The sequence below is a fragment of the Rhipicephalus sanguineus genome, chromosome 8 (genome assembly GCF_013339695.2).
Source record: "Rhipicephalus sanguineus isolate Rsan-2018 chromosome 8, BIME_Rsan_1.4, whole genome shotgun sequence".
Lineage (NCBI taxonomy): Eukaryota > Metazoa > Arthropoda > Arachnida > Ixodida > Ixodidae > Rhipicephalus > Rhipicephalus sanguineus.
The window spans coordinates 67,627,580-67,699,668 of record NC_051183.1 but is presented as its reverse complement, the minus strand read 5'-3'; the positions used below and the strand labels follow the sequence as shown (position 1 = coordinate 67,699,668).

General features: G+C 46.2%; 1 protein-coding gene across 2 annotated transcripts; it reads right to left on the bottom strand.

Annotated features, from left to right (window-relative positions):
- Positions 1-27,421: 27,421 nt before the first annotated feature.
- LOC119402035 (uncharacterized) lies at positions 27,422-65,243 on the bottom strand. 2 transcript variants are annotated; one of them, XR_007417142.1, is made up of 3 exons: positions 65,220-65,243; positions 32,320-32,373; positions 27,422-28,010 (listed from the first exon to the last, which is right to left on the bottom strand). XR_007417142.1 is itself a non-coding variant. In XM_037669103.2 (3 exons), the coding sequence occupies exons 1-3, from the start codon at positions 33,266-33,268 to the stop codon at positions 27,909-27,911; spliced, it is 390 nt and encodes a 129-aa protein (XP_037525031.2). In that variant the 5' UTR covers positions 33,269-33,285; the 3' UTR covers positions 27,422-27,908. The 2 variants fall into 2 exon arrangements, 1 of the variants encoding a protein (XP_037525031.2); XM_037669103.2 differs by lacking the exon at positions 65,220-65,243 and adding an exon at positions 33,035-33,285.
- Positions 65,244-72,089: the final 6,846 nt, after the last annotated feature.

The window sequence follows — 72,089 nt, the reverse complement described above, 5'->3', positions numbered from 1 at the left end:
GAGCACTATGTTCATTGAGAGGGGATTAATTTTTAAGTGCATCTGTAAGTAACAGTAATACAGCCATCATCTTTCTCGCAAAGTGATATCCACCTGCCGAGGTGGTCTATGCGGTTATGGTGCTCGACTGTTCAGCCGATATCGAATGACAGCCACGGCGGTCACATTTCAATGAAGACAAAACGTTAGAGGCCCGTATACTTACACAGAAAGAAAAAAAGAAAGAAAGCAAGCAAGAAAGAAAGAAAGAAAGAAAGAAAGAAAGAAAGAAAGAAAGAAAGAAAGAAAGAAAGAAAGAAAGAAAGAAAGAAAGAAAGAAAGAAAGAAAGCGAGCAAGCAAGAAAGCAAGCAAGAAAGCAAGCAAGAAAGCAAGCAAGAAAGCTAGAAAGAATGCAAGAAAGCAAGAAAAGAAAAGTCGCATGTTAGGCACGCACACGCCAAGCTTCGCTATAGCCCCCATTTTCCTGATAATGGTGGAAGAACCCCAGATTTTTTTTTTTGCATTTCGTGCGATAAAAATGAAACTATTACTTCCTTTACGGCTGCATATATAGAGTCGACCTCAAACACATCGTCGACTCGGAGAACACTTCTTTCTGCAGAAATTACTTGAAGTTTCACTCCACTGTTTTGGTTCGCTCGGATTAGCACATCTAAAAACAACCTATTACCATAGCTATTACATACCTTTCAATTGAGCTCGGTGCTCTTGAACAGCTGAAGGCTATTGAACAGATTGTGCAGGTATTTTGAGTGTGCCAGGCAGGGAGAAAAGTGACTTGATGGTAACTCGGGCAGGAAATGTGCGCAAATAAAACGTGCCTTACAGATTGTGACTGAAAGGACTGGTGATAAAATTCACTTCAACATCTGTTGCGCTTTATGATGCAGAAATGAGATTGTAAAGCATGTGAGGGTGGTGACACGTGTATCTTGCTTGACTGGGCCCTTTGTCTGGTTCTTTATGCGGGTGCGCATGCACGTATAAGCATATATAAAAACCATTTCTTCTGAACAAACAGTTGTGAACGCAGGGCCTCCATTTGATACCATTCTTTTGTCGGTCTGCTGTATTTTGCAAACTTTTGCCCGACTACAATATTAGTCAACACCAACTCGCCTATAAAATTATCTTGATATAACATGCATTCTACAGTCTTATGAAGGCTGTACACTTTGAAGAAATTTTACTGTTACGTTTTAATGTGGAGACTGTAAACCTAAATTATGGTTCAGTCGGTGAAAAACTGTCACTAGAAAAATGAGATCATATATGTTCGCCTATCGGTTGCTGTCGTTTTTAGGCGAGTTGGCAAGATACGTAAGTGAGCAAAAACAAATGCATGAATTTCAAGTCTCTAACATTTATTCTTTCTTATCGTCCAAATATAGTAACATTCTTACGTTTCCCAACTCATCACATAGATATATAGAGTAAATAGAGGCTGCTTTTATGCATAATGAACTTAAACCGAAAGCCTCGGTAATATATGAAGAATATATTTAGGACATAAACATTTACCGGCTATTTTATGCGGTGTCGAAAGCACGCCTATAGCACTCCGTTATAGACTACACTACACTACTGTTTACTTTCCCTAAAAGCCTTACATTATGGAATTGCACAGGCGATGGGGTTTACAAATCTTTGCAAATTAGTGACTACACACGTTTGTCGAATGGTGCTCTATTCAGTTTTTCTGTCGGTGTTCATCAGCAGGCAATTTGGGCGTTGTTACGTGGCAGGTCCTTCCAGTCAGTCGATGATCGAAGAAAAAAAGAAGTGCTTGTAGTGAAGCTGCCTGGACAGGTTACTAGCAAGTGGTGCCCTGTACTAAGCGATGTGCGTGATGGCCGGGCCAATATATATGGTGTTTGATGAAGCGAGTTGTAGGAAAATTTGGGAAACAGGATTAGCGAAATAATGTGGCGCCAAGATGGTAGCTTGTTTAATTTAAACTGCGCTTTTAGTAGTTATAGACTGGTGTTATGAGAATATGGTGAAAGAGTCTTGCTGCTAAAACGTTATTGCTTAAATACTCTGCAGAGGTAGCTGTAGTAAGCGTCTTTTTTTATACCATCAACTAAAAATAACAACACTTAATTTCTTTCGGGTGATTGCGAGAACCGAAAAGCTGATTGTGGATAAAGAAGAGTAAAGACACCCTAATGCAAGAAATAGGCGTCTGAGAATAGCATGCTAATTGATGGTAGCGCAGGCTAAAGACACGGACAAAAGAAGGCACATTCGAGACACCACAGCGCTAACTTTGAACAACTATTTTATTACCAGCTGATCCCGCCGGTATGTGCATAGCTCTGACACCCATAAAATTGTAACCTACACGCATACATCACAGACATGACAACACTGTATCAAACTCATTTTTCTTATAGTGCTTATCCACAAAACAGTTATCGCGAATACATGTAATCTAGTTCCTTATTTCACAGCACCACTGACGGACTGCTCACACAATCGTCACCAAACGCTGAAATCCTGCTGGCCTCCATTATCAATCGCGTCATCTCGCACCTACTCCTACGCATGATGGCCGTTTCTTTAAACCTAGGTCTGCGCTTACATGTGTGACAATGCAAGGAAAGGAAACCGTTTTGTCCGTGTCTTTAGCCTGGATACCATCAGTTATCATGCAACCATACCAACAAGTCCAATCGCCACCCTCGTCTGAGAATAGCACTGGCACTGACTATAGGTAAACTCGTCATTAACTGTGAGCCAACATTTTATTATTAACGCAATAGCAATTTTAAAGACACTGTAGATAGGTTTTTTCCGTCGCCTTCATGTTCCTTATAAAGTCCAAAGTAATAGCATCGCCACGCCTATAGTATGTTCTACCCGCAAGTAAAAGCTCGCGAGCGCTGACGACGAACGCGGCTGAAAAAGAGTTTAAACCAACCGGCCTTCTCCGCTGCACAAAGGGCGCATGGGAGAACATCAGCCCGAGTGCGAGGCCTGCGGTCGATTACTCATGAAGCACAGAGGAAACGCCGCGCCTGTCTTTCGTCGGGCGAAGGAGCATTAAGGGACACCGGGTGAGGGGGGAAGGCCGCGTTGCTGCATGAGCAACTGTGAACTTTGTTCATAAGGGCGCGTTCGCCAGTACTTTAACAACGCGCTCTCTAGGCAGACATCAGCTAATGGCTCGATACCTGCCGCCATCCAAAAGGTGTGAAAAATTCAACGGATAACTCCACGTTATGGGCTTTCACCGGCGGGTGGCGTGCTGCCCACGGGGTTGGTGAAAATGGTTTCACGACCGATACGACAGGCAATCCACGTTGTTCATGTCATTACCGGGGTATCGCGTTTTTCATACGCGCATGTCCTGGTGGGCCAGTTTTGGCATACACAAAGTTGTGGAGATGACCGCGGCAGCGCCCAAATGTAGACGGCTACATAGATAGATAGATAGATAGATAGATAGATAGATAGATAGATAGATAGATAGATAGATAGATAGATAGATAGATAGATAGATAGATAGATAGATAGATAGATAGATAGATAGATAGATAGATAGATAGATAGATAGATAGATAGATAGATAGATAGATAGATAGGCACATACGGAGACAAATTTTATTTGCTCTTCCCTGGTAAATAAATGTTGATTGTGGTGGCATGAACGGCAGAAAGTGGTTCTTTCGCTTCGTTTTTTATTGGCGAAATATTTTTTCGCAAGTACGTTTTCTGAACATGCTCACTGCGGTGATGACTGATCAGGTAAGAAAGTAATGCTAAGATGAAAACGGCGTTCTTTTGTAGTACGAACAAATATATATGTATAAACATGAACGAGATAATGCAAAATGAGTGCGTTAATTTTAGCATGACTTCGAATGTGCAACAAAATATCCCTGCGTGTTTTTACAGCAAGTGACTAAGCTTCGCCACGGCAAGTGTACGTAAGGCCTCTCCCTGAAGTCGGCACGTTGTGCCATTTTGCTAGCTGCTGCATTTTTTACCAATATTTAATGCCGAGGAACTTACTTGGCAGCTTCACCCAGAATGCTGCAGTGATGTCAATAGCACAATTAGGTTGGATTCACGACGACATGTTAGGCTGGGGCGACGCCGCGCACAATCAAACTGTCGCTGCTCGTAAAAGAAAATAGCACGGAAGACTTCAAGGCTTGTAACAACGCCGGTAGGGCGGGTGGCATCGCCAGTGGCTGTTCCCCTGATGGAAACCAAGATATGACAGGGTAGACGCCGGAGGCTGTCAGAATTCTTCGGTTGAAGTTTATTTCAGAAACAAAAAGAGATTCGAGATGAAATACCAGAAAACGACACACACACACACACATATATATATATATATATATATATATATATATATATATATATATATATATATATATATATATATATATATATATATATATATATAAGGTGTGTGTGTGTGAAAGCCAGCAGCAACCCCCTCCCCCTTCCGACCCTGAGATAAGTTGGCGGCTACAGCAGTTGTCTCACTGGTCTGCACCAAAACTTTGTGACGTTCCTCATCCTTGGCACTGTAAAAATTGGCGGTACCCTAACTATGGTGATGCATTTCTCGCGAAGCTGAAAGATAAAAAAAAGAAAAATAACGTTTAAACATTGAAAACTAAAGCAGCAGTAGTCACTTTGGCAATAGTCGCTTTGGCAAGTAAAAAAAATGATGCAGTAAAATTGATTCTGCTGGGAAACATTAGTATGCTTCGACAATTAGAGAAGTTATCAGCTTCGCCAGAAAAGTAGTGGTGCCAGCTGGCGTAGAAACATGATACACGTGGCACAAAAAAATCACGTAATATGTAGTTTCATCTAGTTTTAACATCTGGTGACTAAAATTTCGTAACAATTATTTACGTGACTAAAAAACAACCTTCTGTGTCCCAGTGAAGAGTGCATTTTGTATATGGTGAAACAAAAGCGCAGCATAGAAAAAAACATGGCTGATCCCTCCGTCATAGGAATCGATAGAGCACGGAAGTGAAACGTGTCTTCGTAGAAGTAGTGATCATTTTGTAGCAATATATGAGAGCGTGTGCAACGTATATATGTGTTTGGCAGCTAGAGCACCGTGTCACGTGTATGCAACCACGTTGACGCCGAGTGGCTCATCTCCATCGGGACGACTAACGGCCAGGATCATGACGTAACCGTTTTGGTAGCTGAAGTTATTAACATATACCTGGACACAGCGTATCGCGGATGCCGTGCAAATATGACATCAACAAGAACGCACTAAACACTGGTACTCGGTATGCTTTTATTCAAAGCGTTGTCACTTGAGGAGAGAAAATGCCCGGTGTGCGCTCTCGAGATATATCGTAACCTATGCCTATGATAATGCTTACACTACCACGCTGCGCATAAGCAAACCTGGAGGAAGAGGTTCGTAGCTTAAGGCACGAACGCACGGGGCCTTCCACGTCCCGCTGGCCTGTGTCTCGCTCCACCAAGACACAACAATCGCCCGTCTACCTGATTGCGTTTCTGCAACGCTTACTGCACAATTTTTATTAGTAGGGGCTATCGCACTCGAAGCCCTTGGCGGCGAAACACTTTTAGTGCATGCGGAAGCTTTGCATGTGGGACTTTTTATTCGTTTTTTCCTTCTCATTTGATAGCGTCCATTTTATCAGCGTCATAGCCGTGACGGAAATACGTCACTAAAGTCTTGGTGGACTCTGGCATAAAACACTTTCGTGTGAAAAAAAAAATACAGTATTCAGATTACGTTATCACGAAAGTGAGAGTGAGGTGTTGGGAAAAGGAAATGTGTCGTGGAAGAAACAAGAAAAGCTAGCATTAAAAGGATAAATCACCCATAAGCATACGTACACTAGGGCGAGAATTTTCGTATCTACTGCGTGGTCGTTTAGTCTAAAATTTGGTCTGCCTCGGTGACATATACAGTGGTTGCGGTGCCCTCCAGTTATATTGTATCTTAATCATATCGTGGTTTTGGCATACAGAATCTCAGATATTATTATTGGCTTATTGGTCGAAGCGCGGTTCGAACACATGACTTTGTTATCAAGTAAAGAACTTCAGCTAGTCATTTCTTATCTAATTCGCGGCTGTTGATGCATGAGGGGGGGGGGCGACTCTTACCCCGTCGTGAAGGAGTTCTTGTGGGGGATCTCAAAGTAGGCCTTACTATGCTGGGGAGCAGCACAAGGAATTCAGCAGACGGAGGCAATAACTTAGGTGTAGTGAGGCAAGAGGCCGAAGCGCGAGGGCTGGTTTTAGACCAGACAAACTTATTTCATGAGGGTACTATACTGTGACAAGATGCAGCGCTGGCACGGGAGCTGAGGGCTTTAATTGCATCAACAAGGCAGGTTATGGTGAACACCTATGTGCCAATGCACGTTCAACCTTTCGTCACTACTAGGTTCCACAGATTAACTTCTTTTAAATGCGAAGGCATCTCTTGCTCGGGGGTATGTCCCTCGGCGTCGGCCCGGTAGTCCGCACTCACGCTATGCATTCGCAACTCTCCTCCTTCCCTCTCTCCAGCAGCTGCGCGTTAATCTCTCAACTTCTCTACCAGCATCTGCTTGCGCTTCTCCTGCGTTCTCGCTTCTGCTCTCGCGGCGCAATCGCTACTCTCCTCCTCTAGTCTCCTCTCCTTCAAGTGGTAAAGCGCTGCGCGCGTTCAGGCCAGCGCTTGCTTCGGTTGACTACTCTGAATTGCGGGCTCGACATGCCGAAATTCTCTCCTGCTAAGCGCCGCGATGAGCGCCAGTGCATGCGCATCTCCTTCCCCTCTCCCTCCTCTCCTACGCTGCTCTCCTCTCACGCTCCTGTCGACCGCGTTCCCCGTTCACATTGTGTCGGTTGGCTCCTCTGAAATGCGAGCTCGACATGCCGAAATTTTCTCCTGCAAAGCGCCGAGATAAGCGCCAGCGCATGCGCGTCCCCTTCCCCTCTCTCTCCTCTCCTACGCTGCTCCCCTCTCACGCGCCTGTGGACCGCGTTCCCCGTTCGCCCCGTGAGAATTAACGGCCAGGTTAGAGGGAAGACACGACGCGCGTAGAGTTCCTCTTCGCGTTCCACGACGCTACGTCGGGAGCATGCCGAGGTCGGTAGCATGCGCAACGAACGCCAACGGAACGCGATCGTGCAAGTGCTCCGGCTTCGCATCGCCTCATGGTCCCCTTTAGCGGGAGATGGTGTAATTTTTTTATTAAGGGAGAGGCTGATTTCAAACATTGCTGAAATGAAATCAGGTGCGCCTGAAATTTCTTTAGAACTAATACATTTTATCTGTGTGCTCCTGTATAGCGATGGCATCGTATGAGCTCCAAGGTACTTTAAGTAAAGCACCAGACAAATATCGTCAGGGCTTACGTGATAATAGTTTTCAGTGACCACACGCGTCACGTGTCACGTGTATGCGTGTGGTCACTGAAAACAATATATTTATACTGACCTAAATTAAGATATATATGTCACTTCTCAACCACGTAGGATTTTTTTAATGTTGTGTTGCGAGGTAGCATAGCAACCGACACTGAAGATGTACTTCTACGCTACGCTGTCTTCCGTGGAAGGTCCGCAGCTAAGCAAGATTTCGGTACAATGTTTTTTATGCAAACTAGGAATGGCAACAATGAAATAAAATTAAGGCAGCTTTGCACTAGAGTTCCAAGCCTGGAGGAAATGCAGAGATGTGCAGCCTTCTACGTTTCTCTTCTGTTTTCTATTTCGTTCTTGCTCTCTTTCTGTCTTCTTCTGTTTTTTTCGTTTTTTCTTTATTTTCTTCCTCTATTTCTATTTATTTCTTCCTCTCCCTTCAGCTACTTCTTTCTCTCTCTTGCTCTTTCTATTTTCTTCCTATTTTTCTCCTTCCTGTCTTTCTCTCTCTCTCTTACGATTTGTGCGTTGCTTCCTCTTTTTTCTATGATTATGCGTGTTTTTTGCCGGACTCCTAAAGTGCTGCGCACTTACCATGATCAAGGCGCTCGAAGAACAGGACAGAGAGAGAGAGAGAAATAACTTTATTGGGTCCAGCGGTTTGGGGAACAAGTCCCCGCCTAAACGGCGGCCAGTAGCTCTTGGGTCCTGGTGGTGTTTTCGGCCAGCTAGACGGCCCAGAGTTGCTCTTCCGGATTCGAGCTTAGCAGCAAGGCCTCCCACTGCACATCATTATTTATTTTGCGACCCTGCAGGGATGCCTGAGGGCAAGCCCACAGAATCTGTCGCGGATTCGCCCGTTCCTTGCATAGCTGGCATTTCCCATCGTATTGGTCGTGGTCGTAACGGCTGTAGGCCACCGGATTCGGGTAAGTGTTGGTTTAGAGAAGGCGCCAGGCCACCGTCTGTGTCTTATTAAATCTCGGGTAGGCAGGTGGATACCAAGCCTTCGCCAATCTATAATAGTTAGTGATTTCATTGTAACTAACCATGCGATCCTCTGTCATTTCTGGCTGAGGCTGCTCATTGACTCGGTGACACAGTGACTGGAGGACTCACACATCGAAGAACAGGAGGAATAAGACATTTCCTTGGCGCGAGCGAGCGCTCACCATGCTATAGATGGCTATGCTATGCCTAGTTTTGCCAGCGTTACGGCAAGATACACGAGACGACGAGAGTGTACGACAGCCCGGGCCCCTAAAGTGCTCCGCACTTAAAGATACGACCAACCCGGAGATCATCTTCAGTGCGCTGTGGCACATCAGTAAAACAAACTAGTTGGTGTAACGTTACCGAAACTTCTTAAAGACATGCTGCATGCTGTATTGACTGAAGGTCATTCAATTTATGTTTTGCACAGTAATAGTATACTCAACAAGTTAGGAGAGAGCGTTTGTTAAAGAGATCGGTCGTTAATTTGCAGCAAACAATGCCTGCCCGATGTGAATATAGAGCCGCCTGTATGATTTTTTATAGAGTGATGAAGAATTTGAAAGAATTATAAAGACTGACAAGATATGTTTCTAGCTGGGCGGACAAGTTGTATTTTTAGGAATCTGCTGTTTATGTGTCGCTTCCTAAGTAAGATGATATTTTACAAAGGCAAATTAGGGTGGATACATTTTCGTTAGTAATCTGCATGTCAAGCACTACATTACAAGAACGGCCTTGAAGGAAATGTTTTTGCTAGCACTCTCAGGTGTATTAAACACAGCTGAAAATAAACCAGAAAAGATTGGGGCAAGCTCTTGGACTCTAGCGGGACAACCACATTCATGATCGAGCTCTTGCGTGTCATTGCGTTATTTGCTCCAATTAAAAAGTTGAGAGAGCCTCCGATGTACAGAAGTTCTCCTTGTTGATGTGTAGTCTATATAGTTCGGATAATTCACGTTTATCACTTTTTGTAAGCTCTAAAAAGGCATGTTTTTCTGTTTAGAAGGCATATACGAGGCTTATTCCTTACCTACATATCCACACAAGTTGATTTGCATCAGTACTGTATTAAGATTCTCATGTGTGTAGTGCTCATTCATAATGCTGAATCAGTATTAACTTTTCACATGGTTCTTACATTAGGCATTTGTAGCGTTGTGACAAAGACGGGCAAGTTCAGTAATAATTTCTTTTTAATTTTCCCTGAAGTAATCTACAATTACTTTTCTTAAGACAACCTATACTGGAAATGAGAGGCTTACGTGAGCGAAGGTATGATGATATGAACCGTGAAGTACTCACATACCTACTATGTCAACTTGCAATGCCATGAGAGCCATGAAAGTATTAGTTACTGCGGTGTATGCCTTAAAAAATTCACCCCGCCTCCCCGAAGGGAATCGTGAGGAAATGCGAATGCATTTCTTTGCGCGCGAGTGTGCGGCGAAGTAATTATATAATGAATGACGAGACGGTGATTTGTAGGGTAACCATTTAATTAACACCTGTTTGTGTTATCGTTGCACTTGAAGGCCATGTTCACTGCACGGCACGGAGTTCGGCGTCGGCAGCTCGCTTCCCGCGCTTGCGTTCGCAATCACGCGCTCTTCGCTTCGCAGTCTTGTCTCCACGTCAGCCATCTCGCGTCAGCGAAAGCCTGCGAACTGGTCGAGAGAGAGTAGAGCGCGCGCTCCGCTCTATTTATATACGCTTGCGAACGAGCGAACGGGAGAGTGGGGCGCCCGCCGAGAGGAGAAGCGCCGAAGCATGCGCCTACCCTGCCCACACTCTCCCACACACGCGGGAGCTCCGCCGAGCTCCCGCAATGCGAGCGCTCTCACGCGCCCGAGCGCGCTCCTCCTCTCCACTCACTCTCCGCTGATCCGCCCGCACCACCTGCTCCGGTTGCTAGGGGCGAGGAGGAGCGCGCACGCTCGCAGCTGTTGCAATGGGTGAGGGGGGGGGGGGGGGGGGCGGAGAGATCGCGGACGCCGCACGGCGCCTGACATAGCTCGACTAAGAAATGCATTCGCATTTAAAATTGTCACATCTAGTAAGCCCCGTAATGTTTCATCGTAACGCGCGACGTCAAGGATGCTGGCTGTTGTCAGCCGTAAAACCAGGTCCACGCCAAAACTAGCTTCTCGGGGTTGCAGGAGTTTAAGATCCTAGTCATTTGACCAGGTATGTCGGTCATGCAGCCGTAGCACTTGAGGTCCCAAAGCTAAGGTAGGTCATCAAGTGACTGATAGCCAGCCCATCATAACTCTGAATACCAGGGCAGCAAGCAATATTGTGTCAACAGAAGCGTCGCGATCATCCTTCTGCCACCTCGCCTTAGAGAATACTAGAATACGAAAGAAAATTAACATGCAAGGTGCTCCTTGAATGTTTTGAGCATTTTTTGCTCTGGAGTACCAGTGAACCGTGAACGACTTTCCTAACGTTGCGTACTTTCATCAATTGCACACTTTTTGAGGTGCACAGAGACAACTCTGTCGCATCTTTTAAGAAAAATATTTTTGCGTTTAATGTGATTGTTTCTCGCACTAAGCCACAAAGTTCTGCCATAATGATCTTCAATTATACTGTTCCACCTCACTAAAGGCACATATATATCGTAATATTAATGCAGATAACAGCAATTGTATTGAATATGTAGCTATCTATCATCGTGCATTTTTTCATCAGTGTTGGTGATCTACTCTTTAGTTTTCGTTTGCATTCCTCCTTATTTAGTTCTCTCTGTCTCGGCAGCTGCTTGGTCTATAACAGTTTTCAGAGCCTCTTTAGTTCTTAAGTAGTTGGCACGTCGAGTTAGGCGCAATAATACGTGTGCTTTCTTTGTGTACGTTTGAAACACTGGTTTCAGTAGCGATTGTCCTGTTGTGCGCTGTCATACGTAATGATAGCTCACATTAGCACAAAAATGACGCCAGTTGTAAAAAAGAATGAGTAAGTGCGTTCTCCTCATACACACCTAAGTATTCTAGTATTATGCTGAACGGAGCTCTAAAGGAAAAATGAGAAAGAGAAATAGAGTAGGTCGTGTTCAGAAAAAGAAAGGTAGAATATCGAATGATAACTTGAAAAGTCTAATTTCTGTGATTAGTTCTATACTAGCATCTCAAGTAGGGAAATAGGTGTCGAAATTAGTAAGATCCACACTTCGTGCAGGTGATAATACATACCACATCATTTTCGTACACAATGAATCCAATGTTGTACATTATTCCTCCCGCCATCTGCGAAGTGTGAGAAAGATAACGAGGTTGACCAATTTATAGGTATCCTCAATATGTTTGAACATGTGTACAGGCAACCGCAGCTGCAGTAGATGCGCTGATATCAATGATAAGATCAGCGCAGTCGTGAAGAAAGCACCAGCTAATTGATTTTCCGGCATATCCTTAATATTTATATGCTGTTGGTGCGCTAATTACTTAAATCTTAGAAAATTTATCAAAAGAGAAACCTTGACAAAGCTGACACTTTGATTTGCCTAAGAACCAATATATATATATATATATATATATATATATATATATATGTGTGTGTGTGTGTGTGTGTGTGTGTGTGTGTGTGTGTGTGTGTGTGTGTGTGTGTGTGTGTGTCAAGAATGATACTATGCACTTAATTCGATGCAGGAACAAACATCCCAAAGTCACACCCTTCGATAACATACCTTCAATCTGGCTTGCGTTACGAGAACGGTTAAGCCTTCCCCATCATGAGGCTTTCCTTCCATGTAGGCGAACATCGCTAATGAGCGGTACTGTGGTGTGTTCGCTGGTCTGACTTCTGTCCATCCACCGGCTTCGAGGCTTTCTTCACAAAAGCTGACCAGTAGTAGAATCAGCAGCACTGAAGCATCCGCTGCAGTCATATCCTCCTTGGTGAAACCAGCACTTGCCCTAATAACAATGTATAGACGTCCGCATCAGAGGCATTCTGTAACTACAAATATTACAGGTGTCATAATGACATTTCTAACTCAGTTTATCCTGGCCCTGGAAAGTGCAGCTTTATTCCTAGCGAACATTTTTTTTTTACCATTTCACATGAGTCATTGAATCCGTGGGTACCACTTCGCTTTCCGCGTTTTAATGTTACAGCAAAAATTTGTAGTGTACCTTTTTGTAATTATCCGTGAAGATATATTATTAGGTTGAGATAACATGACCACACTTACGGTGTCTGAAGCATTTCTTTCACTACCGAACAAAAGCAAAGTACTCACTGCACATACGTGGCTGTGAGGCTGATCTAAATCACACATCAGAAACCCACGTCTTACTGCGTGACTGTCATTGATCGAGCGATCTCATGTTACAGCCAGCTTTACTGATGATAGATTCAGCTGAGAACCACCACACTGTGTGCTCAGATTGCAACAATGCAAACCCCCTCTTCATCTGAACCTGATAACACGGGTCGGAGCCGAAAGTGCAGCCGCTCGCCACAGAAATCGGAGGCCGGAGCAAGATGCATGTCACCCAGCGCTGGGCAGTATCGCGATAGTATCGCAGAGATCCTATTGAGTATCTGTCTTTCTGTATCGCGATACATCAGAAAATGTATTTCTATATCAGTGGTACAAAGAAACACAAGTGTTTCTTCGTATCTCGTTACTTTTTAGGAGCTTGCTCGCCAAGCTTCTTATGCTCGCACCTTGTCCACATCGCAGTGACCGTCGGCTCCCTACTTCTCATGGGTCCCGCCAGGAGCGCAGCTGCGCTCTTTCCGGTGATTTCAAGAATGCTCGCTAGATTGCGCCACCGCTCAAGGCGGCACACACTACGCTCGGCGCAGCTGCGCTCTCTCATGTGACTTCAAGAATGCTCACTAGATGGCGCGCCACCGCCAGCCACCGCTCAAGGCGGCGCACACCACGCTCGGCGCAAGTGGCGCAAGCGCTGGTTAGGTGACTCTTCTAGGATACATCTTCGCTTGGATACATCTCCGCATCATGAACACCCCAGCCAAGGCCGCAGCGCGACGGGCTCGACGCCAAGACCCTGCGGTGAGAGCCCGGGAGGCCGAAGCGAAGAGGGCGCGCCGTCAAGCGGACCCGGAGGTGCGGGCCAGCGAAGCGCGCCGTCAAGCGGACCCTGCGGTGAGATGTCGCCGAGCAGAAGCAGCTCGGGCTCGACGCCAAGACCCTGCGGTGAGAGCCCGGGAGGCCGAAGCGCACAGGGCTCGCCGTTTATAGTTCATTCAAATAATTATATACTTCATCAAAATGTATATAGTGCATCCAACCGTAAATTGATAAACATTGTGTATGTAATGCGTATATAACAACGTTGTCACGTCTATATATGATGGTAGAGGAATGTGTTTCAACTTGGTAAACAACATGTCTTGTGTACATATAATGTTTATAGTTCATCCAAATGTATATATACTTCATCCAAATGTATTTACTGCATCCAACCATACATTAATAAACATTGTGTATGTAATGCATATATAACAACGTTGTCACGTCTATATATGATGGTACAGAAATGTGTGCGAGCATTCGCGGGTTACCCGATCACCTCCGAGCAAGCTCCTCTAACATCATTCACCTCGTGGATATGGCGGTGAATTTTTGTCGGAAATGATCACACGTATTTGCAAAGTGGAAAGGGACGCCTTTTTGTGCTAAGGAAGGGAAATGAGCGCCACCGGTCGGCGACACAGAGAGGGTAGCGAAGGGTTCCCCACACGCACAGAATGGCTCATGTGGTAAAGCGCCCGACGCCGCTAATGGCACAAAGGAGTGTGGCACAAAGGAGTGCCACAAAGCACGAGGAGGCAGTAGTGTCAGTCTTGCCGACAAAGTCGCTATCGCTCAAGGCTGGTGCAGCACCCCTAATTTTTTTTTTCGGCGGCCAGCCATTTCGCGAGTTCGCGAGTCGTGTGTTGAAGCCAAACCGACTTTGTCTACTAGATGGACTGACGAGCTGATGTTGCCATAGTGCAATTAACAGAACCACCTTCTGAGCAAAGCAGATCTTCGATGTTAAATAAATGTATGCTTTCTCTCGATACGCCGATGTTCGTTACTGATTCAGGCGATGTAGTTTACTTGCAAGTTTCAATACGCTGCAACATTATTGACACTATTGCGCAGCACCTAATAGATGCATTTTACGAAGTAACAGCATCCCCGAAATGAAATGTATTCTAGTAACTGTGTCTGTATAACAGTATCTGTATTCCGGAATACTTGATTCGTCTTTTCCCAAATGTCTCTCCGAAATATCCCGTTACGTCAAAAAGAAATATATCTCAGTATCTGTATTTTAGACTTCCAGCGCATGTATTTGAATTTCTGTATCAATTCAATTTCAATTCTGTACTACCTCTGCCAAGTCCTGATGTCACCATACCTTCTGTTGCAAACAAAACGGACCGGGAGTCCCGTGATCAGGTGTCGGTCTCGCTCTGAGGTCAAAGTGAGAGCGCCTCAGGGCTATATCGTGGTGCTCGGAAAGAATCACTGAGAGCGTTCGATTTCGACCAGCCTATGGCGACGCGCGTTGCGAGAGCTACCAAAAACGACCATTGGAATGTACCATAAGTGTCGCTAGGTGTGTTCCCAGGTTGCTTTTCTGTTCAACCAGCCACGGGCTCATATGACACAACCTTAAGGACAGGATGGATGCGGCAAGCTGTCAGCGTTCATATGTTGGCGGGGAAATGTCAGAAAATTATATATATATCCCACCACGACCCCTCTCACCCGCTGCCGAGATAAATTGGTCGCTACGGGATCGGTCTGCACCAAAACTTCATGACTCTCCTCCTCCTTGCCATTGTATGAACTGGGGGCACCACAACAACTAAGGTGATGCATTTCTCGAGTAGCTGCAAACACACACACACACACACACACACACACACACACACACACACACACACACACACACACACACACACACACCAGAGAAGTAAACGAGCCAGTTGATGCAGAATAATGAAACAGCATTGCGTGTCCCAATGAACAGTTTTTTTGTACATGATGAAAAATACAAGCGCAGCATAGAAAAACAAATACTACTGGCAATGCTATGTGCAATAAACGCAGAGAGCGATGGCAGGCAATCGAATCGTGTAATTAAAAAAGCAAGAAAAGTTGACACACAAAAATATTCACGGACGATTACGATACTGCCTAATGCGAATTCTCATCACAGCTTTGTGTTGGGGCAAGGCCAACAGTGCATGACGTTTTGACTTTCCGCAAGGTATCGGCAACGCCATAAATCATAAATTTTGTGAAGTAGGACAGCACCCACTGCGCCGGTATTCGTCTTTCTGCGGATAAGCGAGATGCTTGCTACGCATCTTTAGGGTATTGCGTGTACTTTTTTGATGCTGCATGTGGCTGACAACGACGGAGAATTATGACTGAGCGCTTTGCAGTGGTTGAGAAGCGTGAAACCACACACTCGTGACGCAATTAGCGTTGTGTGATGCCTGGTTATCATTTGTCTCTTCCACCACCCTGTATCACATAGGGTAACGCGATTCCTTGCGAGACATCAGGCCTGTATAGGGTCGTTTTGCAAATGAGCTTCAGAACAAGCGTGGCTCTGTGATACAATACTCGGCTGTCACGCAGAGGGCCCGGGTTGTAATCCTATTCGATCTAAGGTTTTTTTTCTGATTTTATTTTTTCATGTATTTCGGTTAGTTTTTCCGGTACATCGATTACACCACCGACGGTGACGGCATCGGTTGCGACGACGCCACTCAACAAAGGAACGACTGCCTAAGAGCTGCGCTCTAAAAGACAGCATAAGTAAGAATATGTGCAATAGGGCAAGAATTTTCATCTCGACCACGTGACTGTTTCGTGTATCGTTTGAAGCACGCTCGAGCACATGGCTATGTTATCAATTAAAGAATATCATACTCTGATCAAGCGAATAAAGGAAAAGCTAGACAGTGTTGTTATCAAGTGTGCGTTTTTTTTTGCTTGAGATAAAACAACTTTATCCCAGGTGGTTTCAACAGTACGTGCTGTAATCATGAAGAGTAATGAAATGAACGCAGTAGTTAGAGACGACAAATTCGATGCCGTGAAGCAAATGGCTGAAAGGGAGACACTTCCTCAGAATGATGTACCGTGACAACATGCAGCGGTTGGAACAAGGGCGGGTTGCTTTTATATCATCAGTAAGGCAAAGTCAAGGTGGACAACAAAGTGACGATGCACGTGCAAGCTTTGGTCATTTGCTAGATTTGACAGATTAACGTTTTTCTTAAATAAAGTAATGCGAAGTGCATCATCGTACATTTCGCATTAGTTTATTATTATTGATAACTTCCTGACTCAAATTATTATGTCAGACGAGCAGCCGGCGCCATATCTAGGCACCATGCTCCTTCAGCGCATTTAATAAAAAATACTGTATTTCACCGTCAAGGGAGCTAGGAAAAAATATACTTAAATTCTAAAACTGACGATGGTGATGCTCTTGGATGCATAGTCAATAATGATTATGCAAATATTCAATCAGCTGTGGTCCTCTGTTCGTTAGCATAGATTTGCATTTCTTTTTGATTAGTTCTGCCTCTTTCTGCAGCAATTGCGTGCACAAAATGTAATACTATTTTAGTTGCAAAATGGTAGCTAGCTCGTGTTAAACAGATTCTGAGGTGGTATTTTTTCGTGTACGTTGAAAACATTGCTTGAACAATCACTCGTCCATTGTGCGCACTGAAGACTAATGATAACTCTAGATAACATAACAGTCTCGCGTTTTCTATGATGCAGGGAAGTAATTTATTCTAATACATACGTAATTGTTTCTAATATTGGACTTAACGAAGCTCCTAAAAATGAAATAGAGTTGAGGAATAGAATCCTAATCTATACAACGACAATCGTAAAGTCAAGTTTCTACGTATACTACCACTCTGGCAGCTGTAGTTGGTCAGACGTCTATACTAAGATTCGCATTCATGCAGCTGATCACAACATACCGCATTATTTTGAAGGACGATGAAGCCAAACTGGTGCTCGGTTCCTACCGCAATCTGGGAAACCACAAAAAAGTCAATAATATTGGCCATTCAATCACACTTTTCTAATAGGCTCAATAATGTGAAGCGGCTACAGCAGCAGCTGTAGATGCAACAGGAGCCGCTGTAACGCAGTGATACTACGGTTAAAGCAATACACTGATCAAAAAAGCACCAGGCAAATTTAGTCGTGATAGTTTACGAACTATTCATATGTTGGTACAGCAGAGCTGCTATGGCCGAGGTTTGCCGTGCGTCGTAGATAAAAAAATTATCAGTATCATGCACCTGCACGCGCTCTCTTGATCTTCGCCATCTTCTCCCTCTTGCGCCTCGCTCCCAGAACATGTTGGACGATTCGTCCAGAGTAGGCTACAACATCTCTGACGCGCGTGAAAACGAGTACGGAGAGACAGAAAGAGTTAGAAAGAAAGAGAAAAAGAGCAATCCAAAGGTGAGCATCGTAACCACTCGCCTATCCACGCACGCTAGCAGAGCATATCATAAACTTGTGTAGTATAGTATAGTATAGCAAAGGGGAGAGACAATGGAATTCATGATGAGGAGGAGGAAAACGGTGAGGGTGGAGGGTAAAGCATAGCACAGAAACAAAAAGAGACAAATAGAGAGCAGGGAGGTAAGATATACAGAAAGAGAGATACAATCAAAGAAAGAGAGAGAGATAAACGTAGAGAAGGAGATAGAGAGAAAGAGGAAACGGGAAATATAAAGAGACAGAAAAGAAGGAAAGAAAGATAAATATTGAAAGAATGAAAAGATAAATTGACAGATAGAAATTGAAACAAGTATAGATCAACAAAGAAACAATTGGCTGCGTATCTGCGTGCTTCGCTGCAAATGTCGCCTAAAGACGATAGAAGAGGCGCTGCGTGAGATATGGACGCCATCTGGCAATATGTCGGGAACATGAGTGCTGTGTTGCGGACTGGTAGTCCCGGCGCAGCAGCAGGCGAAGACCGGCGGTGACCAAAACGACCGGCGGGGACGCCAGCCAGCCCGAACACGTGGTTTGGCGCGAAGCGCTGAATCAGAAAAAACGTCCGCACTCAACGAGTACTCTCCACACACACTTTTATTTACACGTCGCCTGGCTAAAACAGGAATGCCAGAGCGGCACCCCATGGCATTCGTACAGTGCAATACAGAACCGAAACCGAAACACAACAATGAGCTCGTTCAGAGGGCACGGAGGAAGTCAAGTTTAACGCGCAGTCGCATTTTCAGCGCAACTTAAGAAACTAGGGTCTTTAGAGTTACGTATGTATGCATTTTCTATTAAAGGAACACACCACCTAATACTTACCTAGTGATGTTGTGCCTCAGATATGCGTAATGTTTGCTTTTTGATCGACAATGTACACAAGTATGAACCTAGTGAGCCGTTCAAGATGCCTGGCCCTTGGGCAAGTGGTTCAACTTTGGCCGAGTGGCTGAATCGAGTGACGTGCCGACAAACAGAAAGACAGACAGACAGAAAGACAGACCAAAATTTCTCCGTTTAAGTATCCCAAGAAAGACTATCGTCTTTAAAAGGGAGCAAGCATAACCATGCACAGTATAGTATAGCAAGGAGTGACAAAGAAGTGATATTAGAACAGCCCACCCAAGCAAGCACCAGCTGGGTGCCCACCGGGCCAGCTGTGATGAAGCCTTACGCGTCTTAGTGAAAGGTGCGCTAATTTTTTTATGCGTTAATTAGGTAAATGCTAGAACATATAAGATCAAGCGGCATTTATTTGAATTATTCGAAAATTTCATTTTCTTTTCTATTTTACGGCTCAGCACAGCAACATGGTCAGAATGATAAAGCATAGTGGTCGTCACGAAAAAGCTGACATGAATATGGAACCTTTAGCCCATTGTCCTGGCAAAAGTGTATATATATATATATATATATATATATATATATATATATATATATATATATATATATATATATATATATATATATATATATATATATATATATATATATAATGTGTGTGTGTGTATTGATGGTATGCGTTTAACTTTGAGACAGTAACGCGTTTATTAAAAGATTGCCACAGCTGAAGCGATCAGCGGTCCAAGCCGAGCAAGCGCGAGCGCCAACAACCGTCCTCGTCTTCTTTCGCTGGCGTTCTTGGCTGTGCCCTACCATGTTACAAATCACTGCCCCGCGGAAAAGGAGCCATCCTGGCGACCTAAGGAACAGGTACAACTGGTGGGTCAATGTGCGGCTTCGGTCGATCGACGGGAACAGTTTCGCGGCCACGACGACGGCGGTCCGTAGATGAGTCAACAGGCTCAATAATATAGTTGACCGGGGATGCTTGACGTAGGACGCGATAGGGGCCTTCGTACTTAGGCAGTAGCTTTGAGGGAAGGCCAGGAGCGGAGGAGGGAACGCGAAGCCACACCAACGTTCCAGGGGAATATGACCGAGGAGGCAGGTTTTCGTCGTGACGGTCCTTCTGGCGCGCTTGATCTTGGGCGGTTAAAGAACGCGCGAGTTGCCTACATTCCTCGGCATAATTGGCGACTTCAGATAGAATCGTGGATTCTGAAGCGTCCGGGCGATACAGAAGAATGGTATCTATGAATGAGGCAGGTTCACGGCCGTAAAGAAGGAAGAATGGAGAGAATCCTGTGGTAGACTGAGTAGCGCAATTGTAATCGTACGTAACAAAGGGTAGTATGCAGTCCCCAGTTGGTGTGGTCAGCGGAGACGTACATGGACAGCATGTCAACCAGTGTGCGGGTAAAGCGCTCAGTCATTCCGTTGGTTTGCGGATGGTATGCGCTGGTTGTCCGATGCTCAACGCTGCATTCACGACGGAGGGCTTGCACGGCTTCAAAAAGGAACGTACGTCCGCGGTCGCTGAGTAGCTCGCGAGGTGCGCCGTGGCGAAGAACGAGTTTTTAAAGAATGAATAAGCCGACTTCATGTGATGTGGCCTCTGGCAGCGCTGCAGTTTCAGCATAGCGTGTCAGGTGATCAATAGCGACAATCACCCAGCGGTTCCCGTCAGGTGTGTAGGGAAAGGGGCCATACAGGTCTATGCCGATGCGATCAAAAGGCCGGGAAGGACAAGGCAACGGCTGTAGTGGTCCAGTGACTGTGTGCGCTGGGCTCTTCCGGCGTTGACACTTGGAGCACGAGCGTACTTACTGTCGGACAAAGCGGTACGTTCTACGCCAGTAGTACCGCAGCCGGAGGCGGGCATACGTTTTTTATACACCGGCGTGGCCGCGCTGGGGATCCGCGTGAAAGGAGGCGTAGATATCGGCCCGTAGCTGGCGAGGAATCACCAGAAACCATTTGCGGCCATCAGATAGGCAGTTGCGGTGGTACAGGAGCCCGTCGCGTACGGTGAAATGCCGAGCTATGCGTCGCAGCGAACGAGTGGCGGTAGGCGGTGATGGCTGAGACAGGAACCCCATGATAGAGGCTATCCAAGGGTCCTGGCGCTGCTCAGATGGCATGTCAGCGTATGTAAGTGACGCAGAGTCGTAGCTGGAAACAGAGGCAGTTCCGTATTCATGGGGAAGAGGAGAGCGGGAAAGAGCGTCGGCATCTGAATGTCGGCGGCCTGACCCGTAGACGACACGGATATCGCAGTCTTGGAGACGTAATGCCCAACGAGCTAGACGACCAGATGGGTCTTTTAGTGACGATAACCAGCAGAGGTCGTGGTGATCAGTGACGACATCAAATGGGCGGCCATATACGTACGGCCAAAGTTTTGTGATTGCCCACACGATGGCTAGACATACCTTTTCTGTGACCGAATAATCCTCTTCAGCTCTGGTGAGAGTGCGGCTGGCGTAAGAAACGACGTACTCGCGAAGCCAGACTTGCGTTGAGCAAGAATAGAGCCAAGGCCAACTCCACTTGCATCCGTGTGGATTTCGATAGGGGCATCTGGGTCGAAGTGACGAAGAATCGGTGGTGATGTCAGTAGATGACGTAATTTCGCGAATGCGTCTTCGCAAGCGGAAGACCATGCCGTGACACCTTGGCCGTCAGCAAGTAGGCGTGTTAAATGAGCCATTATGGATGCGAAATTACGGACGAATCGCCGAAAATACGAGCATAGGCCTACGAAGCTCCGGAGTTCTTTCAGTGTTGACCGCTTGGGAAACTCGGCGACGGCGCGGAGCTTTGCAGGGTCGGGTAGAACGCCGTCCTTGCTGACAACATCCCCCAAGATGGTGAGCTTTCGGGCTGCAAAATGGCACTTTTTCAAATCAAGTTGTAGCCCAGCATGTGTGAGGCATTCCAGGACACTTGCGAGGCGCAGAATATGGGCATCGAAGTCCTTTTAAAAAACGACGACGTCGTCAGATAACAAAGGCACGTCTGCCACTTGAGACCTCGAAGTATGTTGTCCATAAGACGCTCGAAAGTGGCAGGGGCGTTGCAAAGGCCTAACGGCATCACGTTAAATTCGTACAAGCCGTCGGGAGTCACGAACGCAGTTTTGAGGCGATCAGCTTCATCCATAGGTACCTGCCAGTAACGCGATCGAAGATCCAGCTATGAAAAGAACTCCGCCCCTTGCAAACAGTCGAGAGCGTCGTCGATTCTTGGGAGCGGATAAACATCTTTGCGTGTGATCTTGTTAATGCGCCTATAATCAAAACAGAATCGGATGCTACCGTCCTTCTTTTTAACGAGTACCACAGGGGAGGCCCAAGGGCTATGGGACGGCTGTATGACGCCACGATTAAGCATATCGGTCACCTGGTCGTCAATAACTCGGCGTTCAGCGTGAGAGACCCGGTATGGACGCTAGCGCAGGGGTTCATGGGTGACGGTGTCAATATGATGAACGATTGCAGATGTTCGGCCCAAAGTGGGTTGCTCGTAGTCGAAAGACGTCCGAAAGCGGTCGAGGAGCTTCAAAAGTTGGGTCCGTTGAGCAACAGGAAGTTCCGAATCAATGGATGGAAGGAAGACGTCCAGGGAGGATGCGTCGGACTTGGTAACGGAATTGACACTGTCGACCTGGAGGCTTGTCGCGCGATGGGGCATTTGACTGGCGCAAACAAAATCAATGTCCTCAAGTCGGCCTACACATTCTCCGCGAAATTATGTGGCTGGGACCGAAAGCAGATTCGTCACATAAATAGTTGCGCAAGAGTCGACGATGGTGAGAAGAGCAAAAGGAAGAATGAAGCTCTTGCGAGAGGCAAAGTCTGCTGATGGCGTGAACGTGGCGCTAGAGAAAGGAGCATAGTCGCAGGAGATCGGCACAATAACAGAAGACAAAGGTGGGATGTCCGTGTCCATTGCGACGAGGACACGAGTAAAAGAAGACTTGCAAGAATCGACTTCGGAGATCGCTGATAATTCTAGCTCGGCACGGGCACAATCAACAACGGCATGATGTGTGCAAAGGAAGTCCCAGCCTAATATGACGTCGTGCGAGCACTGCGAAAAGACAACGAATTCGATCACATACAAAACGTTTTCAATGAGTAGCCGAGCCGTGCACGTCATAGAAGGCTTTACGTGATCCGCAGTTGCCGTGGGCAGGGAGACGCCAGAAAGCGGAATCGTAATTTTTTTTAACTTGCGGCACATTGCTTCACACAATACAGATACAGCAGCTCCAGTATCGACTAATGCTTACACGGCAACACCATCAACGTACACAGAGATTTCGTTGGCAGGTAGAGAACGAGGCCTTGTAGAGATCGACAGCGGCGCAGTTCTTTTCTCCGGAACTGCGATGGTCAGTTTTCCGTTTGGGCGGAAGGTGGTCGACGAACCATGGGTGAAAGCGAACGTCGCCGCGAGGAGCGCGATCGACGTGGGTTTAAGGCGCGGCGGTTCGATGAAGAGGTGTCCGAAGCAGCGTGTGGAGGCATTGACTGTGGTGGCTCTGGGCGGACGTAGCTGTAGCTGTCATCAATGGTGCCTCGACGAGGAACGCGCCGGCGACAGAACCGCTCAACATGGCCGGGTAGACAACAGAAGTAGCAGATTGATTGGCCGGGTATTCGATGTGCGCCAAGGGTTATTGGAAGGCATTGCAGGACGGCGATAAGGAGGAACGTGCGGGCCTGCCGGCGCCCGCGTTGCGTAAAAGGCGTTTGTTTGCGGAGCAGTGTCCGCGATGGGTGGCAGCGCATGTGACTGCCTTCTGGCGACGTAAGCGTAGGTGAGAGGCGCGGATACAGGCGGTGGCTGGTACGTGGGCGAAAGTGCCTAGGAGACATGCTCTTCAATGGTTTGCCGCAGCGACGAAGTGAGCCCATGAGTATTGCCTGGGAGAAAGGGTGCAAGAGACAATTGGCGAGCCGCTTCTTCTCGGATAAACTGCTCATCTGCTGTGTCAAGACCGCCGGGTGCGAAGATATGGCGCCCACCGTCGCTGCTGACGTGCTGGTCGTGTCCGAACTAGGACGTCGCGTGCAAATGCGCTGCTTTCGCAACTCATCGTAGCTCTGGCAGTGCTGAATGACGTCTGCAACTGTTTCAGGGGTTTTCGCCACAACCATGTGGAACTCATCGTCCTCAATGCCCTTGAATATGTGCTTGACTTTCTCGGCTTCGGACATAACAGGGTTGAAGCGGCGGCAGAGGCCTACGACGTCCTCACTATACGAAGTGAAGCACTCGCCAGCCAGTTGGGCGCGATCACGCAAGCGCCGTTCTGCGCAGAGCTTGCGCACGGTTGGTCGGCCGAATACGTCCGCAAAGGTCGTTTTGAAAGATCCCCAGTTGGAAATCTCAGCCTCGTGGTTGTTCAACCAGAGTTCCGCTACTCCTCTCAGGTGGAATGCTTTTATAGCAGTCTAATAAACTTTACATTTATATTCCTATGATTGGGCAAGCTATATTGAAGCATTGCTCGACCCCGAAGGAATACATTAACGACAGTTACGTATGATATCCACATGGTTGCACCATAATGTGCACTTAGTTTCGGTAATACTGACGTATGTGCTCTAACGTGAGTGCTGGCATTACATTGCACCATATAGTTACCCTTTAAACGCAAGAGTTGTCGTCGTGCCTGGTAAACCCACGATGTGCACACAGCTACCACACTTACAAAAACACGTTGATCCATCCATCTCGTAACGCTTGGCTCAATGCCATAAAATACAGCATAGAAGTATTCGCTGACTGCTTCGCATTAAGCAGACTCCCAAAACGCGTGGGATCTGCCGAATTTTTTTCCGGTTGATTTCTTTTGAATTGTGGTGAAGCCTGATTTTACAGCGAAAGCTGTTATCAGATCACAACGGCAGTGGGGTACTTGTCCGCTGCCGCCGCCGGTGTCCGTAACTACTATCGCGAGAAATAAAAAAATGAAACAAATAGGCTCAGATGGGATTTGAACCCGGGTCCTCTGCAGTCGAGTACCACAGAGCCACGCTACTGACTGGAATTCCTTTGCAAAAACATCCTCACAGGCGTCATGTCGGGTAAGGAATCGCGTTAAATGTGTAATGTAGCGTGTCACAAGAGTGAAATAACGACCAGGCGTCACACAACGCTAATTGCGCAACGAGTGACCAGATCGTTAATTGCTTCAAATCCATTGCAAAATGTTCAGCCATAATGCTTCATCGTCATCAGCCACAGGCAGCATCAACAAAGTTCACATAAAGCCTTACAGATATGTAGCGGGTACCTCGCTTATCCGCAGAAAGACGAATAATGGCATAGTGATTGCTTCCCTACTTCAAAAAATTATGATTTGCAGCGTAGTGGGTACCATGCAAGTGTACTGGTATTAGTTTTTCCAAGAGAGTTTAGAACGGGCTCTAGAAAGGCCGCTCTTCCAGCTTTCGCTGTGACTGTGCTGCGCGCTCCGCGCAGGTCCGGCGTTTATATGTACAACTTGGTAATCTTCGACAAATTGTAAATGTGGTTATCCAGTGGATCGCAGTCCAGAAAATGATACATCCACAACACTCGCTTGTCACCAAAAGAGTGGAGAAATTCGTCATCTGTTGAACTTGCGCGCGGGCTCAAGCGACGACCGACAGGTTTTTTACGTGGAGCAATATGGCGGTCGTCGGCTTCAGCGGCGGCGCGCCGCCTCCACTCCAGAAGTTTTTTTTTCAACCTCCTTGGTGCACATCAAGGTGCCAGACCAACCGGTCCAATCGTCAACACCACCCGTCCTCTTTGATTCATCTCTGTGTACCAACTGGACTCCGCCGAGGAGAGGCCACTCTGGTTTATCACTTATCGCTAGTTGTGGCCTTCAAGAGATATTATTCATTTTGCATTGGAATGGCCCACAACGCTCTCTGTGATACCTGTCGTTGCGAGGCGATGCTACAGCACATTCTGTGCGACTGTCGGGGATATAATGTTCAGAGGCATTCCCTGCCGTCCGCCCAAGCGCACCTTCACAATAGGCCGATGTCTGTTGAAGCCATTCTTACATGTCATCGACATGAGGCATCGCAGCTGAAGGTGACGAAGGCGCTAATGCGATTTTTAAAAGAAATTGACTTGGACATGCTGTTGCGACAGTGACGTCGCGTACCACGCAAGAGTGACGGACTGTGACTGACTGCGAATGCAGGGTGATCTGATATCTTTCTTTCGTCTCTTTCTTCTCCATTTTTGAATCTCCCCCACCCTGTTCCAATGTGCAGGGTAACAGACCGGTTGTCCTAAACAGGTTAAGTTCCCTGACTTTCCTTCGCCACTATTTCTTCTTCTTCGCATGCTACTAAGGCTTACCAAGTAAAGAAAATTTACATGGGAAAGAATGCAAAAAGAGCAGACACGTTCCTCAAAATATTTCGTGACGATTACCGAATATACTAATGCTCCTCTATGCTCATCCAAAGCCAGAGGGGCTTTACAACATACACTTTCGACAGGGATGAGTGGCCGAAGAAAAACAGCAATTTTGAGGTTCTACGTTACCTGCTGTAGTTCGAAAATGTTCTAGCAGTATGTTGAATAAAAGGGGGTCATTACACTCACGATCTATTTTTAAAGAGACCGACAACTGGCCAGAACGTGTCATTAGTTTGTGATGGATAATGTATTGTTAGTTTCGGAAGTAACATAACTACACTTACAGCATCCGAAGCATTTCCGTTTCGGCCGGGAGAGAGCACAGTAGTCACTGCGGATCCGAGTCTTTAGGGTTCTTCAGAACCGTCGTCAAAAACGAATATTTCATTGTACGACTATCATTGATTGAGTGAGCTCTGGTTGTTGCGAGCTTTTATTGTCGCAAGGTACGTAGCTAGATCGATTATCTTTTGAACGGGCTGTGGATACATCGATTTCAACCTGCAGACCATTATGAATTTCTGAAAGCTTTTTGTTGTTATGCCGTGACTTTATTGCTGACCGTCGCCCACACAGCTGTATTGCGAAAAGTCTTAGTGACGTAATATCTCAGAAATAGCATACTGGAGCACAATGTTGGGCGAGTAGCTGAATAGCCTGGCCCGATAGTGCAGCAGTACGGAGAGAATGTTATTGAGAAAAATATCAACACAGAAAGAGAGCTTACATCCAGGTAAATTTTATTTGGACAGATCGTGAGATATACATGTTAGGCGTATGCACCTTCGAAGACGAGGCACTGTATTCAATCAAAGGAATTCTAACTATTCCCGGCAACTCTTTTGCAGAGATATAACAGAAACACCAACACATCCATGATTTTCGCAATTTGATACACACCGTGCACACCGTCAAATGTACAGCCGCTACAGTTAAAGATTAACACAAGTGACCGGTGGCCAGAGCAGCATAATTGCTTCAAGTGGCGCTGTTGTTCCCGAGCACACCGACAGCGACAGCGTCAAGCACATTCCATTTTCTAAAGCAGGGGTGGCCTGTACTGTTGCTGCCTGGAGGCACCGAAAACTCGGCATGGCTGCCTTCCGTTGCTCTCAGAAAAAGCTTCGGCATTCGCGGACTGCACAAAGGTTAACACAGCTAATCTCTACAAAAAATTAGGGGGCGTGGCTAATAGACGGGTCAGTGATATATATATATATATAAAATATCCAATATATAATATGCATTCTATGGGGGGAGGGGCGGCAGGCGATTCTTTCTGGGAGCGGCTTTTACAACATGGGTGTGGCCGTTATACGAGTGTACACGGTATACAATTTCGCTAACTTGTGTATTATCGTCTTTTTACCTAATATTTGCCGTAGAGGAAGAAACTTAGCAGTTTCGCCCAGAATGATTCAGTGACGTCGATAGCAGAATTAAGCTTCGACTCATCACGCAATGTTCCGCGCATCTGTGTCATCTTAGGGCGACGGCGCGCACAATGCAACTCTTGCTGCAGGCGTCTGAGAACGCTGGTGTGATGGGTAGTGCCGCCAGTGGCTGTGACACTCCAATGGAACCCGAGGTATCATGAATCGGCACTGGAAACCGTCAGCGTTCTTCCGTTAGCGATGCAATACCAGAAAATGACATATGTATATAAAATTCAATAACGACCTGACTAGCCCCGACCCCTTCCGCCTCGACTCCGTGATAAGTGGGTGGCTACACCACCACTGGTCTGCACCAAAACTTTGTGACGCTCCTCATTCTTGCCCCTGTGAGAGCTGGAGGCGTCTTAATTAGGGTGATACATTTCTCGAGGAGCTGCAACAAAAAAAAATTATACATTGAGAACAAAAGCAGCAGTAGTTGCTTCCATAAGGAAGGCATAAAAATAGAAAATGACGCAGGATATTCGATTCCGCTGGGAAACAATAATACGATTCACCAATTAGCCCAATTGTCAACCTTGTCAGAAATGTTAAACAGCCAGTTGACCCATTATCTTGCAATGCAGCATATTGTGTCTCAACCAAAAGTCCATTTTGTACGTGATGAAAGACCAAAGCACAACATAAAAAACACATTGGGCAACGCTATGTCCAACAAAAGGAGTAAGATTCGTTGGGCAAATGAAGCGTTTACTTTAAAAAATCAACAACGTTAATGCCCAAAAAGAAAGCGCAGGTAAGCATAGGTGCCAAAAGATGTGAGTTTGCTACTCACGTAGTTTGCTACTCCGGACCCGTAGCGCTGTTATCAAGTACAGAATCCCATGTTGGTATCGCGGGAATAAAGATAGAGTAAGTCATTTCTTATCTAATATGGCTGTTGATGCGTCGGATGGGACAGCGCCGCTTAAGTCGAGGCGACGTTCTGGCGCGGGGATTTCAACTGTCGGAACTGAGATTCTGGAGAGTAATACAGGCAATTCGATAAGCCGAGATCAGAAATTAGGTGGCGTGAGTCAAGCGGTTCAAGAGAAACGGCAGATATTAGGCCAGACGCATTTACTGCCTGAAAGTACTGTGCTTTGACAAGGTGCAGTGGTTAGAATAAGATCCGCTGGCTAAAACATCACCGGTAAGGTAAGATTATAGTGGAAACCAAAGTTCTGATGCGCATTCGAGCTCTTTAATTTCGGAGAGGAACATTTTAAGAAGCGCTGTAAGAAATGGCTGATGTTTAAATCTTTTAAACCTAGGAGAGACGGGTATGCTTGGTTTCGTTTCGTAAAGAATATGCCTACAGGCGGCGGCTGCCGTAGCTTCGATCTTGGCACGCCTCCGCACTGGGTGAGCTTGTCTAGAACGTGCCGATCTGGCCTTCCTTCGCTACGGTATTTCAGCAAGCCACATTGCGTTCACTTCAGATTTCGCAGTATTGCCTGTAGCTATATATAATGAATGATTGGATTCAGCCTGTCGCTTGCGCAGAAGCGTCCCACAAAGACGATCCAGCCGAGGCGCCATCTCTGACGAGACCGAGCGCCCAAATGTCGCCGAAACAGCCGTTAAAACTTCACCTAGTCACGTAGTACCACAGCGGCGAGGCTCAAGGCGAGCGCAGCTTTGACGCCTCTCCGCAGTAGTTCACGTTGGCAATACTTGGCACAAAAGCGATGCAGGGACGAAACAGCAGCAGCTGCGGCTGTGGCGTCAGAGCTGGCCGAGAGTCAATAGCAGTTCTCCTATTTCTCTGGCTTGCGCCTCGAGCCATGTCGCTCTTTCCCAAAACCGGCCGCACGCGCCTTGCGCTCCGGCGCCTCAAGGTGCGCGATAAGGAGTAGAACTTTCTCTCTAAAAGCAAGAGTGTGTGATGCTTTAAACAAATAGTGGGGATTTGTGTGCTCCCACTCTGCGATGACGCCGTATGAACTCCTAGGTACCTCAAGAAAGACACTATCCAAATAGCCGCCGAGTTGATGTGATAGTTGTTTTCAGTGATGACCTGTATCAAAGACGCCTTATTTATGTTTGCTAAACTTATGCATATAACTCATTTCTCACACAACGTAAGACTTGTGTCAATATTGCTAGCTTACACAGTCACCAATCTTTACTATGTGATACCTTCTGCGAAATGCAAGGAGTAGGACAAAAATACAGCGCAAATATTATTTACGCAAACTAGGAATAGCAACAGTGAAAATGGGCGCCTCCTCACAGACACATAATGTCACGTCGAAAACACTACATAACTGTAGAGTCGGTGACATGCTGTGGTCCTCTAAAAAAGGTTCAAGCCAACGCATACTGTCACTGGCTATTCCTAGGGAAGATATTTCAATGAGCATGGCACACGCGGTCAAAGCTATGGAGAAGTCTAAAGCATACGAGCAACGTAAAGATCATCTGCCGTCCGCTTTGGTAACTGGATCATCAATAAAACAAGCTAGTGCGTATGATCCCCCACTAGCTAGAGAGCGAGCGGCTCAATCATCAATAAACAATCGTTTTTTTTGGTAAAAATCATGCGACTTCAGTAATGATTTTTTGTAATTTTGTCTAACACAATTCATAACTACTTTTTTTAAAGAGACGTACTGGAAAGCAGAGGCTTACGTGAATGACCATATGAACTAACACTAACAAGTACCAGCACACCTACTATGTGAATCTTCAATTTCAGGAGAGCAATGAACGTATTCCTCACTGCAGTGTCGCGCCCTGCAGAATTTTCATATTCAGGGAGCTACATAATGTTTCAACGTGACGCATGACGTCATGCTTGGCGGCTGTTGTTAACCGGAATGTGGAATATACGCTAAATCTAAGTTCTTGGGGTTTGACAGGTGTATAAAAGTCTATCCAATGGCCCGGGCTTTTTGGTCACGCAGCCGTAGCACTTGAAATGGTATACCATACACCGGTCTCACACGGGCAATTGCACTCGCGAGTGGGGCCGATCCGGATGGGACTTCTTGATCGCGATAACAAGTTAGTCGCTGCTACACGGTGCATCCCAATCCGGATCGAGCATGGCGCAGGCCACAGTCAAATCATGATTACGCAGCCAGATTGCGATGTGCAGATCACGATCGTCTTGATCGCTTCTTATGTGAGCGTGTAACATAACCTCATTCCGATCGAGCCTAATCTGCACCGGCGCTGATCGCGATCAAAACTGCCCGTGCCTCACCCGTGTAAGATATGCTAGGAAGTGACTCATAACCAGAACATCAGAAGCGTGAATGTCAGCAATGCCGCGGACATTATGTTGACTGCACTGTCATGACCGCCCACTCCCGCCCCTACGTCTTCGAGCATACTAGACAAAGGAATTGACATGCAAAATGCTGCTTGATATTGTTGAGTGTTTTTTGCTGTAAGTAGCCGTGAACATTCAGCGACTTCCTGAGCGTTGCCCGTTCTCTCGAAACTCACAAATACTGAGGTGCAGAGATAAAACTAGACCAGATAACGCTTTGGTGACCTTCGTGAGGAAAACGCATTCCGAGCTTGATGGGATTGTAGCTCTCAGATGAGCCACTCAGGGCAATCTTCTCTCGACTGAATTCTGCTTTTCCACCTTACTAAAGGCAAGAAAAGTATACGGGGAATTCAACTGAGACAACAGCTGTTCTATTGAAACCATAGCCATTTGTCATCATGCATTTCTTCATCAGGGATGACAATCAATTCTTTAAAATTGGTTTGCATTCCTTGGTAATTGATTGTCTGTATCGGAAGCTCCTTGGTGTACTACAATTTTGATAACGTGGTTAAATAGCAGACACCTCGAGTCACACACATTATGACGTGTCATTTATTCCTGTACGTTTGAAATATTGGTTTAAGAAGCGATTATCCGTTGTGCGCACTGATATCTAATTATAGCTCAAGAAAGCCTGAAGCTAGGCGAGTACTGAGAAGAAAATGAGAGCTTCCTTGTAATACATACATAACTTATGCTAATATTATACTTATCGAAGCTGCCAGAAAAAACGCTAAAAAGGAAGTAATTCCTTTTCAGAAATAGTAGTCCTACATATAGAAGGAGCATTGGAAAACACCTATTTCTGCGTATGTTACCGCTGTGGCATCTACGGCAGGCAAAAAGGTTTGTAAACTATAAAAGGGGTACTGACACCAATTTTCGATGGTGAGTTTACGCTTTTATACAAACACTCTAGATGCAGAGGCAGCAATGTGGAAACGCTCACATGACTAAACACTGATAATATATTTATTTTTACATTAAAATAAATTTTCGCCTGATTCACCTACTAACATCGACACTATCATGTCGTCCTGCTACAGTGTAAATTCTGGTAACCTCACGCAACAGTTTGGCGAGTTGTGATGAGCTCAGGTACAAAAACATTCAAAATGACGACTTGTGTGTCACTAAGGAAGCCGCGGAGTGAACCGGCAATTAAATGTCACGGCATTTTTTGCGCGCATGAGACGAGAAGCTTATACAGTCTTGTGACGTCAAGAAGAGTAGGAACCAAAACCACCTTTACAAACGTACTGTAATTACATTTATGGCACTTTCCCGCTTACTACTGCATTTTCTAGGGTCTTGACGGACCTGACCTTTCATTTGACAAAAAAAAATAACATCAACTGAAAATTTTCGTGCAAGAGCCCCTTTAAGATCCGCATTCACCCAGATGATTGCAACCTACCATGTTATTTTCAAGGACAATGAATCCAATGTGGTATATTGTTTGTGCACCAACCTGTGAAATGGGAGAAAGACAATACATTTCAACACTTACATATGTATCTCTCAAATGTTCAAGGATATAAACAGCCAACAGCAGTTATGCTACAATTACTGAGACTAGTCAGATCGATAAACTAATGAATGAAGCTCCAGGCGAATTGGTTTTCGTGGTCCAATTTCCAGGTTGTTCGTGTGCTAATGATAATATTCAAATCGAAGCTGTTGAAGGCAATTCATTGAAGATTTGATTTTCTCATAAAAAAAGCTTCTGGGATATATATATATACATATATATATATATATATATATATGAACCTGTTGTTGCTGTTGTTTTGGCCCCTCTGCACTTCAATTTCGAACGAAATGTGACTCCGTGTATGTATTACGGGCGGTGTGTTTTAACTGGAACGCAATATCCCGAAATATATATATATATATATATATATATATATATATATATATATATATATATATATATATATATATATATATATATATATATATATATATATATATATATATATATATATATATATATGTGTGTGTGTGTGTGTGTGTGTGTGTGTGTGTGTGGAGATAGAGAGATACACTTTACAGGTGTTGGCACAGGAGAAGACTTATATTAATATAATACTGGAAGAAACTTATCAATGTCACACCCTTGGAGAACATACCCTCTTCCATCTGGCTTGCGTTACGAGATACGTTAATCCTTCAAGAGAACCATGCTTTTCTTCCTGGTAGGCGAACCTCGCTAATGAGCGGTACAGGGCCGTGTTCGCCGGTATGGCCTCTGTCCATCGTCCGGATGCAAAGCTTTCTTCACCAAAGCTCATCAGCAATACGATGAGCACAACAGAGGCATCGACTGCGGCCATATCCTGCTTTGCGAAACCTGAAATTGCCATAATAAATATGTAGATGTCCAAGTACATGCGAAGTACAGGCGAAATCAGCATTTCTAAGTCAGTTTTTGCCAGCCCTGAAAAGTGCTGCTTCACTCCTGCTTTAGCGTTTCCAGGCATAGCTTGTTATGACTCACAGATTTCCGTGGCGGTGTCGTAGCGAGAAAAACCCGGCGCTGGCGAGCGTGCAGAGCTGCGGCCTTCGAAGGTGCGCAGGTCGCATGTGTATTTGCAAGCGCCGTTTGCGAATCAGTGATGCTCTCTAGATGGTGGGTTTGTCGCCGCTCAGCCGTTTCTGTTATTGGAATCTGATCTTTATCGAAGTGGCTTGTCATTTCACGTTCCACAATTCATTGTTGCCTGGATGTAAACGAATCACCGTCATTGTTGCATGTAGCAACAGAAGTGTTGCGCCGCTAGCTAAGCGCGTAGATGATGGTGCAATTCCCGCCATAGAAAAAAGGAAATTGTACAATGAGAAAGAAAGAAAGAAAGAAAGAAGGCAGGAAAGGAAAGAAGGAAAAAGAAAGAACGAAAGAAAGGAAGGAATAAAGAAAGAAAGAAGGAAAGGGGGAAAGAGGGAAAGACACTCACGCATCCGATAAGCTTCGGCTTTACTACAGCAACAGAGCAAACTACTAACAGCCCATACGCGGCTCGGAGGCTGATCTAAATTAGACGTCGTACGCCCATACTTTATTGGGTAACTGTCATTGATTAATCGTTCTCTTGTCACAGCAAGCTTTTCCAAGTGTCGTAGGATGTGTCAGTGTGTTACTTCTCTTTCCAGCAAGCCACAGAGTCATATGTTTCAACCTTAATAACATTTTCTCGGTAGCGCAGTTCTTTCTAAATAAAGTTATCACTCGATTTTCGGCCATTGCACAGAAACTGCGTTTATTATATACCGAGCTCACGTATCTTAAGAATTAAAAAAAATCTAAATAATGAAAAACCGCGAAAGGTTTGAAACAGCGAAACTGGACTATTCTGTAGAGTAATCTGGTTACTTTTTAGGTTGCTTCTAGGTCATAACTTCGCTTTAGCTAATCGATGCTAGGTTCTTTCTAGTGCATTCTCAGCGCAGAGAGGTTCGAGTTAAACCACAGACAGCCACCGACGTGACACGGATGGCCAAGCTCCAGAGACAGAACACACTGGCGCTGAAACCAAGCGTTCGCACCTCTAATATATCTACGGGCATGCAGTCGTTGGCGTACGCTGTCCATCCCTTCGGGGCCTTCTCGCAGCCGCCGTTGCCGTTTCTCTTTCTTAGTATTCTCTAGTTGTACGTACTCGAGGTCTCCGGCTCACCGCCGTCGTTTCGCAGCCATTTGATGGGCTAACTGTTGCCTTCTTCATTTTAGTAGACCAGGGGTGAGTAGTGTTGTTCACCCAATTGTCTTGGCACATACCCGTTTATGATGATGATAGCTTTTTGGTTCGCCGGACAAGGAACGATTTGCTAAACATATTCGCTGTTAAAAAGAGGTTGCCATAGAAGAAAATGTGGAGACACTTAAGGCGTAGGCCAGATGCTGGCACTGGCAGCGCAAAAAGGCACAGTTTCACCGCAAGAGATAAGCAAGGAATACGAAAGCAATAACTTGGAATGCTAAACAAAGAAAGGCTAGCAGCTCGCTCCTTTAACAAGCACTGCGGCTGCCGCTAACCTTCTTGCGGCGTGTGGCTTCAATGCAAACTTCGCGATGAAAGCACAACACATGCGAAGCTAGTAGCCCTCTGTTGATCACCCCTCGAGAGATAAGCGGGTGAGCACGGCGACCTCGCCCGGTAGGCCAATGTATAGGACAGGAGGCGCGCAGCCCAACTTATTGACGTAAAAAAATACGTGAATTTCGAGGCTCGACCATTATTTTTTTTTTTCCTTTTCGTCCGAATATTGTAGCCTCTTTGAGTCCTGCAACATATGAGGGAAACATATGGGGGAAATAGAGGCTGCTTGTATGAATAAGTTATTTGAACCGAAAGCCTCGAAATATATAAAGAATATGTGTGCCTCAGAAATTTACGGACTGTTGTTTGGGATCGAAAACATACTAAATCCTTTGAAAAGGTGGCCTTACTAAGGGCCCTTTTTACCACGGACAAGCATTAAGAACTCTTGATTTCTTCCAGATGATTGCCAGCAGCTGAAAGTAGATTTAGGAGTACAGTAAACCGGGCTAGTTGGTATTCATTCATTATTTAACAGCGCTAAAAGAACCGGAAAAGATTTGGTCAGCGCTGTGTCCTTTCATTTGTGTTCCTTCGAAAATTTTCCTGTTCTTTTCCCCATCTAACATAATGAGGGAAAGTAGATGGGGAAAACAGAAAATGAAAGCTACCCTAACACAAGACCTAGGTGCCTGAGCGTGCCACTCGCACTGGCAGTGTTGGGCAACTTGTGATTAACTGTAACTCATCCTTTTGTTTCTCTCTCAATCTACTGATCATTGTCCCCCCCCCCCCCCCCAACCCATGTCCTCTTTCTTTTCTAACATGGTTTTTCGCTGCCTCATGGGTCGCAAGCGTTGCAAGCTTTCTGCACTTCCTCTGCTATTCCACTGCCTACGTGGTCGGCGCACATTAGACCACGCGTTCATTCCTTGTAATGCATCATCTGGCGACGTCATCATATGGGACGTTATACTGACATCACGATGACGAAATAATGTCGTTACAAGTGTTGGCGATGCGTGGCGTCATGATAAGGTCTCATGATGAAGTTGTCAAGCAGTCCTCTGATCATGTGGCTTTTTTCATTGTTCCTGTTGACGCCGACAACGATGGTCATTTTTCTCGCTTCATGAGCGATGTAATCTTTTTGCCATAAAATATATATTTTCACTTGAACAGCAACCATCAAGTTTGTAGCAGTTTACCGAAGCGAAACATTTGTACTAATCGCTGTTTCTAATAATTTCCGCTTATTGAACTTTATTTTTAATTTTATAATTTTATTTTAAGGCGTACTTTATTGGTCACTGTATATAACGGCTGTACCAGGTAACTTGGACCAAGATTTTAAAAAAAACCATGTGCTCTAGCAAAGTTCTACTTTTGTATATTAGTGGTAGTCGTGTGTACATAAAACCTGTGCTTTTTTCATCACTAAGAGCTAAATAATTAGCTTTCATTAGCCAACTTTTTATTCTTGCTCGAATCAGCAAATTAATAATTTTCTATTACCTTGTCTGAGATAACCCCATAACCAAGCATTTATTTTTTTTTTTTTGATATCTGCCTGGTTGTTTTTTTTTTCGAGAAAAACAAAAGCGCGCAAAACACGCCAACTATGAAATAAACGCGCGCTCACACGCCTCTAATGAAGCGCTTCCAAGCGTTCATTCATTGATACACAATTGCAGATAGGGCGGTCCGTATTAGGGGCGAAATTCCTTATGCCCTGGGTCTGTCCATCCTCCATTTGTAGGTTTGCTTGTAGTAGCCACCTCTAGTTCGTGAGAAGCGCGCGTTCTGGTATGCAGTTGAAGAAGAGGACGACGTTGACGAGTGAAACTCTCGTGCGTGTTCGCCTGTGTGGCATTCTTTCTTCTTTACTGCGCGCGTTCTGGTATGCAGTAGAAGAAGACGACGTTGACGAGTGACACTCTCGTTTTGCGTGTTCGCCTTTGTGGCGTTCTTTCTTCTTTACTACGTCTAGTGTTTTCAACGACACCCAAAGACAACATTTCAGAAGTAACGCGCTATGACGCGCGTTACTTCTGAAATGTTTTCGCTTTGTCTTTAGCTCGGAGTCGCCAGATGGAAGACAAGGCTACGAAACGAAGGGCACGGAAGGCGACGGCAGCGCTCGCTCGCAGACAGAATCCTGAGGTGAGAGCCCGCGAGGCCGAAGCTGCACGTCGATGCCGCGAAACAGATTCTGCCGTCGAGCCCGCGAAGCCGAAGCGGCTCGACAAGCTGCACGGCTGCGGCGAGAAGACCGCGCCGTTCGAGCCCGCGAGGCCGAAGCTGCTCGACAAGCTGCATGGCTGCGGCGAGAAGACCCCGTCGTTCGAGTCCGCGAGGCCGGAGCTGCTCGACAAGGTGCACGGCTGCGGCGCGAATCATATCTCCAAAGTGTAAAGGACCGTGAATCGGCGAGAAAGCGCGCGTACCGGCAGGCAGAGCCCGAGGCTAAGCGAGCACGTGAAGTGGCTGCGAAACGCGTCAGGCGGGCTCTGCCCGAAGGCGCCGACCCGCGCTTCCAGCGGGACTTCCTTGATAACAGTTTCGGCCATAGTTGCGGTGTGTGCAACAGATTGTGGTTCTCAAACAATTTAGTCACAATATCTTCCATCAAAAAGGACCACGCTCGCGCCAATGCCATCGCTGTGCTGCAGCGCGAGTTCGCTTCGCTACAATCGTCATCATTCACCACGTGGATATGCTGTGATTTTTTTAACACGAAAGTGTTTTATGCCGGGGTCCACCACGGCTCTACTGACGCATTTTCGTCACGGAAATGACGTTGTAAAATATAAAGACTAACATATGGCAAAGAAAAAAAACCATAAGAAAAAGTTCCGTCACCGGGAGACGCACTTACGACCTCTCGATCGCCAGCGCGAAACGACTCCGCCGCAGACGGCCTGTTGTCTGCTATGCGAACGGCGAGCTCTTTATTTACAGTATTTGCCGGTGACGGTACTCAGAGATCGGCGGTACAGCGTGTTTTCGTTATCACTAGCGAGATGGCGCAAAGGGCTCGAAGAGCGCGCTTTAAAAGGCGTCCCCCACGCGGATTAGCGCGCGCCTCGACAGGGAGTGGTCGCTCGTGCGGGCGCTTATCTCGTAATCTCGGTGGTTTGTACGTCTTGCGCTCTGCCTGCAAGTTTCCGTTGAGAGCACGAAGGTCACCTCGCAAACTGCAGCGGCCGCTTTCACACGGAAAGAAGTTACAACTGTGATAGTTCGCGCAAATCCTGTGTATGTTCGTTCCGCGCGTCCTTTCTGCTTGTTTCGAGCGACTTGCCGTTCTTCGCGTAACATTACAATTTGATGCTGTAGCATTCATTCCTTCGCGCTTGGGGGGGGGGGGGGGAAGAATGCACAACAAACACTCAACAACGTCTTTGAAGACAAGTGTCACTTTCGTGTTATACCGATTTTTATGACAGAGGGATCAGCCATGTTTTTTTTTTTCCTTTATACTGGCTACCTCACAGTAGCGTGCAGTAGAACAGGTTAGTGCTCGGAACGAGCTTCGAAAACTGAAGCCCAAACAGGGTCAATCCGCTTGCAGCGCTGCGATCGGTAGTTTGCAATGTGCCGTCGTTTAAGAGTTGCGCGCGGCTCCGCCGAAGTGTTGCAGGGGTAGAATGCCAGCTATATATATATATATATATATATATATTCTTGTAGCGTAATGGTTGTCCATCGGCCTATACTGCGGATAAAGAGCTATGGCGATACGGAGCCGGTTCTTTCAGCGGTGAAATCAATTTATTCGCCAGTAGTTTCTGAAGGGGTTTTCCATTCGTCATCAGGACTTGCTGCAGTGCCTCCCCCAACAAAAAAAACAATTTCTGGCTACGCCACTGGTCTGCACCAAAACCTAGTGACCACGTTTCTGCTTCCACCTGTGTCAATTGGGGGTATTGTAAGTAGGGTGATACATTTCTCGAGAAGCTGCAAAAAAGGAAACCAATATTATAGCGTCGAGACACACGCGGCGCAGCAAATTTCTTAGCACCTAGTATCATTAAATGAGCTGCGCCAGTTCGCGCAATGCTCAACCTTGCTAATAAAAAATAAAGAAGCAGAAGCCACATGAACACATTCTTGAAAAACAGCATGACGTGTCATACCGGAGAGTTGATTTATCAGGATATGAAAGATGTATTGGCTATGAAAAAAAAAAAAGAGGAGGCACTTCATGCGACGTCAGGTGCAAGAAAATATGCGCGACTTGTCGATGAAATTAAACGTTTCCCTTGAAGAAAAAACGAAGAAAATGATAATACAAAATAAAGAAAACACGTGTAAATATAAGCAGTTTAAGATGTGACTTTAAATCTCGATGACATGGTAATTTAGTATACTCCAAAAATGCGTTTCGAACACATGGCTATGTTAACAAGTAAACACTGAGAAGATATTTTATTTTGACATTAAAAGAGGTTTTCGCATGACCCACCTGATAACATCGGTACCATCGTGCCGTCCTGCTATAGTGTCTACTCTTGTGACTTCACGCAACAGTATTACGATTTGTGATGACGTCAGGTACAAAAACATTCAAAATGGCCGCTTGTGCGGCACCAAAGCATTCAAAATGGCGACTTGTTAGCCACCAAGGCAGCCGCGGAGTGGAGCGGCGTGGAAAAGTCTTGACTTCTAGAGCGAGCGCGCGACGAGAAGCTTCCGCAGTGTTGTGACGTCAGGTACAGCAGGAACCATAAACCACTTTCTAAAAACATACTGTTTTACATTTCCATGACACATCCACGCTTAGCAGTGCATTTTCTAGAATACTGAGGGCTTGGCCTTTCACTTAATGATACGAGGCGCAACTGCCAGGTCATAAACGAATTCTTAAATAATAAATGTCGTGAGCAGATAACGAAAATTAGAACTGAATCAGAAACATACAGCCATCCAATTGATATCGCCAATGCGTTCAGTGAGTATTTTGGCAGTATATCTGAACCTTTGACAAATCCCCTATTACCAACATTACCTCGCCAGCCTTATTCTTTCTTCTTGCGACCTACGAGTGCAGAAGAAGTTCTTCATGTTATAACTTTGCTCAGGTCCACGGGACCTGGTCTTGACTGTGTCCGCCCATCTCACATCAAGTTAGTTTCTAGTGAGCTATCTCCTATCATTGCAGATATTGTTAACAAGATGTTTAAAGCAGGTATATTGCCCGATTGCCTAAAAGTTGGTAGAATAACACCTGTTCACAAAAAAGGCGATCGCGAACTTCTGAGCAATTATAGGCCCATTTGTATTATTCCATTTTTCACCAAAATAGTCGAGCGTCTTATGCATACGAGGGTGGTCCGATAAGTACTTAGCCTCACCGCGAGAGCGCGACGCTATCGCATGAGACATATACTGACGTTGAGTACACTCTCTTAGAGGGACACGTGCAAAGGTCCAGTCGAATCGGGCTCGCGGTTTTGTTTTGGCCGATTGAGGAAGCCGGTGATTTTCGTATGTCCATTAAAAATGGAAAAAGAGCAATATCGGTTGGTGATTCGATTCATGTTTTTGGAAGGGAAATGGCGCAGTGAAATCGAAGAGCGACTGGATGGCGTCTACGGTGAGTCTTCTCCTTCGACGGCAACGGTCAAAAATTGGTTCAACGAGTTCAAATGCGCTCGCACGTCGGTTTTTGATGAGCCTCGCCCAGGGGCCCCGCAAACGGCTACCACGGCCGATAACGTGGCAAAAATCCACGACCTCATATTGGCAGACCGCCGACTGAAGGTGCGCGAGATAGCTGAGAGAGTAGGCATCTCAAGAGTCCACGTGGGTCATATCCTGCATGAAATTTTGGGCATGAGAAAGCTGTCGGTGCGATGGGTGCCGCGTTTGCTTACTCCGGACAAAAAGCGCGTCCGTGAGACCACTTCAGTGCAGTGTTTGAAGTTGTTAAAGCGTAATCCGAAGGAGTTCCTGCGTCGTTTTGTGACCGTCGACGAAACATGGATCCACTGGTACACACCAGCGACCAAAAAACAGTCGAAGCAGTGGACTACACACGGAGAACCTGCTCCAAAGGCGAAGACTGTCGCATCGGTCGGAAAGGTGATGGCCACCATTTTCTGGGATTCTCGGGGTGGGATCTGCGTCGACTACCTCGAGAAGCGCAAAACGGTGACAAGAGCCTACTACGCCTGATTACTGGGCCGATTCGACACCGAATTGCGAAAAAAACGGCCACATTTGGTGAAGAAAGAGGCGCTCTTTCACCATGACAACGCGCCAGCTCACACCGGCGCCGTCGTCACGGCCAAGTTGGTTGAACTGGGCTACGAAGTGGTGCCCCATCCATCGTATTCTCTAGATTTGGTCCCGAGTGATTTCTTCTTGTTTCCCAACTTGAAAAATTCACTCGCCGGACAAAAATTTGAGTCGAACGAAGAAGTTATCGCCGCCACAGAAGCCTATTTTGCAGCTCAGGAGAAAACGCATTTTTCTGACGGGATGAAGAAGTTGGAGGATCGCTGGATCAAGTGTATAGAGTTGAAAGGGGACAACGTTGAGCAATAAATCGACGCCGTTCCAAAATTCTCCTTCTTCTTTTGAAGGCTAAGTACTTATCGGACCGCCCTCGTACAAGATTAATATCCTACCTGACGAAGTTTAATCTGTTGACTTCTAAATAGTATGGCTTTCGGCCTGGCTATTCCACTGAGCTTGCGCTCCTAACCCTCACCGATAAAATAAAAGGGGCAATCGACCGAGGCTTCGTAGTTGGTGGCGTATTCATTGATTTAACGAGAGCTTTTGACACAAATAACCACGACATTCCTATACACAAACTTGAATCGTATGGAATAACTGGCCCTCCACTTCAACTTATCTCTAGTTATCTGTGCAATCGCACTCAAGTTGTTCAGATTGACGGTAATGTTTCAGCAGCTAAGAAAGTCAATGAAGGTGTTCCTCAGGGTTCGATCCTTGGCCCGCTGCTCTTTTTGCTCTTTATTAACGATCTGCCCAATGTTTTGACCGCTACAGACTGTATCTTATATGCAGATGACACGACCATTTTTACTTATGCTAATAATGACGATGAGCTACAATGAAACATCAACGTGGATCTACATAATATAGGTTCCTGGTGTCGAATGGACATGTTAAGAATTAATCCATCAAAAACCGTTTTTGTAGTCTTTCATTCCTTCCCGACTGTACTTTCAAAATCTATATCTGTGCGTCTTGACGATAATTCCAATGCCTGACAGTACAAAGTTTCTCGGTGTAATTCTTGACCGACATATGAAATTCAGTCTTCATGCGCAATCACTCATTCGCAAGATAACCTTTGGAATACGCGCCATAATCAAAACTCGTTCATATTTTCAGCCACACATAATCCACTCCCTTTATCACGCACATATTCACAGCCATCCATCTTATTGCATATCAGCCTGGGGTAACACATATTTCAACCATCTCAATCAACTACAACGCCTACAAAATCAAGCGCTTCGACTCATGACTTTCAGCCATTTCTTAACCAATGCAACGCCACTTTATCAGAATTTAAATATACATCCACTTTATTACCTCTTTCAGCTGAAGTTATCAGTTGTGATGTATAGGCTTTTTCGCGGGAATGTGCATATAGATGGCATTGTCGTGGAAAGCCTTGTAAATAATAATATTACTAGGTTTTCTGAGCTTCATAACCGTCTTCTGCCTAAAGTTCGCACAAACTACGGTAAGTTGACTACCACATCTGCGGGAATCGGGCTGTGGAATTCCCTTCCTTACGTAATAAAATCATCAACCACGGAACATGCATTCAAAAACCAAGTAAAGAAATATTTTTTGCAACAATTGTCTTCATCTTAGCAACTGCTTTTTAATGTAGCGATAACAATTGCTACATGTTATATTGTCCTTATGTTTTGTATTGGAACTTGCGATTGGTTGTTCTTTAGAGTTTCCTTTTTTTGCCTTGCTAAACATATATGTATTTTTCACTGTCATTTTCTCGCACTGTGCATTTTTTTTCTCACCGAAGATACCGTAACCACTGATTGATGTATATTTTGTTTCTTCTCCCGTTAACATCATGTATGGGAGCTCCCTGACAGTTTCTACATTTGAGGCTCCTTGTGTATTACCAATCTTGTGCACACTTTCTTGTAACTGACGTCGTTGTTGAATAAACTTGAAACTTGAAACTTGACGCAAAAAAAACGCAACTGAAAATTTTCGCATGAGAACTTCTTTAAGACCCGCATTCATCCAAATGATTGCAACCTACCGTGTTATTTTCAAGGACAATGAATCCAATATGGCACATTATTCGTGCAGGTTCCTGCGAAGTGAGTGAAAGACAATAAAATTGATCGCCACAATAAAGTGACCAATGTGTGCCCCCACAATATTCACGTACATAAACAGGCAACGGCAGTTACGCTAGATTTACTCACACTATGATCAGATCAATAAATTGGTGAAGGCAGCTGCAGGCTAATGCTGTTTCTTCGTCTATGTACAATTTTAGGTTTTTTGTGTGCTAATGAGGCAAATCGTGGGAAATATATTCACATCGAAGTCGTTTGAGCCAATTCATTCAAAATTAAGTTTTCTGATAAAAGAAGGTCCTGCTGTGTTTCTGTGTCCTCTCCGTTTCACGCACGAAGCAAATGCGACAGCGTTTGTATCTGTGTATGTATTACGGTTATGTGTACTTTAACTGGAGCGGAATATACCATTACAGCTCCGAACGGTATTCTGGAACGATATATATATATATATATATATATATATATATATATATATATATATATATATATATATATACAATATTAATGAGAACTAACAGACAATAATGCCAAGGAAAGTATAGGGGATGTTTTTAGTAATAAATGTAAGGTAATTGTGAAGAAAGAAAAGTGGACGAAAAGATAGCTTGCCGCGGGCAGGGACCGAACCTGCGACCTTCGAATAACGCGTCCGATGCTCTACCAACTGAGCTACCGCGGCGGCCAACCCCCCGTCCACTTTAGGGTATATATCTACATTTAAACGTGGGAGCGTCAGTCAGCGCCGCCAGTAGCCATGACGGCGAGTGTGGAACACTCTTTTTCTGCCTTGTTGGCGTCACGTAGCACGTGAACTTATTACGAGCTGGCAGCTGACCAATAATCCCTCGCTCCTCAAGTTCATACGTGCATTTAACCAAGCATACGCCAGCATTTCTTTTACGTACTCCTACTCTAACACTGAAATAAGCTTCCTGGATGTACACATTCGAATAGAGGATGACGCGTTGGTCACTAGTGTATACAGAAAACCTACGGACACGCAACGGTGCCTGAACTTCAAAAGCTGCCACCCGCGCCACTGCAAGACCAGTATTCCCTATTCCCAAGCAGAAAGATTCAAAAGAATCTGCTCTCGCTCTGGGGATTTCCAAAAAAACACCACACGTATGCGCGAGGTACTCCTCCATCAAGAATACCCACCAGCTATCATTGATGACGCGACCAAAAAAGCGGAAAATCTGGACCGCCAGATTTCACTACACCAACAAAAAGATACCGATCGGCAGCGCAAGAAAAATTTTGTATTAACTTTCACAAACAACCCACCCAACACTAATAAGATCTTAAAAAGACACTTTAACATATTGGAACAGAGCAAGCGACTATCCAAAATTTTCACTTCTCCTCCGGGTGTGGTATACAGGTGGTCAAGAAGTATCAGGGATCATTTAATAAAAAAAATGACAGGCCTGCGCGGAAAGCGCAGCACAGTCACAGCGAAAGCTGGAAGAGCGGCATTTCTAGAGGCCGTTGTAAACTCTCTTGGGGCTAATAATACAAGTACACTAGCAAGGTACCCACTACGCCATAAATCACAATATTTGTGAAATTGGGAAGCACCTACAACGCCATTATTCTTCATTGTGCGCAGAAGCGAGGTTCCAGCTACACATATGTAAGGCATTATGTGCACTTTGGTTACGTGACGACTGATGACGATGAAGAATTGTGGCTCAGCCCTTGTAATGGGTTGGAAGCTTTAAACGGCTCACCAGTTACGTAGTTCGCATTATGTGACGCCCGTTCGCTATTTCACTCTCCCATCATGCAATATAACATACAGTGACGTGAGAAAGAGAGAAGAAAGAAGGGGGAATATCTTTATTGAAACCCTGAGGAAATGGATGATGGGCTCATGGGCTTCCTTGGCAACCAATGCAAGTGCACTTGCCAGGAACCCACTACGCTATAAATCATAATTTCTGTGAAGTAGGGAAGCAGCCATTATGCCATTTTTCGTCATTCAACGGAGGGCCGTGGTACCCGCTAAAAACATGTAAGGCATTATGCTTTGTTGGTGTTGTGCCTGATGACGATGAAGAATTACTGCAGAGCCCCTTGTAGTGGGTTGAAAGCATCCAACAGCCCACTCGTTGCGCAATTCGCATTGTGTGACGCCTGGTTACAGAATTCGCGTTGTGTGGTGCGTGGTTGTTATTTTACTCTTCTACCACACTAAATTAGATATGTTAATGTGATTCCTTCAGGCCATGGAGCCTGTATAGCGTCGTTTCGCAAGGCAGTTCCAAGCACCGGCATGGCTCTGAGGTACAACACTGGGCTCCCACGCAGAGGGCCCAGGTTCGAACCCCATTCCATCCTGGAAAGTTTTTCTTATTTCGTTTTTTTATTTCGAGCGATAGTGGTTACGGACACCGGCGGCGAAGGCGGCGGACAACTACGCCACCAAAAACGGTCGTTGAAATGATCTCATAACAGCTTTCGCTGTAAAAAAGATAGGTACAAAGCCCCAAATCGGATGTCGCCCTTGCGGAAAAGGAAGATGCAAAGTATCTAAACACATGCTGACAACAACCGTGGCGGAAAGCACACACTCAAATTTTAAGCACAGAATAAGTGGTGCACTCGACTGCGACTCAAGCAATGTCATATACCTTTTGGAATGTGGGGTATGTAACATGCAATACGTAGGCCAGACAGACACAACTTTTAGAATTAGGTTCAACAACCATCGGTCACATATACGTTCCCTGCCTGGTTTTCCCCATTCTAAACATTTCGCATTGAAAGATCAGAGTTTTGAGGGTATCAGGGTTACACTTTTGGAAAACAATTTTCGTACAACCAGAAAAAGGGAGCAACGTGAATCATACTTTATCTACAAATTCAACACGATAAAAACTGGAATAAATAAACACCCGGGCATCCTCTCCGAATTACGATCATTAAAATGTGCAAACACCATTCTCTAATCAGTCCCTGGCCCCTTTCCGCCCAGTGCGAGCATAATATTGTTTCCAATGATAGCACTCCTCGGCGCAGCTGTGAGCTTATGCGTCTCACCAACCAGGATTTATCTGCCACTTCAATCACAGCCGGCATGCACAGATAAGTGGTCCCGGACGTCGTACAGTGTAGTGTACGTCGTACCGCACTGCACTTAAACTGTCATTACACGAACAAGCTTTTAGTCTGTCTTTTTCCTTTACAACCCTTCCCTTTTTCTACATCTTTTCCTCTCCCAAAAAGTACCGATGCGCCTAAGAAATATTGACGACGCGGCAACACTACCGGCCACTTGTGATCTTACACCCTGGCCGACACGCAAAAAAGCATACGCTGGAAGCCCTCAGTCTCCACCACACCAATTACTTTAACACGGTAAACGACGAAGAAGGACGTCAAAAACGCCACCCGTGGCCTTACACCGGAAGGTGCCATACTAGATGCGCATGGTCATTACATTGTCCGTTTGGGGGGAAGGTGGGTGCGCGGAGACTGTTGTTGTCGCTTCCTAAACTAACACAATGTCCGCGTCAAGCAAGCCCCTTCTTATTGACCTTCCTGACCTTTTTTGTTGTTGTTATTGTTGTTGATGTCGTGGTTCCCGCCCGCCCTTTTTCCCCGTTCCTTGTAACGTTCCTCTTTTCCTTCCGTTCTGTCCTTTCCCCTCCACTCTCAACATGCTATAAGAGGACACACACGCTGTAAATAGTGTGATGTCCTGAAGAAGGTGGGGCTGCCGTCGAAACGTACACAAAATAAACAGTTGTTTTTATGAAGGCGCATATAATTTTATACTTATATATATATATATATATATATATATATATATATATATATATATATATATATATATATACATATATATATACATATATATATATATATATATATATATATATATATATATATATATATATATATATATATATATATATACTGCATACTTGTGAGTAGAGAAGGCTTCAGTTAATGGAATACTGGAAGAAGCATGCGAATGTCACAGCCTTATTAAACATACCCTCTTCCATCTAGCTTGCGTTACGCGAAGCGTTAATGCTTCATGAGAACCAGGCTTTTCTTCCGGTAGGCGAACCTCCCTAATGAGCGGTACAGGAATGTGTTCGCCGGTCTCTCTTCTGTCCATCGACCGACTGCCAAGCTTTCTTCACCAAAGATCACCAGCAATACGATAAGCATAACCGATGCACCGACAGCAGCCATGTCCTCCTTTACGAAACCTGAAGTTGCAACAACAATAATAATAATAATAATAACAATAATAATAATAATAATAATAATAATAATAATAATAATAATAATAATAATAATAATAATAATAATAATAATAACAATAACAATAATAATAATAATAATAATAATAATAATCACGCCATATGCACGAAGTGAATGATGATTGAGGAGCTGGCTCGGAGGTAATCGGCTAAACCGTGAATGCTCCATACAATTCCTCTACTGTCATATAAAGACGTGACACGTTGTTAGAGTAGCGATGTTGTCAGGTTGTTGTCGAACCACAGGCGCTCGCAGACCTTGCAGCTGTGGCCGAACGTGTGGTGGAGGAAATCGAGGAAATGTGGTTTTGCCTGCGTTAATGTCATCATCAAGGCGCTCGAAGAGCAAGAGGAAGAAGACATATCTTTCGCGCGAGCGTGCGCATTCTACAGTTGGCTATGCTGTTTGTGGTTTTGCCTGCGTTAATACCATCATGAAGGCGCTAGAAGAAGAGGAGGAAGAAGACTTCCCTTTCGCGCGAGCAGCGCCTGTAGCGGTCGCCTTTGGAACTAATGGCGAATTCCACTGGAAGATCCGGAGCGGCCGTCGAAATCCTGGAGAGAGCACTCAGATTGCACAAAGCCAAATCTGCCAGTGGAACACGTGATTGCTCCACGTGACCCGATTTCAATCCGGCCACCACCTTTAGAGAGATCACCTCTCTTTATCAATCTTCGCATGGCGTCTATCCCCCCGTTTGCAAAGGCCTCACCAAGGCGGAGGAGCGCTGGCTTCTCCGCCTTTTCACCAATACTGTGCTGTGCCCGGCAGTATTAAAACATTTCAATTCGGCCTTCTCGGGCGCGTGCCCGCACTGTGCGGAGGAGTCGTCTGACACCTATCACATGGTGTGGGCATGCTCCTCCAATCCTGCCTACCCACCCCACTCCCACCCCACCCGAGAGGACTGGGAAGCTGTCCTGCTCGGCTGCTCCGACCTCCAAGCCCAACAAGCATTGGTGGCTAGAGCCCGGGCCTCCGCGGCAGCTACAGGGATACCGGACTAGGGATCCCTCCTAGTGTTTGTGAAGGGCGGGCCCATCCGGCTCACCCCGTCCACACCTCTCGCTGTATATAGAGTAATAAACGTTTTCCACCACCACCACCACCACGTGAGGTCGCTACGGAAGTTGTTTAGCATACGTCACGTAACCGGTTCCGGAAATGATTTCTTCTTCCGCTCTCTACGTTTCCATGGCAACTTCGGTCGTCACAGCAAAGCGCTTATCTCTACCACGCAGTCGCGGACAGCAGGGATACCGTTTTCGTCTATTGCGCTGACAACTACGGAAGAGCACATGGAAATCTCTCCGGCTGTGCGTCGGCTGCTGCTGGGCGTGCTTACGAATGGTGGGGATGAGTTCGGAGTTAAAGTACCACGTACTTGACACTGATCATAAATACTGCACGAAATGATAATACTTGTTTATGACGGCTGGACACATAACTGGCCGGTAAGTATGTGCACGTGGCAGCAGCCGCAATCGGCGCCCTCAAAAATGTGGCATGTTCTGAGCAGAATATTTTGGGAGCTGGCTCGCCAGGTTCTTAAGCTGGAGTGAAGTTCCGTGCCGTAACCTGCATCCATCCATTCAAAGCCTCGTGGAACGCGAACAGGAACGCTACGCGCATCATCTCTTCCCTCTAGCCTGGCCGTTAATTCTTACAGGGCGAACGGGAAACGCGGTCGACAGCCAGGCGAGGGTCGGAGAGCTATTTTTATGGCCACTTTGTCGTGCGCGTCTCGAGGGCAGTTTTCAAATTGAAAGAACATTAGGAGCGTTGCGTGTGCAAGTGTCGACAATGGAGAATCAGACGCTCTTAGAATTTCTCGTATATATACTCGCTATCGCTTAGAGCAAGAAGCAGACCAGCAGCTCGTCTAGGAGAGTCGAATGCAGTAAAGTAGAGAGGTGGGCGAGTTGGAACTGATGCATTTTGAAAACTTTTCAGCGCGAACGGCACGGCGCACGAAGAAGAGGACACAAGACGAGCGCTGTCTAACAAGTAAAGTTTATTGAAAGAAAATTCAAACACATGACAACCAAAAACGAATGCGCAAAATTATCTGTAGTCAAAGAACTCATTAAGCTTACGTAGTTCACAATCTAAAAGGCAAACGGACGGCTTAGATATGCAATCATCTCCCGCATCTTTATTGAAGTACGCTTCCGCGTGTTCCCGTGCCCTTTTGTCTCTATGATTGTGCAGGATGACAGTGTTGTCGAAGAACGGTTTACATCCACACGCCCTAGAATGTGTCGAAAGGTGTGACGTCGGCGTTCCACTTAAAGTGCTATTGTGCTGGTTGACGCTTTCGTTAATACATTTACCCGACTGGCCTATATACACCTTGCAGCAGCAGAGGGGGGTCCTATAGACCACACCAACGGCGCATGAAACAGGAGGGTTGCGATGCTTCACCGTGCAACCCACACCGGAAGTTGCTCTAGCCTTGTTTACAATCGCAGCACAATCTTTACCAACTTTTTGGTTTGACGAAAAGAGAACGTCGACGTCAAAACTTTTTGCTATCTTCTTAAAGTGATGAGACAGCTGGTGCACATAAGGCATAACAGCAGATCTCCTGGGCTTATCGTCTGGTTCACCGGTTACAACTTGGCTTGATTTGCACGTCTTGATTAATCTTTCCGAGGCTGAGACAAGAACATGCGACAAGAACAGCATTGTTTAGTCGATAGACTTGCTGCCGTGTATGACCATGTATGCTGGTGTCTCTCACCGTGTTCCAAAAATACCTGCTTTCTTCTGCTATCTAGAATGAAAGAAAAAATATTCCTTTCATTCTAAGATTATTAAGAATGCCATCGCAATGAATTGCTTACATTCCGCCTTGAAAATGTCCTGCATACACAAATGTGAGGATAGCTTTCGGCAGCAAGTTTATCGACTAAATAATGCTTTGTCCCCTGCGCATGTTCTTGTCTCAGCCTCGGAAAGATTAATCAAGACGTGCAAATCAAGCCAAGTTGTAACCGGTGAACCCGACGATAAGCCCAGGAGATCTGCTGTTATGCCTTACGTGTACCGGCTGTCTCATCGATTGAAGAAGATAGCAAAAAGTTTTGACGTCGACGTTCTCTTTTCGTCAAACCAAAAAGTTGGTGAAGATTGTGCTGCGATTGAAAACAAGGCTAGAGCAACTTCCGGTGTGGGTTGCACGGTGAAGCATCGCAACCCTCCTGTTTCATGCGCCGTTGGTGTGGTCTATAGGACCCCTCTCTGCTGCTGCAAGGTGTATATAGGCCAGTTGGGTAAATGTATTAACGAAAGCGTCAACCAGCACAATAGCACTTTAAGTGGAACGCCGACGTCACACCTTTCGACACATTGTAGGGCGCGTGGATGTAAACCGTTCTTCGACAACACTGTCATCCTGCGCAAACATAGAGATAAAGGGCACGGGAACTCGCGGAAGCGTAATTCATTAAAGATGCAGGAGATTATCGCATATCTGAGCCGTCCGTTTGCCTTTTTAGATTGTGAACTACGTAAGCTTAATGTAAGCTTTGATTACAGATAGCTCTTGCGCCTGCGTTGTTGGTTGTTATGTGTTTGAATTTTCTTTTAATAAACTTCAGTTGTTAGACAGCGCTCGTCTTGTGTCCTCTTCTTTGTTCTCCGTCCCGTTCGTGCTGAATTTTTCAAAATGAAGAGTTGAACGACGCCATTTTTGGAATGTAAACAAGTACATAGGGTGAACAGACACCGCCTCAAAAAGCGCTGACGACAACCGTGCTGCCTGACTGCACCAGAAATGACGGCATCGCGTTGCCGGAGTTCCGGCGAAATCCACCTCTGCAAGACGGGGCAACGCGGAACGCTCTGTCGCGGACAGGGTTGCTCCGAATCTGCCAGTGGAATACGCGAACTTGCTCCGAAGCGCGTAGATGATGGTCCAATTAACGTCATGGAGAAAGGAAACGGGAGGGTACGTTGCGCAATGCGAAAGAATGAAATAAAGAAAGTCAGAAAGAAAGAAGGAAAGAAAGTGTCAAAAAAGAAAGAAAGGAAGTGAGAAATAAAGGAAGAAAGAAAGTGAGATAGAGAGAAAGAAAGCAGGAAAGAAAGAAAGAAAGAAAGAAAGAAAGAAAGAAAGAAAGAAAGAAAGAAAGAAAGAAAGAAAGAAAGAAAGAAAGAAAGAAAGAAAGAAAGGCACTCACGCACCCGCCAAACTACCATTGCCCCAATTTGCCCGATGGGACGCGCGGATTCTTTTTTATCATTAAGGTTTCGTCATTTAGATTAATTATGGAACCAGTGAGCATCACTTTACCTTCCACGCCTTAACATTATTTGATAAGTTAGTAGTGTATTTTTTCTAATATTCAGTAAAAATGTATAGTATTAATTTCAACGAAATGTCGCTACACTTACAGCGTCTGGAGCGTTTCTTTCACTACACACCAGCAGAGTATGCTAGTCACAGTGCAGACGTGGCTCGAAAGCTGAGCTCAATTAGACGTCGTGCGCCCACAGTTAATGCTTCAATATCATCGATCAAGCGTTCTCTTGTTTCAGCAAGCTTTACTAAGTGTCGCGGGATGTGTCTGTTGGTTCTCTTTTTAACAAGCCACGGACTCATATGTTTCAACCTTAATCCAATTTCCACTACATTGCAGTTGTTTCTAAATTAAGGTATTACTCCATTTTCAGTCATTGCACACAAACAGCGTTTGTTATATATCTCGCTGACTTCTTATCATAGCAATAAAAAAGAGGTTGCCCTAAAAAGCAATGTGGAAACACTGAAGGCGTACGCGAGATTCTGGCACTGGCAGCGCAAAAAAGGCAGTTTCGCCGCAAAGATAAGCAAGCAATACGAGAGCAATAACTTTGAATGTTAAGCAAAGAAAGGCTAGCAGCTCACTCCTTTAGGAAACGCTGCGGCTGCCGCAAGCGAAGTGACCTTCTTGCGGCGTATGACTTCAACGCAAACTTTGCAATGAAAGCACAACATATACAAAGCTAGTAGCCCTCTATTGAACCCCGTTCGAGAGATAGGCGCGAGAGCAAGGGCTTCCTCGCCCGGTATGCCAATGTACAGTAGCGGAGGCGCGCAGCCCAACTTATTAACGAAAAAAAAAATACGCGAATTTCGAGGCTGGACAATTACTTTTTCCTTTTCGTCCGAATATTGTAGCCTTTTCATGTTCGGCAACTTATCAGATAGACATACGAGTATAGAAGAGGCTGCTTATATGAATAATGTGTTTGACCCGAAAGCCTCGGAAGATATATAAAGAATATATATGACTTAAAACGTTCCGCACGATGGTATTTGTGATCGAGAATATAATAAACACTCTCCAGAGGTGTCTTTAATAAGGTCAGTTTTACCACGGACAAACAATAAGAACACTTCATGTCTTCCAGATGATTGCGAGAAGCGGAAAGTGTGTGGTGAAAAAAGGAAATAAAGGCTACCCTAATGCAAGACCTAGGTGTCTGAGCGCGGCACTGGCACTGGCAGTGTTGGTTGGCTTGTGAGTAATTGTAAGTCATCGTTTTCTTTCTCAATTCAGTCGATCTATTGATCCTTGCCCTCCCCCCCCCCCCCCAACCCATGTCCTCTTTCTTTTCTAACATGGTTTTCCGCTGCCTCCGGGGTCGCAAGCGTTGCAAGCTTTCTGCACTTCCCCAGCTATTCCATTGCCTCCTTGATCGTCGCACATTAGACCACGCGTTGATTCCATGTGATGCATCTTCTCGTGACGCCATCTTACGGAAGGTTACAATGACGTCACGATGACGAAATAATGACGTCACAAGTGATGCCGATTCGCGGCGTCATGACGAGGTCTCACATGAAATCATCAAGCAGTACTCTCTGATCATGTGGCTTTTTTCATTGTTCCTGTTGAGGCCGACGCCGATGGTCATTTTTCTTGTTTCATGAGCAATTTAATCTTTTTGCCTTAAAATATATCTTTTCACTTGAACAGCAACCATCAATTTTCTAGCTGTTTACCGAAGCGAAACATCTGTACTAATCGCTGTTTCTCCTATTTCCCGCTAATGAAAGTTTATTTTTATTTTTATCATTTTATTTTTACGGCATACTTTAATGCCCATTTTATATACCGGCGGACCAGCTAACCTGCACCAATATTTAAAAAAGAAACCATGCGTTCTAGGAAAGTTCTACCTGTTAGATAAAAGTGGTAGTCGTGTGTACATCAAACCTGTGCTTTTCTCACCACTAAGCGCTACATAATTAACTTCTATTAGCCAACTTTTAGTTCTTGCTCGAATAAGCAAATTATTAATTTTCTATTACCTTGTCCGAGATAACCCCATAATAAAGCATTTATTTTTTTCTGAAATCTGCCTATTTGTTGTTTCTGAGAAAAAATAAAAGCGCGCAAAACACGCCAACTATGAAATAGACGCCCGCTCCCACGCCGCTACTGAAGCGCTTCCAAGCGTTCTTTTATTGATACACAATGGCAGGTAGGACGATCCATATTTCTTCATTTATACTGGCAACCTCACAGTGAGCTTGTCTGATGGCGCAGCTTCCTGATGCGTGCAACAGCCTAGTCACATGTCACTTTTCCTATTTTGTTTTGCGGGCTTTATTTAGGAACCATAAAAACGAGCGCACAAATAGTACGTTGTTAAAAGAGCGCAGTTAGATGTCATTTGAGCATGCCTACATATGGTTAATTGACATTGTGACAATTAGTTGATTGCTTGTCGAGTTCCAAATACAATTATGACTACTTAATTAAATCTCATTAACGAAAAAATTACCCCAATTCCCCTCTAAAGGGGACCATGAGGCGATGCGAAGCCGGAGCACTTGCACGATCGCGTTCCGTTGGCGTTCTTTGGGCATGCTACCACCTCGCGTCGTGGAACGCGAAGAGGAACGCTACGCGCGTCTTGTCTTCCCTCTAGCCTGGCTGTTAATTCTCACAGGGCGAGCGGGGAACGCGGTCGGCAGGCGTGCGAGAGAGGGGCAGCGCAGGAGAGGAGAGAGAGAGGGAGGGGACGCCATGCGGTGGTGCTCATCACGGCGTTGCCGAGGAGAGAATTTCGGCATGTCTAGCCCGCGTTTCAGAGGAAGAGTGGAGAGGGGGAGGTGAGGGAAGTGGTGAGGGGGAAGGGAGAGGGGGAGGGAAGAGGAAAGTGGTGAGGGGGAGGGCGAAGGGGAGAGGGGGAAATTGGAGAGGGGTGGGAGAGGGGGAAGTGGAGAGGACGAGTGGAGAGGGTATGCGCATGCGCAGTAGGGGTGGTCACGCCGCACACCATCACCACCACCGGATTGAGCTCCGCCATAAGATACTTCGCATCTAACAAAGAGTAGTGCCTGCAGTGTGCTTGTATCCATATAAAGTAGCTTTGCTTTGCGTAACGCCGTACCACCTATTTCTTTAAGTCATGCTCCGATATATATATATATATATATATATGTATATTTATATATATATATATATATATATATATATATATATATATATATATATATATATATATATATATATATATATATATATATATATACCTGCCTATTCTTCGGGTAATGCGCTATGGCGATATGGAGGCGGTGTCTTCAGCGGTGACAACAATTTATTCGCCAGTAGTTTCTGAAGAGGTTCTTCATTTGTCATCAGGACTTGCTGCAGTGCCTCCCCCACGAAAAAACAATTTCTGGCTACGCCACTGGTCTGCACCAAAACCTAGTGACCACGCTTCTCCTTGCACCTGTGTCAACTGGGGGTATCGTAAGTAGGGTGATACATTTCTCGACATGCTGCAAAAAAGGAAACCAATATTGTAGCGTTCAGACACACGCGGCGCAGCAAAATTCTTAGCGCCTACTATCAATAAATTAGCTGCACTAGTTAGCGCAATGCACAATATTGCTAATAAAAAAAGTAAAGAAGCAGAAGCCGGATGTACACATTCTTGATAAACAGCATAATGTGTCATAACGGAGAGTTGATTTATCAGGATATGAAAGAAGTATTGGCTATGAAAAAAAAAAGAAGAGGCATTTCATGCGACGTTAGGTGCAAGAAAATATGCACGAGCTGTCGACGAAATAAACGTTTCCCTTGAAGAATAAACGAGGAAAAAGATAATACGAAAGAAAGGAAGCACATGTAAAGATAAGCAGATTACGATGTGATTTGAAATATTGAAGGTATGGTATTTTAGTACATCTGAAAAATGCGGATCAAACACATGGTTATGTTAACAAGTAAACGCCGATAAGATCATTTATTTTGACATTAAAATGGGTTTTCGCATGACTCGTCTACTTAGATCGACACCATCATGCCGTCCTGCTATAGTGTCTACACTGGTGGCTTCACGCAACAGTATGGCAATTTGTCATGATGTCATCCACAAAAACATTCAAAATGGCCGCTTGTGAGTCACCAAGGAAGCCACAGAGTGGAGCCGCCATAGAAACGTCTTGACCTCTAGAGCGAGCACGCGACGAGAAGTTTATACAGTGTTGTGACGTCATGTAGGGTAGGAACCATAAATCACCTTTTAAAAACATACTGTATTTACATTTCCATGTCGCATTCACGCTTAGCAGTGCATTTTCTAGGATATTTAGGGCTTCGTCTTTCATTTGACGCAAAAAACGGCATGAGAAAATTTTTGTGTGAGAACCCCTTTAGGATCCGCATTCATCCAGATGATTGCCACCTACCGTGTTATTTTCGAGGACAATGAATCCAATATGGTACATTGTTCGTCCATGAGCCTACGAAGTGAAAGAAAGACAATAAAATTGACCACTTAAATTATTTATTCCTAAAACGTTCACTTACATAAACAAGCAACAGAAGTTACTCACACCATTAAAGTGGTGAAGGAAGCTCCAGGGACATTGGTTTTCATTGTCTATGTACAATTTTAGGTTTTTCGTGTACTAATGAGGTAAATCATAGGAACTATATGTAGATCGAAGCCGTTTGAGCCAATTCGTTGAAAATTTAAATTTTAACACGAAAGCGTTTTATGCCACGGTCCACCAAGATTTCAGTAACGTATTTCCGTCAACTAAATGACGTAGAAAGAAATGTCACGACCAGATGTCAAAGAAAATAAAGTTCCGTCAATGGGCATCGAAGCCACGACCGCTCGGTCCGCAAGAAGTTACCGTGTACGCTCTCTACTGCGCCACGGTCACAGACTATATATAGCGGCTTTACAAACGTGCCTTTTATATCTACCACTCTCTCGGTCGGCGGGGTGGTGGTGCCCTCTGGGAGCGGTAAAGTAAAGTAATTCGTCATTAGTGTGGACTCCGCGATTAGCACCTGCAACGCGTTACACGTCCGTCCCATTCGGCGCGTATTCAATACAAGTTAAATTTTGTCAATGCCTTAACACACCGCGAGGTGGCGACCTTTTCCCAAGCGTCGCAGAAGCGTAGGCCTAGCTCAAAGCATCACGCTAATCCAAACCAAAAACAGCTCTGCGACGCGCGCCTGCATCACCTGGCTCTAACACCGTGTTCCACGCTCACGCGCTCGCCCCGAGAAAAATCGCGGCTGGGCTACCGAGGCGGCACGACGGGCTTTGCGTTTCCCTCTAGTCGGGCCGTGGTGTTCAATCACAATTTAACAGGCCGCGGGATGGCGACCAAGTTCTACGTCCAATATGTGACGCTCTTCTGGCTATCACACCTCGTTCTCTGATTTCGATTTCACCGTTAGGTACTACAGCTACCACAAGGGTTTGAGTAATCATTTAACATGGAGTTTAGTCGTGGGGATGGAGATGTACCGCCAATCATCAAAGTGGCGGCATACACGTTAAACGGTGCCATAGCTGCCAGACATCAATATACATCGTGCAAACTCTCTTATATCAATGTACAGTAAACAGTCAGTTACTTCTGTAAGGGCGCGCTTTACTATCGTGTTATTCCGATTCCTATGACGGAAGGGTCAACCATGTTTTTTTTTTTTTTTGATAAAAGAAGGAATATGGGGTGTATATATACAAATATGCGAGCCTGTTTATATACATATAAAGGCAAGAAGATGGTGCTGCTGTGTTTCTGTCCCCTCTCCTCGGTCTCACGTACGAACCAAATGCGACTGAATGTGTATCTGTGTATGTATTACGGGAATGTGTTCTTAAACTCGAACGCAATATACCATTATAGCTCAGAACCTTATTCTGGAGCTATCTATATATACATAATGCCACAATAACGGTCTAAGCTATAAATATATATATAAATATATATATATATCTATATATATATATATATATACATATATATATATATATATATATATATATATATATATATATATATATATATGTGTGTGTGTGTGTGTGTGTGTGTGTGTGTTGCCACGCGCGCTTCTTTTTTGTTTGTGTAACTGGGCCGGTGCACGTCTGATCGCTGTCTTGCGCGGGCCGCGCTAGAATCTCTGGAAACATTACAGAGTGTAGTAGATCATTTTGTCAAGACTGCACACATGACGCGAATAGTCGAGATTATTCCAGAGCTGGCGCAACCACCAGTGGTGGGGCTAGAAAGTTCGATGCGTGATGTAAAAAAGACGGCGCATCCCAGCGTTGTTCAATTTATTGACTGCCGACGTTCTGTTCGCCTTTATCAGTGTACAGTGTATGTTCCTGTAGTTTGCCTTTCCTTTTGCTGGCCACAAGTTCGGCCAAATAAAATAGTTTCATCTTCCGACTGCTACCTTCGTCGACGTCGTGACCACGTGACATCTGGTGGAGGTGCTGTTCGTTCAAGTTCCGGACGCCACCGTCAAGCTGTGAACCCAGTCCAGGTCGCGAAGAAGACATCGACGCCAACCGGGACCAGCGAGCCAGCCGCAGACAACGAGGTCTAGCACCAGAGTAAGGGTTTCTACCCGATAAGATCAGGCAGACAAAGGCCATGACCCCGATGGAGGCAACGATGACAGCCCCTATACCATCGCCCGCGACAGTCGTTCTAAAACGACGCAGGGAGCCGCCAACGTTCGGTGGATAATTATTTGAAGACCCGGAAAGCGAGCTCGAACCTTATGACCATGTCGCGGTCTTTAATACCTTGACCAGTGAGGACTATCTACGGCACGCCTACTTCGCGTTGGAAGAAGCCGCTCGGACCTGGTTCGATAACCAAGAGCGAAACGTGACAACGTCGAACATTTTTCGCACCAGGTTCCTCGCTACGTTCACGAGCGTCGTCTGCAAGGAGAGGGCCGAAGCTCTGGTGGAAACCCGTGTCCAGCTCCCATACCAAAACGTGGTGCTCTACACGCAAGAGATGAACCGACTGTTCCCCCATGCTGACCCTGACATGCCCAAGGAGAAGAAAGTTCGCTTCCTCATGCGAGAGTCCTAGCAGGAGGTCCCTGTGGGACTGATCAGAAACCCACCCAAGACCTTTCAAGAATTCCTCTCGGAGGCAACAACCATCGAGAAGACGCTCAAATTGCGCACCCGGCAGTGCAATCGCCGCGCATTTCAAGACAGCGCTGCTGTTCATGCCTTCGGGTCAACGACTTGCGCGAAACGATCCGAGCCATCGTGCGAGAGGAGCTGCGAAATCTCGCACCTTTTGCACAGCCCGAAGTGACGTCGATTGCGTACGTTGTACGCGAGGTAATCCAACAGTCACTGGATGTCCCTCAGCCGGTACCGCCGCAGCTGCAAGCAATAAGCTATGCTGCTGCAGCCCGACGCAACAGCCCCCCTCCTCGCCGACGTCAAGACTCAGCGCCGCCCCAATAGTCCCGCCACCAGGCACCACCGCCGCCATCCGCGGCGTCATACCGCTCGCCAGCCGGCCAGCGATACACGCCGAGGAAGACCGACGTTTGATTGACGCGCCGCGTCCACAGCGGGGTGAAAGACCATGCGACATCGCCGACTATTACGCAGGAGCGCAGTGGACGCCCCGACAACCTTCCCTTTCACCGTCGCCAGGCCGCTATGTCTCACCGCAGCGCCGCCAATACGCTGGCCCAATCGGGGCCGCTCATCTCGCCCGTATCAGGAAAAATAAGGGCAGCAACTTATGGAGGTGCGGTTGCTATACGACGAAATAGCGAAGATCCTCCGCCGCCGATCACGACACCTCGACGAAATCTCAAGAACAAGACGCAAACCAGACTTAGCCGCGGCGACGAAACCTCGGTGCCTGAAGAAGACCTGTCAACGCGACGTAGAAGCAGCGGGACAAGCCGACCCAGCAGTGACCCGACGCCACGACTTAACTACAACGCAAAACGATGGATTAGCGACCTCTACGTACTATTCGACGGCCTCAACATCACCGCTTTCGTCGACACTGGAGCCGACTATTGCGTCGTCGGTGGACCATTCGCCACAAGGTTGAAGAAAGTTACGAGTGCTTGGCAAGGCGCCGAAATCCGGGCCGCTGGTGGCCATCTAATAACTCCCTCTGGAGTCTGCACCGCAAAAGTCACCGTCAATAACCGGACTTATCCTGCGAGCTTTGTAATCATAGAGCATTCCTCCAGGGATCTGATACTTGGAAGGGACTTCCTAAGCCACTACGGCGCCGTCATCGATCTGAGTCTGAGTCAATAACAATAACCTCAGAACACGCACTGCCACCACACACGACGCCAGGGAACCACGCATTGAACGTGATAGAAGAGCACGTCACCAATCCGCCGCTCTCCAGCACCATCATTTCCGTCGGCACCGAAGAACCCTGAGAACTTGCATGCGTCGTCGAGAGCGATCAGCACTTGCTTCTGAACCGTCCGATTTGCGTCGCAAGAGGCATAGCCGAGCTGCGTGATGGCAAATCAAAGATAGCGCTGAAAAATTACATCCCCGAATTCGTGGACGCCAGCAATGCTTTGGGCCTCATAGAGGCTACCGAACCTACTTCAACGTATCGAGGAACCCAACCAGATTTTGACGTCAACATGAGCCTCAAGAAGCACAAGCAAGACAAGCTGGAAGCCCTGCTCCTGCAACTGGAGGACTGCTTCTCGTCGTCAAGAATTTGACGGACCCCAGTCGCGAAACATCGCATCATAACAGAAGAAAGTGCCCGACCAATCTGTCGGAGTCCGTACCAAGTTTAGACGCGAGTACGCGAGGCCGCCAAGAAACAGGTCGACGAAATTCCGCGCGACGATATCATCCAGCCGTCCAAGAGCCCGTGGGCGTCACCTGTGTTGTTAGTGAGCAAGTAGGATGGACCCTACGTTTTTGCGTCGACTATCGTCGCCTGAACAAGGTCACGAAGAAGGACGTGTACCCTCTCCCACGTATAGACGACGCCCTAGATCGACTCCTCAATTCCAAAGTACTTTTCGTCGACGGACCTCAAGACCGGCTACTGGCAAGTCGAAGTCGACGAGAAAGAACCAGAAAAGACTGCCTTCATAACACCAGAAGGTCATGCCTTTTGGTCTTTGCTCGGCACCTGCGACTTTCCAACGTGTCATGGATACCGTACTGGCTGGCTTGAAATGGAAGACTTGCCTCGTGTATTTAGACGACGTTGTTGTGTTTGCCTCAAACTTGGACGAACACCTACGGCGGCTTGAAGCTCTACTTCAGGCAATCAAGAGCTCTTCTTCTTTGGACACGTGATAAGCAAGTCCGGAGTACACTCTAACCTGCCGAAGACAGTTGCCATCGCTACATTCCCGCCACCTGCCGACAAGAAGGCCGTGCGTCGATTTCTCAGCCTGTGCGCCTATTACAGGCGGTTCGTCAAAAACTTTGCCCACATCGCCGAGCCACTTACTAACCTTATCAGGACTGACGTCGAGTTCAAGTGCAAAATGCCGCAGGACGAAGCATTTCAAGAACTAAAACGATGCCTGCAGACGCCTGCATTACTCGCGCATTTCGACGAGTACGCCCAAACAGAAGTACACACCGACGCAAGCAGTGTAGGATTGGGCGCCGTTCTTGTGCAGAGCACTGACAAATTGGAAAGGGTAATCAGCTATGCCAGCCGGTCGCTATCAAAGACGGAGGCCAACTATTCTACAATAGAAAAGGAGTACCTTGCCATAATCTGGGCTACATCAAAGTTTCGCACCTACGTTTACGCAGGCCCTTCAAAGTCGTGAGCGACCACCAGGCCCTTTGTTGGCTAGCGAACTTGAAGGACCTTTCAGGTCGTCTGCACGAAGGAGCTTGAGAATTCAAGAATTCGACATTATTGTCGTTTACAAGTCCGGAACAAAACGCTCCGGCGCCGACTGCCTGTCTCGTGCCACCGTCGACCCACCGCTCCAGGATGATCAGGATGATGACTGCTTCTTAAGATCCATAGGTGCCGACGTCTTCACTGAACAACAGCGATCCGACCCGGAACTCAGAGGCCTTATGGAATACCTCGAGGGCAAGACCACTGTCGTTTCGAAAGTGTTCAAGCAAGCACTGGCGTCGTTTTTATTATGCGGTGGCGTTCTCCAAGAGAAGAACTTCTCACCACTTCCAGCCAAGTACGTTCTCGCAGTTTTTTTCTGTGTTGCGACAAGTCCTCCAGGCCCTGCACGACGACCCCACGGCAGGACACCTGGGCTTTTCTCGCACGCTTGCAAGAATACAGGAAAAGTACTACTGGCCGCACCTTGCCACCGACGTCGCTCGTTACGCAAATACTTGCCGAGATTGTCAGAGACTGAAGACACTGCCGACTGGGCCAGCCGGACTTCTGCAGCCAATCGAGCCCCCTCGCCGGCCGTTCCAGCAAATCGGAATAGACTTACTGGGGCCATTCCGGGCGTCGACTTCCGGAAACAAATGGATCATCGTAGCTACCGACTACCTCACACGCTACGCCGAGACAAGGGCCCTGCCTAAAGGCGACGCCTCCGAGGTAGCGAAGTTCTTCGTTGAGAACATTGTCCTTTGTCATGGCGCCCCAGAGGTCCTCATCACAGACAGATGTACGGCATTTACTGCTGACCTAACTCAGGCAATATTGAGATACAGCCAAACAAGCCACCGCCGAACCACAGCGTACCACCCACAGAACAATGGCTTCACGGAGCAGCTAAACATGACCATCGCCGACATGCTGGCCATATACATCGACGTCAAACACAAGAGATGGGATGCCATCCTTCCGTACGTGACATTGCAAGAAACGACGCAAATGATGCCGTACAAGTTGGTATTCGGAAAGAGCCCGGCAACGACGCTGAATGCGAAGTTTTATTCGATGTCACGAAGAAAACTTCGACGTCACCGTCTACTTTGAGCGCGCCGAAGAAGCCCGACAACTCGCCCGTCTGCGCATGCAGAGCCAGCAAAAGACCGACAGCCGTCGTTACAACCTTCGACGCCGCCACGTGGAATACCAGCCTGGCGACCGCGTCTGGATCTGGATGCCAATATGCCGACGCGAACTTAGCGAGAAGCTTCTTCGACGATACTTAGGACCGTACAGGGTACTTCGACGTCTTGGCGAACATGACTACGAGGTTATCCCCAACTGCATGACGAACTCTCAGCGGCGCCGGGCACGAGGTGGTGCATGTGGTACGCCTGAAGCTTTTCTATGCACGTTAAGGAACCTGTGGACTCCACCTTTTGCGTGTTTCTTTGTTTCTTTTGTATTGCATGCATTTATGAATTTTATGTTCTGTTTTAAGCATAGGGGCAATGCTTTTTCCAGAGGGGGGCAATGCCACGGGCGCTTTTTTACTATGTTTGTGTAACTGGTCCCGTGCACGTGTGATCGCTGTCTTGCGCGGGCCGTGCTAGAATGTCTGGGAACATTCCAGATTGTAGTAGATCATTTGGTCAAGATTGCGCACATGACGCGAATAGTCAAGACTATTCCAGTGCTGGCGCAACCACCAGTGATAAGGCTAGAAACTTCGATGCGTGATGTATAAAAGACGGCGCATCCCAGCGATGTTCAGGTTATAGACGTCAGACTCTGCCCGGGTGGCGCTGCGAAAAATAGCCACCACCAGCGCCCACATCGCAGCCCTGACGCTAACCGGGTGGTGCAAAGAGAGCCGTCCGCAAGTGAACGTGCATAGGCCACAATAGAATCCCCCCCCCCTTTCTCTTCGGTTGGTGTCGAGGCGCGGTTTCTTGAAAATCAAGGACCTGGAAAGTTTCATCCGCCAGTGCACGCTTCAACAAAGTAGGAAGCTCATCAAAGTGAACCGCGGGTAGAATACAAAGAAGTTCCAGTTATTCCGGCGCGCTGCAACTCGCAACTACAAGCGAGCTCCGCACGACATCGAGTTCGGGACAAGTCCTCCGACGTCCGTCCTCTAGCGCCTAAATGCGTTAAAGTCGGGTATATACGTAATGGCAAAGGTATGAAGTAACTACTCGATCCAATTACTTAGCTATGTATCTGACGATCAGTGGCACGAAGCTCGCTTTTAGAGGGACAAATGGCCCCGGCGATTTTCGCCTTTCCAGTTGCATTCTCCCTTCATCTCTCGCTTCCTGTGCATTGGACTGTTTTATTGCACATCCCCAAGTGGTCCCTTGATGGTCGTCTTCCGTTTGTATATACTGCATATGGGCACACGTATGTGTCCCCACTCGCGGGGTACAACCAAAAGGCAAAGTGGTGGCCTTCGAGATAGCTACGGCAACCGCGGAAGCCACGGGCAAAACAAACCTGAAGGTGGTCACGGCCAACATTTTTGCGATTTACTTGTATGACGCACGTGTTAGCTAGTAAGAACCGAAACCACATGTTTGTCCGGGAACTCTGAGCCTTAAAAACGTACGTGCGCCATGCCGTGTAGTGAGGACCAACTCAGATTATAGGATATCGCGGTGTGCGTATCACGTGTCTTCAGTCTGTCTGTAGCTGCTCACACGGTGTTACCTGGCACGCTCCGCGGTCAGAGTCTCTGCTGAGCTTCATAGTCAAGGTCGCGGGCTCTCCATCAGGACAACGCAAAACAACAGCAGAGCTACATTAGCACACTTTCTCATGCGACCGGCTCTGGAGAACGCGGGGATTTCGTTTTCCCACGCGCTTGTAACGGCCCGTATCCAGCGCTCTCGGCTTTCTGCTTCGTACGACAACTATGAAAATCGCTAAAACTGAACGTTGTTATTCAGTCCTTTACGTCCGTGGCAATTCACGACGCTACAATAGCGTCAATAGCGGGTTTTCTTCGGAGCGTGCGGAACAGTCTCGCCTGCTGTTGTTTTCGCCGTCGTTCTGGCGAGTGATCCAGCAAACACTTCATGGCGGTTCAGTGGCGCGTCCGACTATCGGAGAGAAACTCACAGCTCTCTTTCTGAGTGTTAAATGTGCTAACACACGAAATATTAAGATCAATCGTTGTTTCGCATTCGCTAGTTGGGCCTGGTCCCACAGCGAACTGTGCGAGGTAGTCGGTTTTTGTACTACCCAATACTGCTCCAACAGGTGGCGCCACGCGTCTTGCGATATTCCAGAATCTCACCTCTATCGACGGCCGACGCTTTGTTCGCCGCTATCAGTGTACAGTGTGTGTTGCTTTAGTTTCACTTTCTTTTTCCGGGCCACAAGTTCGGCCAAATAAAAGAGTTTCATCTTCGACACGCCGACTGCTACCTTCGTGGACGTCACGACCACGTGACAATATATGCACTGCATACTTGCGGGCAGAGAAGACATCAATTGTTATAATACTGGAAGAAACATGTGAAAGTCACACTCTTAGAGAACATACCCTCTTCCATCTGGCTTGCGTTACAAGAAACATTAATCCTTCATGAGAACCAGGTTTTTCTTTCTCGTAGGCGAACCTTGCTAACGAGCGGTACATGAATGTGTTCGCCGGTCTCTCTTCTGTCCATCGACCGACTGCAAAGCTTTCTTCACCAAAGATCACCAGCAATACGATAAGCACAACAGAGACACCGACTTCAGCCATATCCTCCTTTGCGAAACCTGAAGTTGCAAATAATAATAATAATAATAATAATAATAATAATAATAATAATAATAATAATAATAATAATAATAATAATAATAATAATAATCAATCAATCAATCAATCATTTATTTAACGTGCCCAGGAACAACCGTGAGGTCTTTGTGCAGGCGCACGCAAAAATAAAATCAATAAAAATAAACAATACAATACAGACAGTCTTCAGAAATAAAAAGAGCAAAAACACGTAGACAAAGAGAAATGAACACTAAAGGGGAGGAGTAAAATAAGACAATATGAGAAATATTGAAGGGGAATAAAAAATTAGATTGCACATATACAACTATGCGGAAAGACGGAGAAGGGAAGACTTTGTACACTGTGCCATACTATGTCAAAACAGTGCAAAGCTCGGATAAAAACAGTGATTGTGGACTATGAAAAACGTCAAGATCAAGAAAATTAATATTATAAAGACTTTGTATTCTGTGAACGGTAGAGTGTTGGAAGAAACAGGCGGGTACATGAAACGGTCTGTTCTCTCTGGTTAACTTACGCGGAATTCGAAAATTAACACAATTGAGAAGTACAGGGCAGGATATGAAACCGTGGACTAGCTTGTAGAGAAATAAGAGACCAGAACGATTTCGTCGGCAGTGAAGTGATGGCAGTGATAATGACTCAGCAGTATTTGAACGAGATCCAGAGTCATTTTTAGCAAAGCGATGGTTATATATGCTGAGGAATTTTTTCTGGACTCGTTCAATGGTGTTACCGCTGGATTGAGCAATGCCATTCCATATCACGGACGCATACTCAAGTTGCGGAAGACATATTGCCGTGTACAATTTGTGTAGGGCCATGGGAGACCTGAATTCTCGAGATATTCTACAAACACATCCGAGAGAACGAAGGCCCCGCATAGCAGCACGCTTAACGTGAGAAGAAAAGTTTAACGCGCTGTCAACAACAACACCAAGATCACTGATTTCATAAACCTTGCATAACGGCACAGAATTGACAAAGTATTGAAATGACACGCTAGATGTTTTGCGAGTGATAGACATGAATTTTGTCTTTGAGGTATTTAGAGAAAGGTTATTGCCGTTGCACCATTCGGAAAAAGAACACAAATCTGACTGCAACAAGCTACAGTCGTTAACTGAATGAATTTCCTTAAATATCTTGATGTCATCGGCATACAAGAGGAAAGAAGAATTACGAATGGCAAAAGAAACATCATTAACGTAAATTAAAAATAGGAGTGGGCCTAATACCGACCCTTGAGGGACCCCACTAGTCACTTTATACAAAGAAGAGGTTTGGCCATTTACGGCAACATAACAAGATCTATTGAGCAGATAGCTGTGCAAGAGATTCACAATCGACAAGTCAACGTCGACAAGTCAATAATAATAATAATAATATGTAAACGTCCACATACAATAAAAAATGCGAATATTGCTGTGGTGACAGCATATATAAATGAGTTTCGGCTAGCCCTGGTAAGTGCTGCTTCATTCGTGCTGCGTGAGCACTTTCAGCCGTAGCTAGTTATGACTCACAGATTCCTGTGGCGGTGGCGTAAGCGAGGGACAACCTACTCTAGCGAGCGTATAGAAATACGGCCTGCCCCGCCACGGCGGTTTAGTGGTTATGGCGCTCGACTGCTGACCCGAAGGTCGCGGGATCGAATCCCGGCCGCGGCGGCTGCATTTTCGATGGAGGCGAAAATGTTTGAGGCCCGTGTACTTAGATTTAGGTGCACGTTAAAGAACCCCAGGTGGTCGAAATTTCCGGAGCCCTCCACTACGGCGTCTCTCATAATCATATGGTGGTTTTGGGACGTTAAAGCCCAGATATTATTATTATTAGAAATACGGCCTTCAAAAGTGCACCGGTCACGCGCGTATGTGCAATAGCCGTTAGCCAATAAGTGATGCTCTCGACATGGTGGGTTTGTCGGCGCTCAGCCGTTTCTGATATGGCAATCTGATCATTCTAAAAAGAAAGGGCGTGTAAACACGGACACAAGAAAGAAGTCAGGACAACACAAACGCCGACTAACAACTGAAGAGACGCACAACGGCTGAAAAGAGAGAAGGCACGAAAACTTATCTGCGCATGCCCATGCAACAGGCTAACCTATCAATTCGGCACTCGTGGCGGTCTACGTGGAAGATAACTGTTAAGGCATATCTTCCACGTAGACCGCCAGGCGTGCCGGATTGATAGGTTCGGCTGTTACATGGGCATGCGCAGATATGTTTTCGTGCCTTCTTTCTTTACAGCCGTTGTGCGTCTCTTCAGTTGTTAGTCGGCGTTTGTGGTGTCCTGACTTCTTTCTTGTGTCCGTCTTTGCACGCCCTGTCTTTTTAGAATGAATACTTACCAACTAGCTCAGCTCTCTATTATTCTAAGCAATCTGATCTTTATCGAAGTGGCTTGTCATTTCACGTTCCCACAATTCATTGTTGCCTGGATGTGAACGCATGACCATCGTTGTTGCGTTTAGCAAAAGAAGCATTCCGCCGCTAACCGCGTAGATGATGGTCCAATTAACGTCCTGGAGAAAGGAAACAGGATGGAGCGTTGTGCAATGCGAAAGGAAGAAAGGAAGAAAGAAAGAAAGAAAGAAAGAGAAAAAGAAAGAAGGAAAGAAAGAGAAAAAAGAAAGAAAGAAAGAAAGAAAGGAAAGAAAGAGAAAAAAGAAAGAAAGAAAGAAAGGAAGGAAGAAAGGAAGAAGGAAAGAAAGAAAGAAAGACAGGCACCCGCCATGCTTTGGACGCCCCAATTTTCGCGACAGGGCGCCTGAACTTTTTTTACCATTAAGGTTTGACCATTTATGTTGGTTATAGAGCCAGTGAGCATCACTTTACCTTCCATGCCTTAAAATTATTAGATAAGTTGCTAGTGTATGTTTTTCTAATATTCCGTAAAAATGTAGTATTAGTTTGAACGCAATATGGCTACACTTACAGCGTCAGAGTATTCCTTTCACTACAGCAACTGAGCAAACTACTCACAGCGCATACGTGGCTCGGACGCTTAACTGAATTAGACGTCATATGCCCACACTTTATTGCGTAACTCTCATCGATCAAGCGTTCTGTTGTTACAGGAAGGTTTTCTAATTGTCGCAGGACGTGTCGGTAAGTTACATCTCCTTCCAGGAAGCCATGGAGCCACATGTTTCAACCTGATTTACATTTTCATTATAGTGCAGTTGTTTCTAAATTTACTTATTACTTGATTTTCCGCCACTGCGCACAAACTGCGTTTGTTATATATCTCGCCGACTACTTATCTTAGGATTAAAAATGAGGTTGCCCTAGAAGGCAATGAGGAGATCCTCATTGCCTTCTGAAAGACTAGCACCTCGCTGCTTGAAGAAACACTGCGGCTGCCGAGAGCCTAGTAACCTTCTGGCGGCGTATGGTTTTAACGCAAACTTCGAGATGAAAGCACAACAGATACGAAGCTAGTGGCACTCTGGTGAACCCCTCTCGTGAGATAAGCGCGAGATCACAGGAGACCTCACCCGGTAGGTCAAGGTACGCACCGCAGGCGCGTAGCCCAACTGACGTAAAAAAAAGTACGTGAATTTCGAGGCTCGACCATTACTTTTTCCTTTTTGTCCGAATATTGTAGCCTTTTCATATTCCGCAACTTATCAGAAAGACATATAGAGTAAAAAAAAACACAGTTTCGCCGCAAGGGCGAAGCAATAAATGCGGTAGCAGGAAATTGGAATGTCACACAAAGAACGAGAAGCAGCTCGATACCTGCAGCGCGCCACTGAAGCACAATGAAGGACGCCCGAAAAGAACGCACAGGCATGCACAAGGCAAGCGTGAACTAACAACTGTGGCAGCTGTTACGTATTTGTGCTTGAGCAAGGAGCTGCAAGTGTCCACAATATAAAGTTTGAGAACTGTGGTCCCAAAAAGCTTCGGGACCAAGGAGCTTGCGAGCCACCAGGGCGCATGCGCATAACCCAAGCCACTCTTGGGCTCGCTTTGGACCAAGACCCAAAGATTGAAAACTAGCCTGGGTCCCCAAGACGTGTTGCGTCACCATGAGACTGCAGACGCCGCGTGGACCACGACGATGGCGTAACTAACAAACTGCTGCGCAACTTAGATGATACGTCGATAAAGGTCACAACGGCGGGAGATCAACCGCATATGGGAATTGTGTGTCTTTCCAGATGAGTGGAAGGTTGCATCCGTGATTCTTAGTCCCAAGCCTGTGCACAGCCCCGGGGCCGAAAACTTCAGTCCAACTTCCCTCACGCCTTGTTTGGGCAAGGTGGCGGAACATGTGATAAATGATCAGTTCTCCAAGCACATTGAGAACGAGGATATTTTCCAAACAACATGATAGGCTTCAGGCCTCACTTCTTCGCGCAGGACGCAATGCTACTCATCAAGCATGATATATTTGATAGACACTCGAGACATGAGGGCCATTCTAGGTGTCGATCTGGAAAATGCCTTCGACAAAGTGGCACACAGGCATATTCTAGACTCGATCTCCCGCCTTGACCTGGGAGAAAAGTTTTCCAGAATTGTGCAGTCCTTTCTCGGAGGTAGGAGGGCCACCATCAAATTGGGTCACCTACCATCAAAGGCTTATGATCTCGGGCAACGGGGTACGCCACAAGGGTCGGTTATCTCGCCGCTCTTGTTTAACGTGCAGGGCTTGACAGTGGAGCTTGAGCAAACGGAGGGTATTGGCTCCGCAATCGATGCGGACGACATTGCCCTCTGGTGCTCTGGCGGTGTGGGCGGCAGCGTTGAAGAAGCACTGCAAGCGGTAGTGCATTACGCCGAGAAACACGTTAGTCAGATGGGCCACCGTGCCTAGAGGGTGGCTGCCTCCCGATGAGATAGATATTGAGGTGCGAACGTCATCCGGGTGCGAGATCCCTAGGGTTTGTTCTTTCCGGCTGCTAGGCATAATTATTGAAGCTAATGGTCAGCACGGGCGTACTATAGATAAGCTTACAGGGCATGTTGAAGGAGTAATCAGACTCATTGCAAGGGTTTCCGATAAAAAAGGGGGGCCTAGGGAGGATTATCTACTCAGGCTATTTAACTCGTTCCTCATGAGCCATGTGAATTATGTCACTCCCATGCACAGATGGCAGAAACACGAAATTAACAAGCTGGACACGCTCATCAGGAAGTGTATTAAGAGAGTCCTAGGACTCCCAATGCACACAAGCACACAGAAGCAAGACTTGGCATACACAACACATTAAAAGAAGTGATCGAAGCTCAGCAGACCGCACATATTTCCAGACTCTCGTCTGCGATGGCGGGAAGGGGAATCCTGACTAAGGTCATGTTCAGTCCGATGAGTTTAAGGGATATGAACTTTCAGCTTTCGCATAGTGTGCGGCCGGCTATTACAGTCTGCCCTATTCCAAGGAACGTGCATCCAACTTTCAACGCTGACAGGAGGACGGCTCACGCCTCCGCGCTTCTGCGGTACGCGCATGCACATGAGGCAGAGTCGTGTTTTGTAGACGCTGCCCAGTACCAAGGCGACTCCAATCGCTTTGTTGCTAACGTTGTGGACATAAAGGGACGCGTATTATGAGTGGCGTCAATAAGCACCTCGTCTGCTTGTAAGGCAGAGCAGCTGGCCATTGCACTGGCAATCCTTAGGTCTGACAGTGAAGATATTTGTATGGACTCGAGATCAGCCCTTCGAGCTTTCTCTACTGGGGCTGTTTGTGTGAGGAGGTTGCTAGGGCAATTGAGGGTAAGGTGCCGACTCATCACGTCATTACATGGTTCCTGGTGCACGAGGGCATCGATGCAGGGGGGTAGGCCAACGTTAATGAGTTGGCCCGTGCCCAGGCGCGAGGTCTTGCTGGCCGCGCCGGGCACTGGGAAGCTGCTGTGCCGGGTGGGACCGGTGACGGCCTTGGTCCGACTTTTTCGGAGGCTGACCCACCCCGCTTCAGGGACATTCTCTCAAACTTTAACGAGATCACTAGAAACTACCAGATGAGCCGCAGGGCTTTCCGCTTGCCACATCGAAACCTCACGTGGCCCCAGGCCGTGACTCTCAGGCTTCTGCAGACAAAGTCGTATTCCACACTCTCCGTCTTCAGAAGGTACACAGAGGTCTCCCCTCTTTGTCCCGACTTTGGGGCGGTTATCGACTTTAAGCACATGCTCTGGCCGTGCCCCTTTTTGCAGCACCACCCGGACCACGGCTTGATGGAGGCAGCCTTTTCTACTTTCCTCACGAGCCACGATCAACTCCGGGCTGTCCAGAAGGCCCATGATGCGGCTGTGAGGCTTGGCCTGCCTCTCCCAACGTGGGAGCGGCCCGCAGTCTTGCTTCTGCTGATTCTTCCGGACCCGAATAAAGCTATCTATCTATCTATCTATCTATCTATCTATCTATCTATCTATCTATCTATCTATCTATCTATCTATCTATCTATCTATCTATCTATCTATCTATCTATCTATCTATCTATCTAACTTAGACATTGCGAGTGGGTACAGAAAATGGCCACTTTGTCGTGCGCGTCTGAAGGGCAGTTTTCAAATTGAAAGAAAACTAGGAGCGTTACGTGATAGGAAAGAAGCACAAGCTCCTGCGAGATTTGCTTACCACCAGCGGTAAACGGTGTATATAAAT

What these genes read in the sequence shown, in the direction of transcription:
- LOC119402035 (XM_037669103.2), bottom strand. Translation starts at nt 33,268, where the DNA reads ATGGCAATTTCAGGTTTCGCAAAGCAGGATATGGCCGCAGTCGATGCC. An exon ending in CGCAAGCCAGATGGAAGAGG is followed by an intron (nt 32,374 to 33,034) that starts GTATGTTCTCCA and finishes CCCATTTCACAG; the next exon opens with GTTGGTGCACAAACAATATA. An exon ending in TTGTCCTTGAAAATAACATG is followed by an intron (nt 28,011 to 32,319) that starts GTAGGTTGCAAT and finishes TTTTTGTTGCAG; the next exon opens with CTCCTCGAGAAATGTATCAC.